Source organism: Xiphias gladius, chromosome 7 (assembly GCF_016859285.1).
Source record: "Xiphias gladius isolate SHS-SW01 ecotype Sanya breed wild chromosome 7, ASM1685928v1, whole genome shotgun sequence".
NCBI classification, from domain to species: Eukaryota; Metazoa; Chordata; class Actinopteri; order Istiophoriformes; family Xiphiidae; genus Xiphias; species Xiphias gladius.
In genome coordinates this window covers 15985408-16054058 of record NC_053406.1, presented here as the reverse complement: position 1 = coordinate 16054058, position 68651 = coordinate 15985408, and the positions used below count along the sequence as shown (strand labels likewise).

The following is a 68651-nucleotide window of genomic DNA, read 5'->3' as shown; positions in this document are numbered from 1 at the left end:
ATGAAATTTGGTACAGTAATGTTATGGTGCCCAGAAGATGTGTTCTAATGACTTTGGTAATCCCCTGACTTTTCCTCTAGTGCCACCATGAGGTTGAAGTTCCTGGTTTTAAGTTAAATCAAGCTATGAGATGGACTGCCTTGAAATTTGTTACATACATTCATGTTCCCCTCAAATAACTTTGGTGATCCTTAAACTAGTACTAGAGCCTTCAACAAGTACTTTGGTTTATGACTAAATACCTGCAAAAATAATGACATTCCCTTCAGCCTCAGCTTAACTTTGCATCCAGTTCTAATTAAGAAATACTAGCATGTTAATGTACTAAACTAAGATGGTGGAAAGGCACCACTGAACCAAGGTACAAGACACAGAGCAACTAGCATGGCTGTAGCTTCTTTGTCTTATTTTAATCAATATAACTTGTCTATAAAATGTTCAGAGCCAACACAAAAAGTTCAAATGGAATGTATCTGAAAAATATCTTCTCCTGTGAAATAAAGTGTGATTAAGGTTTTACAGTTATGTTTCAGCATATCAAAGCATTTGATCAATGACATGCACTTCATGTCCTCACATTTATAAGACTCCCACAAGGATGGGTTTGAAAGGCCAGGTAATCTATTGCTTTCGCTTTCTGATTTTTCAATAAAATAACGGTCAGAGCAGTTACAATGTAGACCTGGTGGTAACAACAAGAAATTAATCAATATCTACAAGTGGTCTAATTCCCCATAAAATTCTCCAAAGTCCCTGGTCTTGTGTTGCACATCAATCTTAGGGATCCATCAAACAAACTAACAGGGTGTATTGAGAGTAATGTTTCAATATAGATGAACACAGGTGGGTAACAAGATTTGACAGGAATGCATTTAATGAAGCATTTCAAAGCTCCACGGTGAAATTATGGAAAGTGACAAGTCTGCAGTACAATATCTGTGCTCCGTACACAAACCATGGAAGCATCTGTCTCAAGCCCTCAGGAGTCCAAAAGTTTTCTGAAACTCAGCCTTTACCTGACTTGTTTGAGAGTGCCACTTGTCTGTCTACATGCCATTTATTTTTTTCCATCCATATAACTGACTCGCTATCTGACTGACTGGGTCAATTTATGTCCATCTACCCATTTGGCTGTTTGTCTGTCTTCAACTGTATTAGTGGTACAGGACATAATGCACTTAGATGAACAGACTCCATTATAGTCATCGGCAGAGGTATCGACTGTCGCATCCCTGCCCAGTGGCTGTTTGTATGTTGGTGCTCCATATATTGGATACGTGAGCCCTCATATACATCTGAGCAACACACTGGTAACAAGGACACGTCTGAAATAATGTGACACAAGATGAAAACTCAGGAACAGAAGACCTATGTTTGATGCCATTAGACTAATTTTATACATTGTATCTTTTATAATTTTTTTCATTTATATGTTTGTCTTTATATTTTGAGTGGATGTGCACTGATTTATGTATGTATGAATACTAAAGACAAAAGAGAATTTCTTCTTCTCGGGTGGATTTTCATTTCAGTTGTGACTAAACTGCCAAGAAAAAAACCATTGAAGTGTTTTCTCAGGGTCTTTTTAACCATCCCCGTGTACATGTTATGAAGAATATGGTGCATTCAGAGAGACACTTTTACAGTCTAACTAAAACCAAATCCAGATCTGAATGATGAGATATGACAATATAGTCTTTGGAGGCATGTCTGTCACATTTGCACATCTTGAAAGAAACATCGTTATTTTTATTTTCACCACTTGATATCACCTGCTAATACCTGTTTTGGAGTAGTACAGTACAGCAGTACAGTTAGAGAAAAAACAGTCAATAAATATGTCACCTCTGTTCAGTCTATCAAACGCTACGCTTTACATAGATGACTTGTTTTTGCTCACATTTCACAAGAATTTGCACTGCTTCACTGTTTCAAGTTTCACTGACTGACTGATTCCCTGCCAGTGCAAATTGGACACTTGCATTTTGACATAATTGCTTACAGTTACCTAACAGTTTTTTACAACAGTAAAGCCCTGACTGTGCAATAGAACCTTAAATACACATATCGTGGTTTACATAATTAGTAGCCTCTAAGCTTTGTATATTATAGCTTGTCATCCATGTCTGACACCTAATCTGACACAGTCTCCCTTAACCTTTTTCTTTCTACTCTTTACCCTCCTCCTCATCTTTCAATCACCACACACTGCTCGACTGGGTTGAAAACCCTCTATATATCTGAGAGGATGAGGGATAAATAGAGAAAGGTGGCTGGAGAGATGAAAAAATAATCTATCTCAACAGATGTGGACAGCCGGTATGGCCTTGTATCACTGTTTTCAATGAAAAACAACCAAAAGTAAAGAGCTTGATACTAATAACAGAAAATTTAAATTGAAAATAATTGAGCATGAGGCATCTACTTAGCCATTTGCAAAATGTTCCTAAATAACATCATCTTATCCCTCTGGCACTATATATATTAACAAGAGCAATATGGAATAATGTGCATTCATCCGGATGGTCTCCTGCGCTGACCGTCAGGGGGAGACTAATGGTAGGGCAGAAATTTGGAGGGACAGATGAGGCTGCTTGTTAATAGCATAGATATGACAGTATGTGTTCAGGGTTAAGTGGCCCATTGGACACCCTCCACTGATTCTGGAGTAACCAAAGATAGTCTGGGTTGAAAGGCCAAGTAATCAGTCAGACTCAAAATACTAGATCGCTGTTCACACCACGACACCTGCCCCTATATTTAACGGCAAGGGAAGCAGAATTTTATGCTATACAAATCCCACTTTGAAAGAATTTCTGTATTTATAATTGACAGTTGTTACTGCAACTTTAATTTTAGAGGGTATGTCGTGTCCCCATGGTCTGGTTACTAGTCCAAAGGAAGGATGAAAAGCAGAGGACGATTGATTTTAGATTGACACGTACTGTGTGGACACCAATGTCAGATATTTCCCAGACCAGTACTGTAAGACTAGGGATTATCCTTCTTTTTTTTTATACATAAGGCGCTTTCTACACACACACGCACACACACTCACACAACGATGATACATCGGCAATTTAGGGTGCAGTATCTTGCCCCGGGACACTTCAATATGCAGACTGGAGGTACCTGGGATGGAACCACCGTTTTAGTGGACGACCCCCTCTACCTCCTGAGCCACAGCCTCCCGCCCCTAAATAGAATATTCGACAGAATCTCATCCTTCTTGACAACAAAATGCTTTCTGGTATGTTCAACAAGTTGGTCCAGAGTGGACTGGTCTATCTGCCTTTATTTTATATTATAAATTAGCTTGACCAGCACTTGATGTGATCATGACATAAAAAGTTTATGTCATGACCCTGAGGCTGGCTTGTGTGTTTTGTGCTTTTATTTTTTTGAGAATTGTAACCAAGCAGTGGGCATTTTACATATAAAAAAAATAAATTTTTCAGTGTTCTCTGGTTGACAAACTATGTCATGGCTGCCAACAAACCAGGGCTCAGTCTTTCAGCCCTCACATAAATAAAGAAAATGATGAGATCATAGTAAAGAATATAACTTTGCAATATGAATCTCTTTTGAGGGGGATTATTTGTAACCATTAGTGGGTCAGTGTCACATGCTTGTCCCATGAGAATCCTTTAGGCTGTTTGGTGGCATGCCACTGTCCAATGTAGTGTATCAAGCAGCTATTCAGCGCCAGCTTTTCTCTCCTTAGGTATGATACATGGCACCTGAGCAGCTTCCCCTCCGTCTTTCCTCAACCTACCTTATCTACACTATTGTTCAGCAATATCAAGTTCCCGAGTCAGGCTCCCATTTGTCTGAGAGGAGAGGACCGGAAAAGGGTACGCAGGGTGCCTGTATCTCTTTGGGGAGGACAAGGAATTAGCATGGAAGGAGGCTGTTTTCTGTAATGTGGGGACAAAGAAAGGGCAGACAGGAAGACAGTGAGCATGGGGGAATAGCAGACAGGGACAGACGTTGTCTGGCTGGAGAGTACAAGCGAAGGGCATGCAGATGAGACACTGTCTGAGGGGAGAGAACAGGGGAAGGGCAGTCTGTTGTATGATAGTGGCATTTCCCGTATAAAATGCTCAAAAAGAAAGGTCAGAACATGTGGTGAGGCAAATGTGATGAGGAAGATGAAGACACAGGTAAGCAATCAAAGAGACAACAATGAGTCAAAGCAATGGGAGCAGTGAGATGATATAGTCGATATAGGCAGCAGAGTGCTCAACCATCAGGGCGACATGGAAAAATAACAACCTGAGTTTAACTGAAGAATTATAGAAAAAGCGAACAAGGTCATTAAAGAAAGACGATATCAAAATGACTCAGAATGCTCAGAGAGTCCATTGTATGTGTGTTTCTACATGAGTCCACACCCACCAACCCCTCTGATTGTGTCCTTAGTGTGTTCAGGATCCTACCCTGTGCACAATGACACAGAGATTATGTGGTATTTGACATTATATCATGAGATAGACGTAGTTCTCCCTGGCTTTTTGTGCGTGTTTTATTATCTGATCGCTGTTGACTGTGGCAGGTGAAACTTCACATGAAATGCTGCTACAATTGTGTCTGTGTCTCTGAGAGAAAGTGCACCTGTTTGGTTGGATATTCATGTTTATTAATGTGCGTGTCCCTCTTTGAATGCAAGGTTTGAAATGTAAGGTTGTTTGGCATCATTGTGCCAATTCTCCCCATTTAACTCTGCGCTTTTTTGTGCAGGTCTCTGGAAGGACATCAGTTTGCTGACCAATGACCCTGAGGCTTCTATGTAAGTATTTAAACAGATCAAATAAAACAGTCCCAGTGTCGGTTATAAAGGTTTTTACTATTTTTCAACTTCAACAAAAAGTATAGGGCAGATAAATTGGTCACGCCACAGGTCTCCATAACCTTTGAGGAAAAGAAAAAAAACAACTTGGCCCCCTATATCTGCCACCATAATGATATTACGTCACCATGACAACGATATGCGTCGTTCCATAGTGTTCGGTTATCTCCATGGTAACTGTCTCCAACCGAAAATTCTGGCGCCGTACGAGAAATGGGTTAACCTGAAGGGATCACGTGAAAACACAAGGGGCTCCACACTTGAACGGGAAATAGGGGTGTGGCACGACGCCTCGAGGTCCGAATTAGTCGGTTGGGATTCAGCGGGTTTCGCCACAGACGCACTTATAAATAGATACGTCAGCTGAAGGGGATAGTGGTGGCGGTAAAGTCAGCATCTTTTGTTACCTGTGTAAATGGTGCGCGCACCAAGCAAAGACCGACCCCAATAAGGCACTGATTACCTCTCCGTCTGGACGTCGGCGTGCAGGTCTGTCAGCCACTGCCGGGACTCGCGCACGGACTCAGAATACATACAGCTGGCGCGACAGAGCCCGCTTCGACATCCGACGGCTGACGCCTGCGCATCCGTCCACTTTCGCGTCCCCCTCTACCTGTGGCTCATCCGATGGAGCCGAGGAGCGAGCCATCATCCGCCCCTGCGATTTTGCCGTGTCACGTGAAAGCAACGGAGCGTTTACAGTAAAAGCAGTGACATCATACACGACATCTGATAGATTGATTTTTTCAACTTACTCTCACGAGGCATGCGATAACGGTCGTGTCCGAGGAAGTGCATTGGTCACGCTTCTTTTAAGGCGCCGATTCATTTTGCCAAAAAAAAAAAAAAATTTCGCGCAGTCAGTGGAGGTTATAGTGATGAGCGCCAGCAGACACGCCCTCATGGTATCTAAGAGCGGTGATAAATAACAACTAGCGTTGTAAAGGGCATCTCTGCGAGTCACTGGAAGCATATTCGGCAGGGGTGCAAATACTGCAAACAACACACACGTTGGCGTAAAGATGATTTCACTGGAAAAACCCCAATGACACCTTTACTTAAACTGGTCTGTGTACTCCAAATAACCTGCTGGAAAAAAAAAAAAAAAAAAAAATCTTCTGATCATATTCGCGTTCCCTTCCAACCCACCTCTCCACCTCCTGATTGCCATTTCCCGGAATAAAAAACAAAAACAAAAACAATAACACCATCAAAAACACGTATGCGCACTTATCAACTTACCTCTTGTTTCTCCGGCGGACAACAAAGTGATATCCACCCACAAAAATCAGTCAGCTTGTCTCACAAGGCTTTCGTTCCGGATATTCTCATCTGTCAATATGCGCACCCTACTCACAACTTCTTGTCCTGGGAAAATAGATGTGATGGGCAACAGTGTGACTCCCGGAGTGGCTGTTTATTCATTGCGTTAAACCCTTTCTGTGCTCTCTCTCTCTCTCACTCTCTCTCTCTCTCTCTCTCTTTCTCTCTCTCTCACTGGCTCTTTCTCACACACACCCATCACAGCATTATGCCAGCCTCATGTGTGATAGACAGTTTGTGATTAATAAACGCCAGGATAAGGATTTCCCTTGATCTTTATTTTATTTTTATTTTTTTCGTGTAAACTCAGTGTTTAAAGCTCAGTGATCCCACACATTAGACAAGTAGAAAATTCTGTTAAACAACATGGCCAATCCACATAAATATGCCACAGAGAACACAGTTTCTGAAAAATTTCACAGTGTGAGTGTGAGAGCAGGTTTAGGTGCAACAGAGTGCCAGCTCAGTAAGGGGGTCAAGGGTCACACTGCTTTTTTTCTTCATAAAGTGAATACATAAAGTGTCCTTTTTGATTGTAATACGGTTAACAAACATTTAACATAGAAAAGCCTGAGATGTGTCCCTGAGGGGAAAAAAAAACACACCTCTACAATCATAAATCATTCTTAAAGAGGATCATTCTCAAAGCAGTCAGAGAGAACACAGTACAGTGGATTGTTTGAATGGCACAGAACACATAAGAGAAGGGCCAGCCATCTTTAGAGCTCGCTTAACATGTACTGTAGGTAAACATAAGTGTACTGTATGACTGAGACACCAAGAGACAGAGGACACAAATTAAGAATGCAAGACTGAAGTCACTGCATCGATTAGTGTGGTCAGGTAGGAGAGAAAACAGCCATGTGACAGAGGATGAATATACAGTAGATGACGCGGAACACCAAGACAGAAGTCCCGTGTTCGACTTGTGCATTTAGTCGCGCTGCCACTCCCCCGCCCCCTTTTCATCCGCCTGTCTTTCTGTCTACAGCATCTCCTCATCAATTCGTTCATCCATGTTCAAGTCCATCCATCTCCCTAAGACGACTTCATAGTGCAGGGTTCATTGGGGAAGCAGGGGAGCAGACCACCCGCAGAAGACAAAAGGACATCACGGCCTCTCTTGCTGTTGGAGGCACAGGAAGAGTTAAGATGGTGAAAGCCTGTGACCTTCAATAAATCTAACAGCATCCTAATCATTTGGATGTCAAACATGCCCTCCCACGCTGTTTACTCACTCCACCCATCCTTACCTGCATGTTGCTATAGATCCAGGGCAGAACACTGCCGACTTTGGTATAAACGCCGGGCTTGTTTTTTTCGCCACAGCCAGCTCCCCAGCTTGTGATCCCCACCAGGTACCAGCGGCTGTCTCCCCGACACACCAGAGGTCCACCACTGTCACCCTAGAAAATATAGTTCAGACCCGATTAACACAAGTTTTCCTTGCAAGTTTGCATCAGCCTTATTACTGTAAACCTGCCCCTTGACATTGACTGCACACCTGACAGGAGTCCTTGCCTCCTTCCAGGTCCCCAGCGCAGAGCATGTTTGCGGTCACAGTGCCTCCATACGCACGGGGGTTGTTACACACTTGTGTATCAATGATGTCCACAGTCACTTCCATCAGATCCTTGGAGACCTTGCCTGTATTGGAGAAAGCAATGCACTCATTCATTTTTCTAACAGTGGTTCAATAATTTTGAAATTTTACATTGAGATTAAAAGTAGGATTATCTGATTGAAAAATTATATGCACTGCCATGGCTACAGCTGGTCCACAGTCACATCTTTCCTCTTTTTCCTCCAGTTTATAGAAGGAATCGTGGTGTTTGACTAGTTTTGATTTATGTCCATCGATCTGACTTTATTTTATACTATAAAGACTCACGTCTGTCCTCTATATACTGTGGCACAGTATATAGAGGACCGACGTGAGTCAGGTATCCGTGCTCCCGTAGGTGGTCCAGACGTAATTCTGTTGTGTTCTGGCTTCCTGTTCTTCTTCTGAAGGCTATTTGTCTGAATGTCCTATAGCTTTCTGGTTTTTTTTGTTTTGTTTGACTGTGCCATGTAGTTTAATGGCAATTTATAAACTTTAGTCCTCTGGGGATGTTTAAACATTTTTTCCTTATCGACACAGTTTTTGAAAGAACGGAAAAAAACAAAATGCATGTGCGCTCTGATCTGGTTCTTACTCTACCTGTTCTTACTCTATAATGTAAGTATGCACCTTTTTATATCCGTCCATCTTTCTGCTACAGTTAGAAGCTAATGGGGATCCAATAAAACAGATAAACTCGGCAACTCCGTGCCTCAGCTTACCTGATCCTGCCACAGTGGAACCAAAGCCCGAGGTCCAGCATTTGGTTCCATGGGGAAATCGCTGGCCAGAAGTTGGCAGACAAACTGGCTGAACTTTATCTGGATAACACAAAAACTTAACTTTAACTTTTGCAAACACACTGGCAAACTTGTGTACTCGAAATGATAGCACTTTAGACAAACGTACATGCGGAGAGCAAAATAATTTTCTGGTGGTTGACCCAAGAAAAGTCCCCCACCTGGCCACACTACATACTGCTTATGAACACATACTCCCTCCAAACATAAAAAGCTTTTGTTGCACGATACAAGGCTCTCTATCCTGTATATTCTCAAGGTGGAAGAAATCACACTGAAACCCTTTCCTGACTCTTCTCCTGCTGCAAGGATTTCAGATTTCCACCATGATAGCTAACTAGGTGCCTTAGGTATGAAGGATGACACATTATTTTAATAAAGTGAAGATGTGACTGACCATTGAAAAGAACTGGAGATGTAAGTTTGAGCAAAGCAACATCTTGGTCATTAGTGTTGCTGTTGTAGTTCTCATTGAGCAGGATCTTCTGAACCAGGTAAGGCTGAGGCAGACTGTCCAGGGACACCACTCCAGCATACACATTCCAGTGCTGCGCTGAGACAGCCAAAGAGTCGCTTCTGCAACACACAAGGAAACTGTGCAGTGGAAAGCAGTGGATTCATACTGATCTGGAATTGGCGCTTACATTATCCGCATGGGAGAAGACTTTGAATTGCATTGCAGTTTAATTTGGAAATTAATCAGTTCGGCACTGTGAACTGCAGCTGAAAGACATATATCTCTACGATTTCGATGTTTGAATTACGTTGCAAGAAAAAAACAAGATCAGTCCAGTCTAGAAAAAACAAGAATCCCAAAATGTGGAAAAGATTGCTAGGACACGTTCTCTGTGTCAGTCACCTTGGGAAGCAGTGGGCAGCGGTCAGCACAAATTCAGGAGAGATCAGGACTCCGCCACAAACGTGGGATCCTCTGAAGTGGAGCGACAGCTGCCAGGGCCACTGACCTGTCTTAGCTACGCTGCCCCCAATGATCCGGGATGTAGACTGCTGCCGCCCACAGTCTGTGAAAGCCAGACAATGTATGATACTGTACCATACCAAAGAAACAGCTAAAACATCCTTTATTTAGGGTTGAGTGGTTATTCAGTATTATTGTTTATTGAGTTTGACTGAAATGGTGGTGATTGATGAATCATATTGTGTTATTGCTTAACAGAATTCTGCTTTCCAAATCGATTATCCTAAGCAATTTTTAATTTAAAACTAACCTCATCACCTCACTCCCCACAAAGAAACACCAAGCTCAATGTACTGAATCCAATTCGGATTTAAGATTCAAAGCGTGCTACGGCAATGTCAAGCGGTATCGATCCAAATACTCATGTTTTGTTGTTGTGGTGCCCAATAGCTGGATGCACAGTCATTTGGTATTGTGTGTGAGAGATAGAGACAGAGAAAGAGAGACACACAGAAGGAGCGCGTATGTAACTGTGTGTGACACATGACTGTAGGAACAGATGGAGGCTCCTTACCCACACACTGCAGGGAGACGGTCTCCTGGTTTTCACAGGAAGGACTGTGTAATGCCACAGTGAGAAATGCATGTTAATTAATAAACCAACGTGCACCTTACTGCTGTTTTTTTTTTTTTTTAGTATTATAAGCCCATAAAAAAGCAGAATATAAATTTTTAGGGGTAACATATTTTGAAATTCTTCTGCAAATACTTCACATTTGATTTTGCATGATGATATAGATTTCAAGGTTGAAAGGATCATGAATTAAGTCTGAGCTGGGCATTAAACAGGGGAGAAAGGGGATTCTAGATTCTATACCTGATTTTTACCAGACCCTGGATAGGCAAAGATGATCTGCCGGTCAATGTTAATCCAATGGACCCCTGGGATTTAATTGCTCTGGTGACAAAGGGCCTGGAGATAGAGATAAGGGCAGTTCAGAAAGCTGAGGAGACAGACATGCACATATAGGGACCATTTTGTTGAAACGATGAACGTTTGAGTCTGGAAACTCATTCTTGCTCTGTCACACTGAGACACCCCAGAGAGGCCCCGTGGAGAATCAATTCACCCCTAAATACACAGCAGCAGGTGAGGAGAAATTAGATGGATCTCAGCGGGTAAATCACAGGCTGGAGATAGAAGTACACATGTCCGCTAGCTGCTGGCAAAATGACGAGCTCAATCACTCCTTCATGGAGCCTTAGCTAGCTCTGACTGATGATGGGGAATGGCGATAAATATTCTGATGCTGGTGGCTGATCCAAAATGGTTTTCAGCATTTAGTACTACTACTCTCAGACCTTTTTATTGATGTTGTTTGGCACACTATAGGTCAAGTTAGCTGGGGGTTGATTCTTTACTTTTTGAAACCCAGCTGAGCGCAGGTCTGTTCAGCATAGCTAAGGTTCCAGCCTTTGTAGCACACTGGTAGGAAGCGGCCATCTTGAGATGTCCTGATCTGCAGACTGCTGTCCTCACCAAACCTCACTGGGGAAGACAAGGAGGTAGACAATTTAGAGGACAACTTCGATGGCATATGCCTAACAAAGTGTGATTGTAAAGTGGAGTCTGTCGCCTGCGTGCTGCCGCTGTTGCTACTATAATTGTAGTAAAACTAAAAATCAACTGTGAAATAAACAAAGCTTCACTTTGCAAGACTCAACAAATGCAAGCATGCTGCTGTGTGCAGTTTCTTTCTTTCTTACATAATTCCTTGGTCATGAAGTCCAAAATTTTCGTTAAGTTGAATTATGCTGTCTAGTACAATGCACTTTGTACAGCAAAAATATAATTACTGATAATATTATTATTGTAGATTTAAGTTTCAACTGTTGTTAACATTAACAATAAACACAACTGCCTGCCATAAATTATTATCCCCATTACCAAACCTATGTATGAGAACCCAACACAAAGATCCTGTAGCCTGTTTTTATTTTGAGAGTATCCTTCTGGCTGTCAAATGTCCGCCCATCCTTCTTCACCATCTGTCCTTGTACTAGTCTGGTTCTGATTACGTCCATGTGCGTGGCTGTGCCCACTCACCACAATTAGTTTCGTCAGTGCCCAGTTGACAGTCTCTTATCCCATCACACTGGACGGTATTGTTTGGGCAGGTGTCATAATTTGGCAAAGGTACATTTTCATCTTTGTGATCATTGCCCTCGTTGTAGAGGATCACTGCTGTTGCCAGCCTGGTGCCGTAACGAACTGTTGTTGGGGTAGATTGGGTAGTAAGGAGTGTGAGTAAGGAGAGATACAGTGCGCCTTGTTATTGTGATTGTTGCAGTTAACTAATACTGAATTTTGACATAAAATAAGAACAGTAAAATTCAACTTAAATGAATACATCACCTCTGCCTCCCTCACTTAATGAATATCAGCAACTATTTTAAAAATGTTTCAACACCTATAAGTATATTATTATTATTATTAACTCATTCTTAAATCCCATCTCAAGGTAGTCCAATTCCCATATATGACTTCCCATATACAATTGTGTCTGTTTTAACACTGAATTTGTGCAACAGCCCAAACTAAAAATTAAAAATAAAAACTAAAGTGAAATATTACCTGAAAAAATACTAAATTAAAACTACCAATATTCTGTGAATGCCAACAGAGCTCAGTGGAAATGGGAAAACAGCCATTATCTTATTATTATTAAGAGAAACTTAACTCTATATATGTGTCTATGGGTAAGCTATACATTTAAAAGGTAAAGGAACCACAAGAGCACAAGAAACATATACTTTGCATGCAGTTACAATAGTCCTGAATAAATTAGAGCAGCTAATGAATATTAATGACAATATCTAGTGATCTGTACGAATAAACACTGTATACCTCCAAGCCAGATGGCCAGTGCCAGCAGAGCGAGCACCAGTAAGACTCCCCCTGACCCTCCGTAACACTGGGCATTACTCTCACAGCATCTCTTCTTCCTACTGCTGGGGGCTGGACACAGACAGTACACAAACAAATACACAAACGCACACTGATAATCCCCGAAGCACCTCTGTCTCCATTTGCTTTGCTCATACACCTGCATCAGTTGTATTCTCAGCAAAATATGGGGGCTGTGGATATCACTCACGTTTGCATGTCCGTGTGACTTGGGGAACAATCACAGTTGGTGGATACTGGGGGATGTAATGTGGCTGGGTGGAGGGTGTCAGGTCTGGACCAACACCGTACACCACCTCCTCATAGGTCTTGAGGGGGGGCTGGGTGTGAGCAGCAACAGAATAGTAAGGAGGCGGGGGTTCGTTCTGTGAGGAAAAGACAGAAAGGATGGAAGGAAAGTAAATAACCAGCGAGCGGTCATCATATAGATAAAATCCTTTACTATAATAACACACTGTCATCTATTACCCTTGGAAATAAGACACTATACTATATTTAATATGTATAATGATGTCAATGGATAGACAGACAATAGATAGGGAGGCAAATAACTTTGTTTTTGGTCTCAAAGCCTGAGCATGTAGCTCATTGTCTTCCATGCAATCCTAACACTTGTATCAGGTCTATGTTTAAGTCCACACCTGGGTAAAAACCTTACACACAAAGACACAATGGATGTATCCCGGCAACAGTGTCTGAAAGAAGAAGTTTCACCAGTTTATTTCCTCATTCTATTCGTGTTATCTCCTCTGCCCCTTTTGATTCGCAGCTCCCAGTAGTCATATGAAGTATTTCAGACAAAGGACTTCATCAGTGCTTGAATTTTTGATGAGAGGTAACAGGGAGAAGGAAAGTGACTAAAACTAAGGTCTTGATTGGAAGTGCTTAGTTGGTACCCAGTACCCAGTTGGCTACAGCCCTATCATGTGCTTACTGTGAATTTCACAGTGACAGAAAAGTAGCTTCCAGTGCTTTAATGTGTTTGTACTATAGGTGACAATATAAGAAATAAGTTGAAGGAATAGTTTGACATTTTATTTTTCTTGTCTTGCTGATAGTTAGACGAAAAGATTGATACATGTCTGTAGGTACAGCCAGCGGCGAGTTTGTTTAACTAGCATGAAAACTGGTAACGGAGTAAACAGCCTAGCTCTGCCCAAAGGCAACAAAATCAACCTACCAGCACCTCTTAAGCTCGCTAATTTACACATTATATCTCGGTTGTTTTATCCGTACAAAAACTAGTGTGATGTGTCTATTATGGATGACTTTTTTTGACCTAGCACAGTAACTCTCTGAAGTCTCCGGGATACGACAAACAAGATGTACTGTGTTAATTAGTGAGCTTTAGAGGTGTTGGCAGGGCAGATTTTGTTACCTTTGAACAGAGCCAGGCTAGCTAAGTTAATGAAGTTAGCGCCTGCTAGAAGCATTCATATTTGTAAACAGACATTATACGGTTTTTCTCATCAAGCTCTTGGCATGAAAGCGAATAAGATTATTTCCAAAAATATCAATCAATTTATTTAATTTTCAGTAAAATTGAGCATATACATTAATGTGCAGTTAAATATAACTTATGATAGTGCTGTGTTGTTTGGTGGCTTGTGGAATGCAACTTGGGATTAGTAAATTCCCGAATGCAGAATGTTATGTGACTAAACTTGTTTGGGCACAATGTTGCCTGATCACCTGTTTGCAGTGTCACCTAAGCATTTACAGAAATGTTGAGTCACTTACCTCCTCTGTTATCCTTACAAATATAAAGTTTTTAAAAAAGTACACACCCTTGCACTAAGATATTTTGATGGGGCTTAAAACCTGAAATTCAGTTATACGGTAAATTTCAGTTTCTGCCACTGTCTTTTCAATACAGTCAATTTAGTCTTGATGAGAGCAGCATTGAGCAGTAACCTCACCAAATCAGTACAAGTGCAGACAAAAGCTAAGACACCATCATCAACAAGGAAAAAAGCCTTGTCCAAAAAAAAAAAAATATGGAAAGGAATTAATCTGTCGAGGTGGCACTGAGACTGTCGAGTCTATGGGTAGCCTTGCTTCAAAAGGTGTTTCATAAGACCATTTCTATTGCATGCCGATCAAGTTTCGAAATGTGCCTATAGGCAGCAATAACTCCACTTAATTGAAGTGAAATCGCTGAGCTGAAATACGTGGACGAGCAGGGTCATCATATTTCCCACCAGAATACACATGGATCATTTTGCATAGTTTGCCTATCAGCCATTATCCTGGAAAAAATACTGAAAAAATTAAAAGATTAGGGGTTCACATGACATTTAAACGTTATAGTTTCACTCAGACAAAAACTATGATAATATAAAGTTACAAAGCTCCCCAACATGAAATGGTAAACTAAAGTGTCCCTTTATGTTTAGTTGCCCATTCTGTAGGGACGAAAGGAAATCAAGGCAGATACAAGTAAGGCCACTGCATTTCTTTAGAATATATAGTGATCTGAGCCTGACTGCAATGAAAACAAATCTGAAATTATCCTGTTTTAGCAAACAGAACACAGTCAGTCCACCGAAGTCTTACGTAATTATCATTAGTCATGTCAAGTTCATTTACATAACCCAAAATCTTAAATTTGTCTCAGAGGAATTTACAAACTGTACAACGTACAACACCCTTTATCCTCAGACTCTCAGTTTGGATAAGGAAACACTCCACAAAAAACTTTTTTACATGTATATTTTGCAATAGCTGCCTTAGGTACAGAATAGAATAAAACAACACTGTTGGGATTATTGGTTGAGAAAATTCCCCTGCTTCTTACTCTAAATAAACCATTTAGAAACCCATTGGGTCACCGGAAAAACACAACGTCATAAAGCTGAAAACAGGGATTTTTTTCTTAGCTCAAGAAAAGTTGATGGTGTGGAGATACATGGTACACTACGACAAAACAGAATTACAAAGTTAGGAAAATAAAAGTGTTACAATCTAAAGAGCTTCAAGCAAAGTGTTAAAGTATTGCCCAATGGAAACTGAATACAGAATTCCTTTATAAAACTTTAATAGTTTATTAAGGCAAAACCTATATTAAAACTCCCTTCTGACCTGCTGTCTGGCAGGCCAAGTCAAACAAATAAAATCTCTAATGTCAGTCTATAATACCTGCAATGAACAGCACTCTTCAACCTTCTGGAGACCACTTAGGTTTACAGACACAATACACAGAGCAAACAGAGAAGCAGATAAACAGAACAAGAATCTGACTGGCAGCTGAGTGTTGATTAAGAAGAAAGCTTGACTGTTGATTGAGGGAAGGTTGAAGAAACCAAGACACACACTGTAGCACGAAGAAGGATTTCTTTTTATATAGGAGAAGGACAAAGGAGGAACCTACCGGGTCATGCTTTGCCATCGGACTCAGGGCAGGAGAGAGTGGAGAGTGGAGGTGAGAGCAGGTAGGTGGATACTATTTCACATCCAGGCGTTCACTCAGTCACAGAACAGTGGTTAGAGCATGGTGACACCACATTCAACACCTCTACTCTCCTCTCTCTTTTCTTCTCCTCTCCTTTCTACTTGACTGTGTGTTTGTCACTGACCTTCATCCAAGCAACAACAGGTAGGCCTGCCTTCCCCCTCCCTCCTTAACACCTCCCACTGCTAGCCTCCATCATTCTCTCAATCCTTCATTCTTTTCCTCACAGAGACGGGCGTGCCCAGTGCACCAGTTTCCCACCTGCCAGACCGGTTTTCGTGGCAGCCAGACACTGTCAGCGCTTGTTTCACAGTACGAAGCTCCATTATGGCTCAAATGACACCAGCTGAGCTGTCAGGGACCTGAACCAAAATGGCCTCCTCTCCTCAGCGAGTGACAGGAACGTTTTATTTTTTCTTTTCAGTGCTGATACTGAATGGCTTTCACATACAATGGAATTCTATATTACTTCAGTTTACTGCAGTATGTCATATCTCTAAACTTTACACCTCAGTATGTTTGTTGGCAGTTTAAAACTCAAAGAGAGCAAGCAGGTAAAACAGGTATGAAAAATAATGATACTATATGTTCCCTCACTCATCCCTGGGTAGTACTGTTTGAGTGTTTTCTTTAATCTCTGCCTGTGAATTTCATCTTTTTAATACCACGTGCCAATGCTTTGCAATATCTCCCTTTGTAAGCTTCCCACTGGTTTACTGGTAGTTTTGCTTCCATTTGTATGGACACTGTCCCAGATTTGAACCTGACTGAGAACCTCTGTGGCATGTCATCCCCTCACTCTCTCTCCCCATGCTCTGTCTTTGTCACACCTCTGGACTATCATATAAATAAAGGTAAAATGTCCCCAAAGTATGTAACCATGAATGTTAAGCAGATAGAGCACATCAATACATAATATCAGTGCTGTATATCTGAGTGGAGAAATAAGAGATCTGCATTGCAATACCTTTGATGGTCAGATAAACGCTTAAATTCTTTGTGTGGGTCTATCTAAATGTTATCATCACTAAGATACTGAATGATTTACTGAGTTTATGAGAAGTGTCACAATATACTCTCTGTGAAAATGTATGCACCTTGTAACACCACTAGAGGGTGATATTATACAGAGTCTCTTCCTATGTGCATGTTGGGTCGGGGAGGTCTTCATGAACCGAGTGACTTGTGAGAAAATTTCCTCCTCCGAACAATAACAGCTGATGACATTCGACAGAACCTCTCTGCCCATCTGCAGCTTAGAAACCAAAAGATGATACCAACAGACATGTCTGCAGTTACAAGGAACTAAAACTCAAAGTCACATGTGTAGAGGTGAGAAACAGAATGGGGAGGGTGACCTATTTGACTGTAGTTACAAAGTGCTTTCTCAGAATTGAAAGCATATTTTTAAAATTAAAGTGACTGACTAATCAATAGGAGTTAAAATTTTAAACCAATTAAAACTAATTATCAAAAAAAAACGTATTGACATTCCTTCAAAAGTTGAACAGATAAGTTCCCCTCCTTAAATAAATCAACATCCTGATGTTTTTCTCTTCAGTGTAGTAATACAGGTATTGACGGTTCTGTTATATGTGAGCTACCAAAATGCAGTTTCACTGGAATTAGTTCTAAATATTAGGTTAGGCATGCAAAAAGCAATAGTTGCTTATTTCACGATGAGACAAATTTCCCGTGAAGAATGTAAAAAATTGCATTTATTATAGAGCAGTATCCACCAGACGCAAGAGAAAAATCCAAATGTGTATTTGAATATTTTAGGCCTTGTTTAAAGTTTTGCACATTTTGTCTACAGTGTGTTATAGAAATACTGACAGTCCGTAAGTGAAATTAAATTTCTTAGAGAAAGGTTTCTTGGATAAATGATTAATTACCATTAACTGGTGATCAATAGGATCCAGTGAGTAATTTTACTTCTAGCTAATACAACAAAAAAACACTTATATCTTGCTTATCCACTTGCAATAACCTGTATGTCATGCTTTTTTGCGGAAGTGTTTGTGCAAAAGATTAGGTATGGAAACAAAGGTCTAAAGTCACAGTGGTTTGTTGAAACTCAGAAAAGAGAGATATTCCCCGCAGATCATACGCTTTTGAAAAGGTCATGGTTCCCTTAATGTCACTTTAGTTAACATGAGTTTATAACTTACTTAAAAGACATTTTTAGACACTCAACACCAGATGGCATGTTATGTCTCTAATGTACACAAACTCTACCAACAAATCAAGGGATTTTTGATAGCTAACATTGAAAACTAGCCATTCAGATTGTCACTGTAGTTAATGTGTATTTTTAGGGGACCCCATTGTTATCACAGCCAGTTCTACCACTGCTCTTTGCAAAACCCACCTGTCTTGTAGTGAACCACAAAGTAGGTTTTACAAACACACACTCCCAAGTCAAAAAGGCATCAACCCACAAACCAAAAAGAGGCAAAATATAAGCCTATAATGTGTTTGCTGCCTGTTTAAACTGTATATTTTCATTATGACTCTCATATCCAACTACTGCCTGCAAATAAAAAAAGTGAGCGGGGAATCCCTGAACGCTTCCCTTTTCTTTCCTTGACTCTTTTACACTCCAGCAGTGTTTTTTTTTTTCTTTTTTCTGAAAGCCCTTGACCACAGTTCACTGTTTATCATGAAGCTGCCCAGTGTGTTTGAAAGGAAGAAGTTGTCTGATGAAAGTGGCTAGAAAGGAACATGAAACCAGAAGCAATGCAGCTGATGCTGTCACAACAGGAAATGCATCAACTGGGAGGGAGGGCTGTTGAACATGACAGGAGGTGTTTCAGGAGAACCTTGTCAGTAAAGTCATCGGGGGGAAACCAGCTGCCTCTTATTATTTTTTTCCGCTGACGAACAGACACCATAGTATCCGAGAAAGAACTGCTGGTTCCCCTCTGTGTACATTTATCAACACTGTCATGTTTATCTGAACCGATACACAGAGTTGTTGAGGAGGAAAGATGTTTCTACACTCTAATTTGCACCACTGATGACTGTAATAAGGAGCTTTATTGGCGACCACCGTGTGGATTATGACTGTATGATGATATTTCTCTGGATGCCAGAAATGGATGTGAAAAAAAAGATCCCAGTTCTTCTCTTCCTGATTATCTGCATAAAGTCTGTGTCAGGTAATATAACAACCTTTATTACATTGTATCTTTTTGTAATCGTTTAACTTGACTTTATCTTGTTTAAATTAAGCAAATATATTTTTTACCATGTTTATCCTGAAAATAATTTTAATTTATCATTGTGGAACTGCTACATTCATCAATTTATGTGAAATACCCTGGGTCAAATACGGAAGGTTTCTATCATGAAGGCGTTGGGGGGGGGATTAATCGCAAATACTCCTGTTTCACCTCTGGTAAATGAATCCCACAGTTAGACTGGAAATGGGTAAAACTCTGTTATCCTTACAAACCATCAACAGTGGCATTAGGACCAGAAATCCCATGAATAATTTCCAAGGTCACTACCTCTGTTCGTCAGCCAGACTTCCTTTTCTCCCCCTGACCATATCCTTCACTAAGCATTTAAGTAAAAATAACTTTTTAATTTGCTTATTATATAAAACTGTACTTCATTTGGAGAATGTAAATTATCTTTTAATACTGAGCAGTGAATGTACATCGTGATTTCCCTCTTTTCTGTGGCAGGACTGGACCTCCCTCAGCCTGATGACCTGGTGGTGAATATTTCCGATGGGGAGGTAATAGTACATTGGAGACATCCTGTGAACGCCCCCTCAAACTTCAAGTACAATGTACAAATGGCAGAGTATGTTTAATTTCAAAATATCAATAATAAGAGTTTGAGTTACCACGCCCTGTTCAAACGTCATATTATTTTGCAATTCAAATTTCCCAGCTTTTGCAGTTTTTTTTTTTTTTTTTTTACCTCTGAACCAAATTTGTTTTTCTCTAAAACTGTAATATATTTAGACCACTCTAATCATTTTAAAGTACTGATTCTGACTTTAATTAAAATGCTAGATTTTATTCCACCTTGTGTTATCCAGTGACTCCACTCCTTCCAGTTGGTGACCGATGTGTTTTCTGTCCTCAGGTACAATGGTCTGTGGGCCACGGTATTAAGCTGCACAGGGATCAGTAACCCCTACTGTGATCTTAGCGGCCTTATAGAAAAATATAACAAAGTCTACAAGGTCAGAGTTCAGCTGGTCAAAGGAAATGACATGTCTCCATGGATAGCCAAGAAGGTTAGCCCAAATGAAAGTAAGCATGGTTATTTTGGTATGAGTTAGTGTGGCTTGGTTAAAATAATGTATTTCGGCTGGATAAGTAATCATACAGTCACAGTATAGGGCTGTTTTCTTACTTTTCTCTGTTCTTACAGGTGAATTGCAGCCTCCCTCCTTCACTTTGTTGGCTACTTCCAGCACTCTATCGGTTTATGTTCACCAAAAACCCATTCTGAGAAAGCTCTTTCCCTATGGGGTTGAATACACCATCTACCTGGAGGAGAGAGGACAAGATAATAAGGTGGGCATTAGGCTAAGCAGGGCTTTTAAAACACAGATAAATACACTAGGCAACGGCTAAATATAATTTGTTACTCTTTTTTGATTGTGTAAAATGTTTGTCAATTAATCTATCACCTTAACAGAAACTCAAAACTCATAAACATGGATGGAATGTGAGAACCATGACACAATCGATGCTACTGAAATATAATGATAATTTCAATTATGTTCAGGTGTGAAACAGGAAAAAAAAAAACGTATTTTTATTTATAAGTCAAACTCTACAATTTTGTATCTGCATATACCTGTAATTTATGTTTTAAAAATCCTGATTGTGCCTTGGTTAGGTGAATGATCCAATAACACAGTTTTATGACATTTCAACATTCAATGTCATACTCATCTGCCGAATCAACATCTGAACCTTACAATACCTTGGCCTGCATGGCATTTTGATTTTTCCTCTACAGAATACCACAGCATACCTGAAAGATGAGGAGCAGGTTGATCAAATGTCTAAGATTTTCAGTTCTCTCCACTGGGGGAGAGAGTATTGTGTCAGCATGAAAGTAGGGGGTATTGGAGCTCTCTCCGCCAGCAGTGTGACTCCTAAACAGTGTCTGCAGCTACCGGAGCAAGGTAAGAAAACATTATAATGATGATGCACAACTAAGAGATAGCAGCGTTTAACAGCAGTCAGAGAGTTACAGTTTAGGTTAGTTTAGTTGATTTTTTTTATTTTTTTTATTTTAAATGGCCTTGCAAATACATCTCACCATAAAAAGTAATAGAACAATTTCAGCTAAAATTAAACACATAAAGTATATTCACTTTCCACTGGAGAATTAGATGAGAAGATCAATACCACTCTTGCATCACTCTTGCGTCACTCCTGCGTCATGCGTAGTTCCAAAATGTCAAGCTATGTCTTCAAGCCTAAATTTAAAATGTGATACAAGTTCAAAACTACAGCTCTGGAGAGATCCTTTTATATATAACACCCTCAAACCTGTTAAATTCTTTTGTGTTTTTGGTCCCTCCAGAATGGTTCATAATTGCTGTATCATGCCTATCTATTCTGGGTGTGATGGTTATCATTGCCATCATTGCAACCATCCTCCTTTGTTACCTGAGACGACCAGAGAAAACACCTGCTGCATTGGTAAGTACATAGTACATAGTACAAAGTACAGAAAATTAGCAAGAATTACAGTTATACAAACTTGTACTGTCAACTGTGTGGAAAAGTTATCAAGGAGATAAAAAGGAAAAGCAAAAAGAGATCACAAAGTTGGTTGTAGATATGTCCTTGCTAAACATTCTTCATGCTAGCGTTGTGAGACGGCTCATAACTAATTTTGTTCCAAAGCGGACAATAAAACAATGAATAATACTACAACCTTTGTCTTCTCTTGTCCCACCCCAGAAATCCCTTGCAAGTTATTGGTTTCCACTCTCTGTTGGAGAGGGGACTATGGAGGTTGTCACAGACAAAGGATGGTTCCTGTCCAGTCACACAACAGAAGGGAAAAACTGTGTCCCTGTGACCCATTTTACGGTAACAGAGGACAATGGAGAGGAGAACAGGAGGACAAGCATGGATAGCGGGGTCAGCATGGTGTCCGACCCCGCTAGAAACAACAGAGGGAGTCCTCTTATGAGACAAGAAGACAGTGGCTTTGGGAGCTTGGGAGGACCAGAGAGCTCTACCAGCAGTCACACGGATTACCCCTTGCAGGATGAGAAGACTGATACTGACACAGTTCGGAAGAGGGAGGATAGTGGAGTGGGGCTGGGTTGCCAGCTTGATTCCTCTCTCACAAGTCTGGATGGACAGGACAGCAGGCTTCTAAAGGAGTCTGCTCCTCAGGGTAATTATCGCACCCAGAGCCCCTCTGCTGTGCAACTTCGTGTCTGTGATGATGATGAGCAGGCGTTTAAACAGATACTCCCAGATACAGTTTTGGCCAAAGTGTTCACAGGTTACAGGGCTGGACCTCAGTCCTGTATCTGTTCAGGAGCAGGTCAGTGCACTTGGTGCCATAAACAGGGTCATTATGGATCTCAAGCTATCAAACAATACAGAGCTGTGTGTGTTGAAAATGGGCCACTGGGCACCAATTGTAATTTTTTGGACTCTTGCAAAGCAGAGCTTTCATTTTCAGGTTATTCTAAAAAATCCCAGAGGAACACTGTCATCATGGATGATTTTAGAAGAACTTTTACACAACTAGGGGAGATTTTACCTCACTTAACAACTACATCACCACTGCCCCTGCTGGAGGGAGGACATGACTTCAATATGAACAATGTGTCCCTCTCCCTGTGTGACGTGCAGCTGAAAACTGACTGATACACTGTGGAACATAACAATGCTACCTATAAAATCATGCTCACGTAACCTGTCTGAGCAGTATATTGGAACAAGGCATTCCCCTCTCCTCACATGAGTCATGAAATAGCTCCATTAGTTAGAATTTGGGGAGTATTTTGCCGTATTTAGGGGATTTCCAGTACTAGAGTATGCTGCAGTACTGGAAATCTGAAGGAAAAGGGAGAGACGGAAATATAGGTTTAACTCCAAAGCTGCTGGCTGGTAGATGTTGGTTGGAGTCTCAGGAATCTATACAGATGAAGACTATTATGTCAAAGACCTTATTCAATCCTGTCTCTGTAGGTATATTTTCAACTGACTAAAATGCAGCATACCGGAAGTGAAACTAGTGTGGGCAGCAATGCAAAGTAACGGTTTAACAGTTACGCACTTTTGGACACTTTTCTATTTTACCCCTGCCAACAATCAACTCAACCTTAAAGTGTCTAATCATTTCCTCATGTGTCATTTTTGTGATATCAAGTGGTGTCAAACAAAAGAGCAAATACTTTTTCTTCATTTTCAATAATGAGCAGGAGATTCTCTTACAGATTGTTTTTTAACATTCTCTGACTCAGCCAGTGACTCTCATGTACACCATATACCGCAGGCCTGTCTTTCAGCTACTTCCCTGTATAAATTATTTATTAGCTGCTGAAAAAAAATATATTTATTGTGTATTGCTGTGAAAATATGTAATTCTGCTGTTTTGCATGTGATTAAAAGAAAGTCTCCCTGGAAGGCTCAATAAAGTTTGGACATTCATAAAAAAAAAAAAAAATAACCCAGTAAGTACACAAATGACATGATGTTGAGACCATGACTCAGGCAAACACAAGGAAAACCCTGAAACAATAAAGTGATACCTACTGGGGAAAAAAAGTCATATCGCTTAGCTATACTTGGGATCCCCATATGCAAACTCTGCATAGGAACCAGAACAGTGGTTTCAAACTTCTGAACTAAGAATTGAAACACTTCCTCTCTTAGCCTTCCACTCATAAAAAAAAAGTCCCACATAACGTCAATAGGAAAGGAAGTGAGTGTTGTCAGCGGGCTGAATTTTCATAGATAGTGAACATTTATCTTCACATCAGCTGTTGGTCAAATGGCATTCTTTATTGTGACGGAGCGTTCCCTGACAGTTGTAAGACCATCATATGACCTAATTCTCTATTTAGAGAATAAAGTACAGGGGAAGTGTTCCTTTGAACTGAAAAGAATTTCGTCACTGGTTTTGTGTCACATGTCCAATTACGATCACCAAATGCTGATCATTGCACATCCTCTCTCCTTACCATCTCATGTGTAGCTGGATTAACCTGTTAGGAGGCCTTGGTGTAAAAATTTGGTGTTGAGCCCATACTGATACCCCACCTACTGCTCTCTATGCAATGTGTACAGGCAGGTGACAAATTAAAGGAAAAACCTGGATAAATGAGTGGAGAAACGTAATAAATGCAGATGCGTCCACACTGGTGCACTGTACAATGGTACAATTAAGCAATTAACATCCAATCATGCTCTTTGATATGTATGAACCTGCTGAGCAGGTCCAGTTGATTCTGTATTGATTTTGTATCAAAAGGACAGGAGGAAAGGATCTAAGTGACTGCGAGAGAGGGTTCATTGCTGGGACACGGGTGGCAGGAGCTTCAGTCACAAGGACTGCTCAACTGGCTGGTGTTTCAATATGAAAAATGACCAGTCACATCTGCATTTAGATCTAAGGGAAACATGTCTGTAAATCGGGTTGGAAATTGTGGTCGGCAGAATGCATTTGATGACAATGTCGTCCTGCATTAGTGTGATATATAAGGAAACTCAGCACGGCAGCTCTTCCTCAGGTGACTTAGAATGTCAGTGCAGGATGTGATCAGACTGTGTCACCAAGAACAGTTTGATGACAGTTACATAAAGGGGTAATTATAGTAGGGTTGCAGTGCATAAACCCCTCAACACAAAGATGAATGCACATTTGAGAGTTCAGTGGTGCAAAAACCATAGGTGTTGCTCTACAGGGATGTGGAAAAATGTGGTATAATCAGATGAGTCGTCCTTCACCGTGTTCTCCACGAGTGGGTGAGTGCATGTGTGGCTTACACCCCGGGAGAACAGTACAGGCCTGAATGCTTGACCCCTACAGTGAGGTGATCCGTCGGCTCTGCTATGCTGTTTGGGGGTATTTTGCTGGCATGGTTTGAGTCCACTTTTCCCCTTAGAGAGAAGGGACACTGCAAATCAACACAAAGTTGTTCTAAGCAATCACCTTTATCCTGTGATGAAACATTTCTATCCTGATGGGAGTGGTCTCCTCTAGGATGGCAATGCCCCATCCATAGTGCACGAGGGGTCACTGAATGGTTTGATGAGTATGAAAATGATGTAGATCATATGCTATGGGCATCGCAGTCACCAAATCTCAACTCAATTGAACACCTCGAACATTTTTGTGCTTCTTTGTGCTAACTTGTTTCAACACAAACCTCCAAAATTTAGATGCAGTGCAAGGTCCCTCTACAAGACGCAGTCACAAAAAAAAAAAAAAAAAAAATTTGCTGCAGTCTAAAAAGTTTACCTCAATCTCTAATATAATCACAAATGAAGAAATGCAGAGAGGGGAAAGGGGAGAGAGAGCGGAGTCTCAAGTAATCTAAAATAATTTCAATTAGAGAAAATAGTCTTGTGTATGTCTAGGTTATAACTGTTTTGGAATTAATGCAAATGTTGACCTTTATTCACCTTATCGTAGGAAGTTCATATCAGAAAAACATCAGATACACAGAAACAATCTTTAGTTTCATTAAAGGAAAAACACTGACATTAAATTTCCAGCAACCATAGAAAGTATCAAAAAGGTAGCAAACATGTTAGCGTGGAGGGAAGTCACCCACAATTTACAAGAAAAGTGATCTGCCTAGTTACTTTGGTTGAACTTTCGATAGTCTGCCTTCATCTGAAAAGTTCTTTTCATGAGCAGCACGTTTGCATTTGTTTCTTTGTGGTGTGTATACATGTGCGTACTCATATCTAAACCACGTGAAACCACAATTTTCAAAAGCTGTTGAAGCTGTGAAAAATAGCAAAACTGACAAAAAATGGATATTCCAAGGACATACATATATATTTAAATGTATACCCATATTTTATTTGTAATCAATTTTTTAAATTACATTACATAAAAATACAACTTTTATAGCAACAATAGCATTCAATACCTCTCTTTCTGTTCCAAGACAAAGTAGTCATTTTTGTTTTCAAGACCCAACTAAAAAGTTGGCCAAGAGGCAGCGACATGGTTTGAAAGCGTCACCTGACGCATCAATTCAAATGTAATTCAACTGCATAAGCTTTAGCATAACTCTATAAAGTCCCTCCTCTGGTTAAAAAAAACAACATGAATTATAGCAGCAAAAAACAGGAAGAGATAACATAAATGCTGAAGACAAAACGGGTGGTGCGTAGGAAAATGACGGGTGAGGGATGTGCCTTCCATTATGGTGGTTGCCAGAATCAACTGCCACCAACTTGGTTGTTATTTTATGATGCTGCTGATGGAGAATGGAGGAGATTTCTTCAACCCGACTTGGCTGCAGATAGAGAGATCAAACACACCAAGCTTACGCAAACAACTATTGAGCAATCACTGTATATACGAGGGAAGAAAACTTTGTATGTGAACAAGCCTTTGAGGAATAGGCCACTTACGTGAGCACTTTGTCTTTCAATGATGGCTCTAGAGAGCAAGAGGGGTCACAATGAATATGCATTACTATGCGACAATTGCATGGCAGATCATGATATTGTAGTCTTAATGTCGAGTGATGTTGCACAGCATCTCCTATGTAAGCATCTGCATGCCAGTTTCACAAGGTTGAAGTATATTCACCCAAAATACAGAGCCATGCAGAGAGTTTCAGTTTTATTTGTGCAGATTTTGAAATATCCATCTCTGAAATTTGTGCTTCCAGCCAAATACAAAAGAGGTGAATGGAATTTGTGGTGCACATGAATGAAAAAATTGTTTTTCTGGAGAACAATTCTTATCATGACTATTTCCTTGGTAGAAAGCAGTTCCTACTGTATGAAAAGTGTTCACAGAGGTCTTTGGATTATTATTAAAATAACCAAGTCGACTGAATGTTGCTGTTGAACTTCTTAAATTTAATTTTTCAGTGCTGTGTGCACCACAAATCCAATTCACCTCCATTGTACTGGTAAGGCAGCAGAAATGCTAAGATGTATCTCAAAACGTAGTCAGATAAAACCAAAATTATCTGCATGAATCAAAACCATGAGAGATACAAGAGGAAGCAAGTTGTTTGCAATGGCACATTGAAGCACCTCTCACCCTTTTTCTTGCAACAGTTTTTGCACTTTTTGCATTTGTATTTGAAGCAGAATTGTACAATGCCAATAGCGAAGAGGATTGCCAGGATGCCAAAGCCCACAGCGACACCAACTGCTGTTGAGTTCACCCTGCTCCCTGCCATAACAAACGCAAAGAGGTAATGAGATCATAGCCATAGATTAACACATTTTCAAAGATTACCTTACGAGCATTCAAGAACAAGCAAACTGAATGACAAAAAGGTTCTTTTTTAATTTTAAAGGGTATTGTAATCCTGACATAAATGATTGCCAACTGAAATGGTCTGTTTGGCTGCCTGGGCCTAATTCAATCACTATACATCTGTTCATTATGAATGAATATTCACTCCGATGAAATGAGATTGGAAAAACCAATTTCTGAGAAAGATTCTGGCCCTGGCTTCATTAGCAGTCAGCAGAGACACTGAAATCAGTGTGGTGGGAGTTTGAGACAAAAATACACACATCATGTAAACCAGGGGTCCCCAACCTTTTCTGCACCACGGACCGGTTTAATGTAAGCATTGTTTTCACGGACCGGCCTTCAAGGTGTGGCGGATAAATACAATAAAATAAAATGATACGACCAACACAAAACATGTGGTATTTTGTAAATATAATTATAAACGTGAATCCACTGTGTACTTGTATGTAACTTTATTAGCAGCGTCCTCCTGACATGCGCCAACAACATAACAAGAGTAACATCCTCTCTGGTCGCTATGGTAACACTTGAACATGCCTTCAAAATAAGATTCGCCACAAAACAAATATAAAGTACATGAAACATATAACTCAACATAACGCTAAATCAATGAAGGCCCTGAGCTTGTTTCTCTGCAACAAGACGGTCCTATCTAGGGGTAATGGGAGACAATGAGGCTCTCAGTAACTGCTTCTGTCCTTCTTGTTCCCGCTTTTTCCTTTCAAAATACTCCAAAGGTTTGTTTTTTAATGCAGGGTGCTTGGTCTCCAAGTGGCGAAGCAGTTTTGAGGGCTTCATTGCCTCGTTGGAGAGACAGTCACCACATATAATGCAGAGCGGGCTTGGTGCGCGGGAATCTCCTTTTCGCGATAAATCCATATTTTAAGTACGTCTCCTGGTATTGTCTGTTAAATGCAGCTTTCTTCTTCTTAGTCGTCACAGGCTCTTCTTCTGTCTCCTTACTGGGCCTTTTCCCCTTTGTAAAAGGAACTTTCCAACGACGTCTGTTTTTCACTCATTTTGCTAGCTTGTGGGTTTAATATTAGCGTTCCGTCACATTACCGAGACAAGCATCTTGACATGCGTCAAGAGTGATTGAAGAACAGACGGATGTAACGGAGAGAATTTTCAATTATCATTTAGATTGTCATTTTTCAAAATAAAGGATTGTTCAGACTCGGATAATAAATAAAACGGAAATAATTTAAGTTATTCATTCTTTCTGTGGGGCCCGGTACCAAACGACCCACGGACCGGGGGGGTTGGGGACTGGTGATGTAAACAGCTGGGAATTTTATTACACTGTCATTTTTTTTCCCACTCAACTGCATAAGCTTTAGCAGAACTAAATGGAAAACTCTTTTCTACTTCCCTTTTTTAGTTTTATTCAGTGTTGAACCTTAGCACCTTTCAGACAACAGCTCTCCTGTACACATGCAGTAACGGCAATAGTGACTGACCATGCAGGTTTAAAAAACTCAATATTTTAAAGGTTCTAAGTTGCCAACTAACACAGTGAGAAGAGCTTGTGATTTCTAGTTACAGAAAAAAAAGCAGAGCCTCTTTTCTATATAAAATGTACAACAGGTAACCCAAGATAACACTAAAAGATCATTGAATCCAAAGAAGAAAGTGCATTTTGTCGGAATTCTAAAACAGCATTGTTGTGAAAGTAAAATACTTGAGTGGAAAAATAAATCTGAATCACAACCCAGAGCGATTTTTTGGAAGTTGTTTATGTGCCTCACAGTTGATGCAAGCGGAACTGAAATTAAACATCTCAGCCAAAAGACTCTTACCACCATTCCCCATAGCTGACTAGCCAATATGACCAATGTTATCTTGTCTGTCTTCTCCTCTCCTCCCTGTCCGTTTGGTGTTGAGCTCTGTCACAGTCTTTCCACGAATCCTTATTAAATTATTTGTCTTGACTGTGAAGAACCAAAACAGAGTAGTACTCTCTCTTCTTGCTTCTTCCAACGTCTGGCTGTCCATGTCCCCATACCAGTCATTCTTTTAAACCGGTCCGACTTCTATCCTTATCCTGCCTTTCTTCTACCCTCCCTTCATCAGCAGATGTTAAAACAAAGTGAATGTGACAACCTGTCGTTCTCCCATAGACAGTCATGTGAAGCAGGCCGTGCTTTAAAATTCACTCTGGAGTTGTTTGATAGTGCAGTATAACAACTTTTCACAAGACATCCAGCCTTTTGCACAACTGTCTCACTGAGATCCAACAAGAAACTCAAACACAGCCAGAAACTATAACATTCTGGTCTTGCCGAGCTTTAGGAGAAATACCTTATCTACATAATGAAGTTCACTAATGAAATGCCCTGCTTTTGTACCTGCGGTTTCCATCACAGCACCAAAAGCAGCCTCTCTCTCTCTTTTTTCTTTCCCCTGTCTAAGAAATCATTAATAGGCTGCCAGGTAATAACACCTCAATCAGATGGCGCATGGGGACTCCTGTTGGATGACTAAATTATTACATCTCTTCATTGTTGTTGAAAATAATGATGAAAACATGATCAAGCCAAATTTAACCTGGCCTGAAAATAGTACCAAAACATCTGACTCAAACAGAAGTACTGGTATTTTACTGAAAATATATTGACAGTAAGGGTTTTTAAGTTAGTTTAAAAGTTACAAAACCAATATTTTTCATACAATACATCTTTTTTTATAAGCTGATACTATGTTGCTGTTGCTTTTGTTGGGCAGCTGGGTTTTCTTGAGTCTGTCCTACTGGTAAAGTACAAGTCCGCATCGTTGTACACAAGGAATTACCCACAACAAACCACTATATTTTAGAATATACTTTATTGGGGGGAAAGTACTCTAGTCACTTAGTAATTCCTAGAGTGAAGTAAGGTAAAAGAATTACAAGTAGTTTAAACTTAAATATAGAAGTGCTGCGTCCAAACTGAAAGTTTTGAGAGTCATTTGGAAGGTTTCTCTTTTGCAATGTTTATGATGTTGGATGAACATGTTATTAGTGTATTAAAATCATAGTTGGTGTGACACATATTTCTGGTGTTGTACCCTTTAAATGAGGAAAATAATACATGAGAACAGAAAAAAGTGGTTGTCATGACAGTCATTCAAATGATTAAGAATCACTATAAACTTACAACAGTTTGAGATTTAATGTCAAGTATTGTAGTGAGTACATCATTTTAAAAGTTGTATATGTCTTAAAGATGTGTCACCCCTCACCCACAAGATGTTATCAGTTCCGAGTGGTGTGAGGTTTCCTGTTATTTAACCTATTTGGATGATTCGCACTCTGAGTTAACCACAGAACATGAGCCACAAATGTGTTGAAGGCAACACAAATTAGCTGCCTCCCATTAACTTGTATTCCATGATCTAGATTGGGGATGCCATATCGTATACTGATAAAGACGATTAGGTTCTTGTTCCCTTAGATACCACTGGCAGACAGTGATACAATTGCCTTAAACACCCACACATTCATCTGAAATGTAAGATGAATTCAAGTTCCACTTTCCATCTGCCACATGTAGAGAGTCTACATCCTCTTTTTTTTACTTCCTTTATTTATTGACTATGTATTTTACTTTTAATAATGTGACCAGATACAGATGTGACCCTATCTCAGCCAATTTGCTAAATGAAATTCTTGTGTTGGTATGGATAGTGGAGGGAAATTTCTCATTCGTCTATTGTTTCTCCCTTTCATCCCCTCTCCTGAAAATCAGTTGACTCATTTTACATCAGTCTGCAATTTTTAGCCATGCTAGCAGTGTCGCCCTAGGAATGGCAATGATGGTCCACCATTTTGGTCCACACTGAAATATCGCAACAACTATTAGATGGATTGACATTAAATTTTGTACAGACATTCATGTTCCATAGAGGAATAATCCTAATGGCTTTTTGGATCCCCGGATTTCTCCGCTAGTGCTACCATCATGTCAAAAATGTAATTTTACTTTGGTTTTTGTCTAAATACCTGCAAAACTAATGACATTCCCACAAGCCTCAGCTGCACTTGGGTTTAGCAAATGTTAGCATGCTAACATGCTAAACTAAGATAGTGAACATAATAAACATTATCCCTGCGACACGTTAGCAGTGTCCCTGTGAGCATGTTTGCATGTTGACGTTAGCTCAAAGCTCTGCTTTACAGCCTCACAGAGCTGCTAGTATGGCTGTAGACACTTATTAAGGATGTTCCAGTCCATAAATTCATCTCAGAGGGGTGCTGAAAGTGAGGATATGAGGATGTAAATTCATTCTTGACCGTTGGGGCCATAATATGTAATAAAAATAATCTCCGCTCAAAAGGTCGACTTGCTAGTTTTTGGTGGAAGAATGAGGAGTCTTCAGGAAGGTTGTACATGGAAATCCAAATTCTACGGCCTTTCATCAAAACAGTATAAGGTCAATATATACCATGTTAAGTGTTGGGCTGCCTTTGTTCCGTTGGCATTCCACAGTAACACGCTCATAAAAAGTTGGGATTTTTTGCAATGACAAGCAACAATTAAGTTAGTTAGTTGTGATCTGCCTGCTGTGGAACACAAATGAAAATTCACGTCTTCCCCACAATCAAGTTTTGTCCATTAAAGCTGCATTAATCTGTAATCCAAATTTGTAATGACATATTCAGTTATTTTTACATGGTACTGCGTGCCCAGATATTTTTTCAAATTATTTCAAGGAAGAGGGAGAGTTTGGAGGTGTTTGTGATATCCTTTTCCTGCGTCCTGTAAAAAAAAAAAAAAAAAAAGTCTTATCTATTATTTTTGAATATAACTCACTTTTCTTTTTTTTTTTTATCCTATTTTCTGTACCTGTGTACCTGTGTGTTTATGGAGGTGCACCCAGGGAGCAGTAAGCAGAGAAAAAAAAAATTCTGTTCAGGAAATCTGCTTGGGATTTCTTGGCAATATGGCAGCAATTTTCTGGTATTTCATTGTACAATCACATCACACTGAGAGATGAAATTAATACACCTTTACAGTGATCAAGGCTATAATAGTTATCATTCTGCAAAGCCCTCTATCTGTGATGGTATCATCTATCCCTATGTAATGACTAAAAGATTAATAGATACTTGTTGTCTGATTGAGTTGCATGACACGTATTATATTTCACAATTGTCAGCACATAGCACAAGTACTTCCTTATACTGTAAGTCCATTCATTTAATGTCGGTCAGGTGCAGTGGGTGGCAGCTGACACAATAACGTCCTTAGAGTATTAAGTATTTCGTGTTCCCAGTGATGTGATGAAAGACTTGGATTATGGGATTTGTGTTTATTGTTTTTGGAGTATTCAAACAAATAGAACTCATGATTGACAATTTGAACAGCTTAGGTATATTTTGGAATTAAATTAGTTAATGCATACAATTTTGGACAAGAATTGCGTATTATCATAGACACTGTTGATTCAGCTTGAAAATCTTTGTTTTCCCTTCCCTTTCTTTTGTCCTATATCCAGGAAATGTCAGTCACCTTTCCCAAATTCGATTTAACTTACTGTAACTTAACCTGTAATATATCAAATAACTGGTCTAACATTAGCATGGAAAACAATTTAGCTTTTTGAGATAACTATCCTCAAAAAAGAAAAAAATAATAATTCAGTTTTTGTTTTTGTTTTGTTTTTACAAAAAATGTGGGACAACATTTATTCTTTAGAGTCCAGGGAACATGAAAAGTGAAGCTATGTTAATAATTAACAAGACATTTTTCAAATCGCACTTCGCCTAAGTCCTCTCAAGCTCGATATCGAGTTTCACAAAATGCAAACCTGTGTTGGGAGGGTGATGTAAGTGTAATGGCTTTGGTGGTGAGCGAGCGAGAGGGCAAAAGATGGACAGAGATAGGTTGTTTGCCATTAAAGTGGAGGGCAGAGGGTGGTCCCTGTTGAAAAATAAGTCAGCTGAGAAACTCCCCAGAGAAATATCCTGCATTTCAGAGACTAAGAATAATTTTCCACCAGTTTGACCCTCAGATGCTCTTCTGACAAGGAAGGACAGCTGCTTCACAGGTGAGTGTAACTATAATATTCTTTTTATTACTTCTACTGTTTTTTTTCCAAAACTTTGATGGTTTTTAAGTGGTGTTTTTCCAAACTCAGCTGACTCAGTAAAGAACTTTGATCCATTTCTCATCAAGTGTCCTACTAAACTGTTGTAAACCATCCGCATAAGCATGTGCATGGTTTACAACAGTTTACAACAGTTTAGTAGTCCACATAAGCATGTCTGATAGGGATGCATAATGCTTTAAAAGGTAAGTTCCAAATTTTAAATCTGTGGTTTTTTTTAAGTTTGGAGCCACTAGTTTTTCTTGGTCAATTTGGGTCCTGAAATGTGTTAAATAATATGATTGACATCTGAAGTTCTTGATTAGAATTTAAAACAAAATGTTGTGAAGGTCTCCAATTCAATTTTACAACTACAGTTGTTTGCCTTATTCATTTTTATTTTGCTTTGCTAAAAACCAGTCAACAAATTATTAAGGTGGCAAAATGCTTCAGTGTGATCAAAGATCGTGCTGAAAAAGCCTGCATAGGTTTCTCAGATTTGCACAGAATTTGAACATCCTGCCATACTGTTTGCAAGTCAGTGAGGAGCAAGTAAGTACTAGCAACATTTTGTTGCTAGTACTTACTTGAGAATAAGCAAGAGAATAAGCAATATAAATATTTGAAAATACTTGTTTTAGATGGTACATATTAATTGTGAATACAAACATCTTTGCTCTGACGGTATTCTGTTAATATGTTAACAATCTGGACTATATGCTGTTCAGGAAGTCAGGAGTCTATTTATTTGTCCTTGATCTTTACATGCACCCAGTTTCAAAAGAACACACCAGTGTTTTCAGCTGCAACCACTTTGCTCATTGACAAAGAAATGCATAATAAACAACGAATTAATTTCATCCCTCTGATATGGATTGTGTGTGTGGCTGTCGTGCTGTGAGAGCTGATGGGATTATGAACAAAATAAACCAATTTGACTCTGCAAAACATTAAAAGCCTAGAGTCAAACAAGGGCATACAAAAGATTTATTAGATCTCTGTATTGCTGTCATCTTCTACTTTATAGCGTGTGAAAATGTCTTGTTAGCCATTGTTCAACCATGTCAGACTATCAGACAGGAAAAAACTTGTGACTGAACAATATTCATGTGATTTACAGAGTGGGAAATGTGCTATATTAGAGGGAGTGGAAAATGGGTGATTTACTGTATATACAGTAAATAAGACTCACCGTAAGGATACATTTATTGTGCTTTACTGTACATATATAACAGTAAAAACAATTACTAAGTCCATAGACCAATGGACTAAGTGAGGAAAGGTGGAGATAGTCCTGATCAAGCGAAACAATCAGCTGCGGTTTATAACAATGGCTCTTTCTCTTCAACCAACCTTTTTCTGCCCCCCCCATGACAGTGTCCCATGACATTAACACTGGCTTATTGACTGCATCCTTATAGGGTAATGATATATCAAAGAACCACAGGACAGTAATGTGTTGCTGTATTGGTATCTGCTGGTACAATCAGGCATTTGGCACTTTTGGCCAAAAATCATAGAACAGAATAAACACATATTCAAATATATTTCTAACACACTACAATTTTAGCCACGTTTGCAGCAGTCTGTCCACTTTCGTCAAGACTGAAATATCTCAACCATCAACACTGATGGATTGCCATGAAATGTCTACTGACATTCATGGTTGGCCTTTTTGCTTTTAAGTGAAATGTCTCAAGAGCTATTGGACGAATTGCTACAAAATTTGGTTCAGGCATTTATGTCCTCCACAGGATAAATTGCAAAAATGTGATCCCTGACTTTCATTTTCGCCCCATTATCAGGTCAAAACTTTAATCAATCACATACTTTGGTTTATGGCCAAATACCTGCAACGCTAATGTGCTTTGTGTTTAGTGATAATTAGCAGATGGTAGCATGCTAAAAGGCTACGCTAAGAAGGTGATTATGGTTAACATTATTCTTGCTAAACGTCAGCATTTTAGCTCTGTCACTGCGAGGGTGTTAGCATTAAGGCTTTTAACTTTTAGTATTTAGCTCAAAGCGCCACTGTAGCCACTGGCATGGCTGTAGATTCTTGTGAGGCATTGAGTGTATTTGTCACATTTCTGTTATGCTCATGCTATGAGCCATGACATGCCATGAGTCACAATTAGATGTCAGACGCAAACTTCTGACTGATACCAACTGACTTCTCATTAGACTGTCAAAACATAGGTGATAAAAGACAAACCTCACCCTCACGGTATGTCACTGGACATGCACACACACACACGCACACCACTTTTAAATTCATGTTGTGTCTTGCATGTGTGTGTGCACATATGCACCACTGTGTTACATTTTTGTTTTTGCATGTATTTGTATCTTTCCAGATGCATGGCTGTATGGGTGTATTTTTGGGTAAAATTTGAGAGGCAAAAAGAACCTGGAAGGGAGCTACGGAGAGATGGACACAAAAGGGGGCAAAAAAATAGATGGCGTGCTTTTATGTGCCAAGGATTTAAAAAGTTTGGAGTCGGACGGTGTGTAGGAGGAGGGCCAAAACTGGGGAAGACACACAGAGAGGGAGTAACGAGAGCGAGAGAGAGAGGGGAGGGTTCAGGTGTCAAGTTACCTGGAATACTTCTGTGGAGCGCGGATAAACAAGGCTACACACCAGCACTCTTTATTACAGCCTTGGGGCTTTAGAGAGGGGCAAGTCAGGCACCCTTCAAGCCGGATTCACTTACCGTGAAAAGATAAGAGGAAGGAGAGGGAGAGAGAGAGAGAGAAAGTGGGGTCAAATCTAACCAGGTTTTGTAGTCAAAGCCAGTCGAGCAGGAAGGTGAGAGGAAAAGGACGAAGGATATACACAGGACAGTGAGTTTCTGGGGAGTCCCTACTCAAGGGACGGAGGGCAGCATTTACTCGGTCCTGCCCGTCAGATGAGGTGCATCTGGGCCTTACCGAGAAAGACAACTACATCATGTGGGTGAGTGCAGCTACAAGCAGAATCAACATATTTATCAGGTCTGTGGTTTGCCCTGGAGCAGCAATTTGAATAGCATCATCCCTATTTATTCTGGTAACAAGTTTGTTATCATACTATGGCACAAAGACACGTTGTCATACCAAAGGTTCAGCCTTTGATATGACAAAGCAGACTTTATCTTATCACAGGTGTGAGATCAGTGGCAGCTTCGGCTTGAAGGTGGGAATATTTTAGTTTCAAAATTATCCTGCTGATATTCATTAGTTGTATTTGGTTTGTGTATGTGTTTTTTTTTTACCTGTAGGTCATACTAGTGTGTGTGTGTACCATCTACCTCATTATACTGTATGTGGCTGCAACTGTTTGTGTTTTAGTGAGTGCGGCCTAAACTGACTAAAGCATGCATCTTTGCTTATATAAATGCACATATGTTTGTTGCCTCTAAATATCTAAACGTGGGGGCAGCACGTTTCTAGATTAAAGCTCGTCACGTAATGTCATGCGTAGATTCTCAAAAGCGCTTTTGTGAATATTTCAGTTCAGAGGAACATAATCCAACAAAGGTGAGAGGCAGCAAGGTGGACACCTCATTTGAACAAAAGGTTTACCGTTTCAAAGCGTTATCTGTTAAGGCTGACCCAGTTATACTTTTTTTGCTGGTGCTGGAGCAGTTCCCAGTAGACAGTAGTCCACATATGGGTCAGTCTGACTCGAAAAGAAACAAAGTCAGGTTTAACAGTGTAACTCTTATTGCAGAAATTAGATGTGAGATATGATCTCGCTTGGCTACTGCTACCTGGTTGTTTTGAAAGACGGCTATGGCTCATTAACTGGTTAATGTTAGTGATGGTACCAATTACGACATTTATGTTTCCCAGAAGGAACTGTCATCACATCTCCTGATATGACAAAACAGACCCTGTATTTTCAGGTATGTGTTTGTCCACTCTTGACAACATGATTTTTTTTTAGCCATCTTTCTGGTTTTCCAGGTTAGACGGAACCCTCCCTTTTTTGTGCTGTCTCATTCATCTTGCTTACTCAACTCATACATAGTCACGTTATGATGACCTGGTTTCTCGCACTTTTTTTTCCCACTGAGATTTCTGCCAGTTGGTATCAGTGATGAGTGTGCGTATGTGATGAATATTCTTTTGAGGGTGTGTATTAATCAGCATATGTTAAAATCAAATTATTCATTTACATATAGGGATCGCTATTATAATTATATTATAGTTTTTTAAAGTCTGATATTTTAGGCTCAATAAACTGGTGGAAACTATGTACAAAAAATATCTACTCTCGAAAATCCGCTTTAGTCTTAAGTCTTCTGGGGAAATTAAGAAGTGGGGTATCTCAGAATCACCTTACATCTTATTACATAAAAGCAAAAGTACATGGCTATGAACTAATTATTTTAAAAACTTTACCATAAGTAAATAAAAGTCTCATGTTACCTACCGAAGTGCTGCAAGGCTTAAAGCACACAAGTGAAATCTTCCTTGTTTCAATGTAAAGAGAAATCTGAGATTGATTTCAAGACACAAAAATGAGAAGAACAAAATGTCTGGATCTCTGACGCATGCAGTCTTTTATGGTTTAAGCTGGATGTGACTATTTAAAATCTCTTATATGACTGTTTCTCAGCATAATAGTATCAGCCAACTTAGCTGATTCATGGCAGGATAAAATTAGCTTCCTTCCTTCCAAACAAACAAAAACAATTGAAAAAAAACCCTGCCCAGCAACATTCTTAGTCCCTCTCTCTTTAAGGAGTCTATACACTTTGTTTGTTCCAAGTGTCTGACTAACAGGACCCGTCAAACATCATTTTCACCTCTCTTTTGTTTTTTTTGGGCACTTATTTTAACCAGGTGACAGCAGCAGAATAAGCTTGGCAGCAAGAAATACGCAAATTAGAGAATTTACCTAATACTTGAAAACAGAAATGAAATGAATTTAAAAACAGTATATAACAATGTTCCCAGTTAGCTGTTTTGTATAGCTATGGTTTCTGGCAATTCATTATTTAGTCAACAAAGATTCTTCATTAGATTATTTTTTCAAATCAAACTAAGTATCAACTTACACATATTCTGTAAATATGATTGTAGCTCAAAAAATTGAACGAAAAGCTTTGAGGACAAGACCACAGCAGGTAGACAAAAGCAGCTTTCAAACTGTCTGTAACTGTGTACCATGGGCTGAAATCCTCCAAATAAGCCAGTAACCAGCCATACTGATGTGATACTTGAGCTATAACACTACAGGATGAATCATGTTCGCCTTTGATGAATGAAGGAACACACGCTGTACTATCTTTCTGACAACTTCAAAGGATGCAGAGGATCTGTTTGTGCCACCTATCATTTTTTATCAATTATTGTTGTGAAATGGTCCCTAGACATTCAACTCAACGCCTTAGTGCGGTTTAAAACCACCTTTCAGATTTGTGAACTTTCACTGCGCTTTATTCCATCCAGACAAGAACAGACCAGGTCTAGCTTATAAAAACTTTTCATTTTTACTTGACAAACCTTGACCTGATCAACAGGTTGACTCCAGTAACTGTTTAACAGTTTCAGATTTGTGAATCCTTTATTACTACCTGTGAAAGAAAAAAACAAAACAAATCTAGTCTACTACATCAGACCAGGTCTAGATTAAAAAACACTATACTTAAACTTGTCAAATCCGGACTATGTTATCCCAGAGAAGCTAAATAAAAAGTTTAAAACACAGTTTCAGATTTGTGAACCCTACAAATTGGAAGTTAACTTCAGAATTTATATTTCTCTCAGAAGTCGGCAGAGACCAAAAACAGAGCTAATACTGGACTTACATTTGCCAGGTGGACAGAAATACAACTTCAAATGAATAATAATGTTGCTCCTTAACTACTTTATATGCAAATAAGTAGTTGTTTGCAAACAAGTTCACCATATTGACGTATCAACACTGAGTCAGTATATTTTTTGGTTTTAGAAGTTTACTTTTAGAAACAGAAACGAAAAATGAACTATGCTGAATTGTTAACTTCATTCTGCCGTGCTTCAGTTGACCTGTATCTTGAAAAAAAAACAAAAAAAAAACGCTTTCACCCAGTAATTATCAGGTACTTAGCATTTAAGTCAGCTTTTTAAAGACTGAATAACACCGAAAATATATCAGGGGCCAGCAGGAGCACATTAGAATGAAAGTCACAATTTCTGACACAGGTCATCAGAAATTGTGACCCTACTGTGCCTGAAAACTGAACAAAAATATAAAGCATTAAATTATTATAGGTACTTCGCCTTTCTTTCACCTATTTTAAATATTGAACGTTAATAGTAACAAGTGCTTATACAAAGTAATATCCGAGCAAATTCGCCCCCTGTGGTCACATGGTGTAACATCGGCAAGTACTGCGACAAATACCAGAAAAGTACACGGACCCCGCTGCCCCCAAGTGGCCAAAAAACATCAGTTATTGCAGGTTTAACGTCGATTACTCAGCCCATCTCTGTCAAAGGTAAATGATGACATTTCCGTACTCACAGGTCACATCTCCTGTATTTAACGCATGTAGAAACAGAAAAGGAGAAGCTGTGATTTGATTTTTGGAGCTTGTCAACAAGCCCTTTAAGCTAGCCCCTCTGACTGACTGCATGCAGTCTCACCGGTGAAGCCGCGGGGTCCACACTCTGGACACACACAAGTCATACTTCATTGTAGGCTTACCCGTGGCTAACGAAAGCAAACCAGCTACGAAGACGCAAAATGTAAATGAGACACCTTTTGGAGTCACCTTATTTCCAGGAGTGGCATCCCGATTTGCTCGTGTAAAACGACGTCCCCGCCAGGGTTATTTCCCCCCCAGGACCCAGGCAAGGTGGGCGAAGACCCGCCCCTACACTGCCTCTGATTGGCTAGTACTCGTTGCTTTCATTGGTTGGGTCTGTTAGGTTTATGCATGAAGATTGATGATTGGTTATGGTTATTGTAAGTATATCAAGGTAAGCCAATCAGAGCCGGGGTAGGGGATGGGCCTGCGGCTGCCTCAGGTGGGATAAAAAATAACTCTCCCCGGCACATTTCGTCCGCTTCGCCAATAGTTTACACTCCCGGCGTGTCGCGCCACTGAAGGGACCGAGCCGCTCATCAAACCGACCCCCAACTTGTCGAAGTGTAACCACTGAAATGAAAACGGCACTCCCTCCGCTACACGTTAACGTTACTAAAAAGTAATCAGACCAGGGTTTGCTAGAATCCCAAAACTGGGATTAGAGATTCAAAGATTCTGTTTTCAAGCAAACCTCAATGGATGAATTTACCAGGTGTCTGTGCTCAATCGGTGAGTGGTAAATATATAAAACTCGAACTAGACAGTGAAATAGCCAGATCTACTGCTACAGTTTGCCAACTGTACTGGCAAAAAACGATCAAAGCTACAATTCACATTATGACTGCAACTTTCATTATCTATTATTCTGCTGATTATGTTTTCGTTCAATTGTTTGGTGTGTAAAATGTCACAAAAGTAGTGGCACTTCTTAGATAGTTTAGTCACATCATCGCAGAACCAAAGGTGAAATTTTCAAATGTTTTGTTTTGTCTGAACTAAAGTCAAAAATCCAAAGATACCCAGTTTACTGCTGTAGACTATATGATAAAGATAAACCTGAGAATGTGTTGAATTCTTCACATTTTTCTTTCTTGAAAAATTACTACTAAAACAATTAATCGCTTATCAAAATAGTTGCAGATTACTTACATGTGGATCAATTAGTCAGTTAATCGTTTCCGCTCTCACACCTTGTTGCCGATATACCTCTGTGTGTTTACACATTGTATTTGAGGGCAACTGGTGATAAACCGGCAAATGTTCGATTTAAGTGAGACAAGAAATGCAGGGTGTAGGCGTTTTAGTTCTTTGAAAGGGCTTAGCATCATGGACCGAGGCCTTCAGATCAGTTGTTTCCAACCTGGGGGCCAGGACACAGCATTGGGCTTTATGATAATTAACGAGATTGTAAAAAAAGAAAAACAAAACGATTAAAAAAAGACATTTCTTTTTTCATATTTCTGCTACACAGAATACTATTCAGTTTTTTCCAATCTTTGTTGGGGTTTTTTTCCCCTGTTAAATGTTGGATAGTTTTACCCCTTCAGGCTTCATTTTCATTTTTCATGTGAAAGCCATCTGGTCACAAACATGCACGTAACACTGATTTGTTTGAAAGGTTCAAAAACAGAAAGGCTGGGAACCACAGCTTCAGAGGATCCTGCCCCCTGCACTGCGAAATAACTACCGTCATTTGTCCTGTAGTTTTTTCTACACCCTACACACACAATACAGACTGAAATGTAGTCTATGCAATTATGCAACTGGGATACAGCTGATATCCTGCTGAAGAATACTTGAGTAGCCTTGTGCTTTAACCTGGCTCCTGTGGTTGAAGGGTGGTCACACCTCTCTATACCACCCTGCAATATTACATTGTGTTCTTTCTCCATAGTATCAGTTTCATTTGAATGGAAGACTCACTGGGTCCCAGTGGACCCCACCACACTACATCCCACTATACTGTACATCCAGAGTCTATCACTTTCATGGTGGGGTCAAGTAGTCTGTGTGATAACAGTTTATGGGAACTGCCTGCAGCATATGCAGTGGCTGACATATATGGTGGTGGCGGTGGTGACATGTATGTAACGTGACAACTCTTAGTGGCACACTATGTTCCATATGTGCATAATTGGTAATCCTTGTGGCTCCTCCCCTGGATATACATTGTGCTATACACCTGTTTCATACATGGCCACGTTTTCTATGTTTTGTAGCCTTTTTGGACAAATAGATGCAATTTATGATCGCATATATTAGAACAATCACCTGGAAGTAAACACAAAAAAGTCACATGCAAAGATATCGTATAAGTTGAGATAATTACATGGAAACTTGCACACAAAATAACACAATCACAAACCTACACCTCCTCCAAGGCACACACACTGTAATGTATATTTACTCTAAAGGCATGCAATGCACACTTTTGTTCCGACACCTGTGCTCACATTATCCCTTGTCTGACTTATCTTTGTTATTCTTTCCTCAGACAATCACCCATGTGCCAGAGGAAAGCACTAGACCATTGAATCCAAGGCTGGCAGGTAAGCTGTCGCCTGGTGTTGGTTTCATGTTAATATACAGTATGTTGCTGCACAGATGGAGGCGTTCTTTGAATATCACGCTGAACACTTGGAAAATTCTAGTGTGGGAGAGTACTGAGAGCTTTCACATTCAATACGCACAATCTCAATCTCGCTTCATTTGCTTTGTGGTTTCTATTCTCTCATCTCGCTTTTCTATTATTGCCTTGCTTATTTTTCTCTCCCCGCTTCTCTGTTTTTCTGCCTCTTCTTCCTAGTGGTTCCGCAGCCAGGCCGCCACAGAAGGCCCATGACGGCTCCAAAGACTCAGAAAGACAAGGCGTCGAAGAGGAAGAGAGTGTTTCTGACTGTTTTGGCAGTTGTGGTGTTACTGGGCATACTGGTCACCGCAGCATACTTCAGTGAGTAACAGCAGTTCCTTCCTCCAAAGGCACACACATATGTCACAGGATGTTGTGCCCACTAGGCCCCACCTTCATATTTTCCCACCAGACTTCGCTGCTTGAATAAGCGAGAAACATGTGTTGCAAAGGTGTAAAAATCATGACAGGATCCAGTGTCATTCACTGTATATCAAATGATCCTTGCAGAATGCTATTCTAACCCTTGTTCTGTCCTTCTATTCCTCTGTGCCACTCCTCTTCCCTCCAGTTAAGCAGCTAATTGAGAGCAAATACTTCTTCTGTGCGCGTTCAGTGAAGTTCATCCCAATAGACAAAGCCTGTGACGGGAAAGATGACTGTGCTGGAGGAGAGGATGAAATTACTTGTATGTCAAGCTTTACGGTCAACACTACCTTTCCAGGTAAAACAAACACCTGACTCTTTTTTCGCTTTGTCATCACAGACACAAAAACAAAGCTTGAAAAACGACTCCTCTCTTTCTGCCTCTCTGTGCCATTCCTCCCTCTAGTGCGTCTCATGTCAGGTAGGCACGTCCTGCAAGTGTACAATCTTGGCTCAGGTTGGAGGAGTGTGTGTAGTGACGACTGGACCGAGCAGCACACACAGACAGCATGTAATCAACTGGGATACACATAGTGAGTTTACATCCACCAGGAATAAATATATCAGATTTCATCCATCGCACATATTGTGTTGCAAATTTAAAGGACTGGGTTATTTGACCTGAAATCAAGTCTTACATCGGCCCCCTTGTGTCCTAACAGTAAACCTCGTAGCACCAGGGTCCCAGTGGACACTTTAATATCTTCCCTGAAAACTGGACCATTCACAGCCATCAGACCTGGGACTACGACTAAACCCATACATCAGGCTACCATTGACCGGTGAGGAAGGCAGCACATATGTCATCAGAAGGAAAATCAAAGGCCTTTAACTTCATAATTCATGCCTGCATTATTTGTCTTTGCTACACGGATCATAAGTGATCTAAAAAAAAAATATCAGTGCCGTTTAGGAAACAGTGCTGTCATAGAGTGACAGCTGTGTCAGTCTCAGACAGACAAAGATACAGCTGTTGACAGGTAGCTGGCTGTTGACTTTGAAGATAAAGGATATTAAACACCTTGCTCTCGTCCCCCTTTTTGTAATCCTATCAGTTCCTATCTTTCACATTAGCATTTGAGTTGGGATAAATCTTCACTTTTATTCTCGGTTTCTCTTTTGCACTCTGCTTTCTTCACCCTCACATGTCTCTTGTAGAGAGAGACAGATTCTGTTCTCACAGTTTCTCTTCCTTAAAGCCAAAAAAGTCCCACAGTTTTTGTTCCCTCTGTCTTATCCCCCATGAGAGTGACAGGTATTTTACTCAAAGAAAACAGAACAGTAAAAGAGACAAAGTCCTACAGGGAGGTAAAGTTAGGTCAACATTTGACTGTGTATCTTGTCAGTTTGATGAATTGTGTGGCCATTCTGGGTACATGTGTATCTCTAAATATTTGACGAATACCTTTTTCTTCCAACAGCAGTGTATGCAGATCCGGATCTGTGATATCCTTGTCCTGTTCAAGTGAGTTTTATTTTTTGAAAAGCAACTACTGTCACTAACATTGTTGGCAGATTTAACAAGGCAGACAGGACCTCGTCAGTGGTGGGTGGAAGATAACATGGCTATATGACTAGTTTCAGGATTACAGGCACATACATGTCTACAGTAAGCAGCAAAACTGTTTTTTAGGAACATGTGACAGAGTACTTAACTTCATTTTGCACAATAAATCAAAAAGGAGTTTGTTGAGGAAAAGACACTAATCCAACCTGACTTCTACCGTTTGAACAGGCAGATCTAGATGGATAAATCAACGAAGACATAAAATAAACATTAGTGTTTAAATGGACCAAAGTGAAGAAAGGGTTTTTGAAAATAACAAGATAACTTTTTTTGGTCAGACTGTGGACAGGTGGGCTCCCAGGACCGTATTGTGGGGGGTACAGATGCTGTAATCGAGGACTGGCCCTGGCAGGTCAGCCTGCAGCAGGGAGGCCAACATACATGTGGAGGCTCACTGGTGTCTCCGCGCTGGGTAGTCTCTGCTGCCCACTGCTTTTCAGGGTCAGTACTGTTTCCCTATAGACCATTTCCGATGAAATTCCTTTTGTGGTAAAGTTCTAATACATGAACTCCTTCTCACACTTCCTCCTTGCTCACTTCCTTTGGGCCTTGCAGCAGTAAAAAGGAGCTGAGTCGCTGGAGAGTGGTGTCAGGAAGGACATACATGGGCACACTTGGAGGTTCCTATGTGGACAGAATCATCGCGAATGGAGACTACAATCCATCACGAAACGACTATGACATAGCACTGATAAGACTTAGCAGCCCCATCAAAGTGGGAGGTTAGATTGGAATTTAATACTGATAAACACACACCAACAGAAATCACTGTACCCTACCGACTGGTATATTTATTAGGCTACTGGTTAACTGACTCTGTAGAGTCTGGCTGAGTTTAAACCTGAAGAGCTGTGATAAGGGCAAGTAAGAACATACAGTAGGCTTTACTGCAATGCTCTCTAGTGGAGTATAAGTCAAACAGCAAGCTCTTCACTATAGCTCGAAGTCTGCCAGTGTACTCGCTTGATAACGTTAACTGTACCTTTAAACAGCACTTTAAGTATGACAAAAGTAAATAGTAAGAACCGTAAAGGCTAAAATTTTCATAAAGAATGCACTGAACCTGTCTTCCAGTTGCCCGCAAGCCGGTTTGTCTACCTCCCAAAGCCTTTGGCCTTGTTGCTGGAGCCTCCATGGCTGTGACTGGCTGGGGATACCTGGAGGAAAATGGTAAGGAAACCTACACACTGCCTCATTATCACTTGCCCCCCCCCCCCCCCGGGACTAATAAAAAAAAAGACAACTTCTTTGAAGCTACCGCTATCACTCAAATCTTGTATCCCTGTTTTGCCATCAGGTGAGGTTTCTCCGTCACTTCAGAAGGCCAACATCCCTCTGATAGACCAGGCTGTGTGTTCCAGTCCCACAATGTATGGTAGTTCCATAACCCAAAGGATGATCTGTGCTGGTTTCCTGAAGGGGGAAGTGGATGCTTGCCAGGTAACCAACCAATGATCAATATTAATTAATATTGCAAAAGACACAAAAGAATATTTGATATGAATATTTTAAACCTAACAACCACTTGTACAGTGTATTACCTTGTAAAATGGATCAATTTTTAATTGTACTGCTGTGGGCCTGCAGTTTAATATTAGTTGTAGTTTGTAGAATCATTTAATATTGACGTTCTCTTCTGGCAAATGGCTTGGATAATCAAATGGTGTAAAAATTTTATTTTTGCTGTTATGAATCCCAGGGAGACAGTGGGGGTCCTCTGGTGCACTTCACTTCTTCTAGGTGGCATCTGGTAGGAGTGGTGAGCTGGGGCATTGGCTGTGCCCGGGAGAGAAGGCCAGGTGTCTACTGCAACGTGGAAGAGATGCTCAACTGGATATATACAGTCATTGAGGTAAAGAATACAGAAAATGCTAAGTTTCTGTGTTAGTAAGGGCCAAGTACTAGCAAGTTTGCCTTAAGAGGGTGGCGTTTGCTCAGTTCAGCTGTATGTCAGTTTGTTGAACTGAGCAAACTTTACTTGCTGAGGAAGACGGTGAAGCTCCAGAAAAGCTAATTAGTGGACCTTAAGTTAAAACTGACTGAATGAAAATTATAGAATGAGTTTTATTTGGCAAAACACTTAAGTCTACTAACATACAGGTAAAAAAAAAAGACAACTTCAAAACATACAAACACACAAGTGCAAAACCCTGACGATCTTTTCTCCATCCTTACAGAAAAACCCCTGAGGTCCTCCACCGCGACTACCTCAGACAGACTGTGAAACTAAAAGAAAGATTTTGTTTAGTTTTGGTTAACTAACAATGGGAGACAGATGGAGAGACAGGGGAAGATGAAGATGCATCTCAACACCAACATAGATGAACTGTTAAACACAGCCATGAGCATAAACACTGCACTTACAGACACACACACACACACATTTCATACAGACTTATTACATGTGTTGTTTGTGCTATTTCAAGTTCATATCTCAGGGGACAAGTATATTCATGTAACAGTCCGTCGCTGGCCAGTCTGGGGTCTTCATAGCAGAATGCTCATACAAACATGTTTTTGTGACTTGAGGACATAGCATTAACTGTTGCATGACCAATAGTTAATGCAACTGCATTAACTGTGACGATTTTGTACCTCACCGGACTGGCAGAGCTCAGACATAATGTACTTGATGACTAACTGCTAATGATTTTAGGTGTGCAATGTGTTATGAGGGTTCATATAGTAAACTGCTATGTAAAGAAAGGTGTCAGACTGGGGAAAACTAATGCCAGCAGAAGGCAGTGTGAAACCTCAGGTTGATACCACCGATGTTGTTAAATGGACCAGCCATTTAGTTCAATGCATTTCTGGTGCTGATTTAGTTGTTCTGATTGTGTCCCTATTTAAGGGCAAATGCGGAGATGGTGTGCTTGCAACTTACTGCAGAATGATTGACATGAGCACTTTTAAGTGAGAAAGTGGGAATTACTTGACCTTACAGTGTGCGGAGATTATTCAAGCAACTAGTCTAATAATGCACTGAAGACTATGAAATCACACTGCCATATGTTCATAGTGCCTCCTCGCTGAGTCTCAAAGTTCAACCAGATATACAGTGTGCCTTCAGAAAACTCACGCCATGGAATATTCAGGGTGGTGGTCACAGAGTTTTTGCCTTCACAGCTAAAAGGATATAAATGTAACGTCCTGAAATCTAAAAAGTGAAACAGAGACTGTGGTATAATATGTAAATTTCGTGCACTCAGGAAAAACCCTAACATTATTTCTTCATTTAAAAGTAATCATTGTATATATGTACATATGTAGCAAAGTAAAAGAATACATGAATGGGATTTTTCTCAAGGTTTGCATACAGTATGGTGAATGGCACCGTCTGGTAACTTTTGACTGTATACATGGTACATGTTGATTTTTATATACTTGTAAATAGGTTGTAAATATATTAAAGACATTCTTCTTTTACTTGGCCATTGGTACAATTGTTGAGTCACACAATTGACTTGATATTTTTTTGCAAGCGTATGTGCTGGAAACTGGATCTCTCCTTGTTCTATTCAGTGTCCTCCTCCCAACGCACGACCTCTAACCCAATGTTAACAAAAGAAACAAAAGGAAACAGAATATATTTAAATCATTATATAAAGTGTGAACAAAGATAACGCATAATGACAATTTTCATCTCAAATTTCAATCTGTGGAAGTCTGGAACATACCTTAAAATGACAATGTATTTTAAAGTTTGTAAAATTATTACATAACAATAGAGTTTGGAAGAAGTCTCAAATTATCTGCCCCGCTATGCAGCATCTTGGCTATATCCTAATTTTGATAAATGCAATGCACCTTCAAGTTATCAACACCAATATAAAAGGATTCCTCCTATCACCATAAGACCCCCCCCACCCCGGCCCCCATGGTGGATAAATGTCATTTTCTTGGTGTGACCAGTTTTCCACCTTCAACAGCCAACACAAGACTTTCTCTGACTTTGAAGCCACAACCTTTGAGAGGGAGACACAAAACAAAGAGACAGTTGAAAATATTTGAAAAAACATTTATTATTCCTGAATATCAGAGTATTTCAAAGGCCAATGACAAAACGCAGCACTGATCAATGTTGATGTACAGTAGCAGATGCGCTCCGCCATTTGGCTGGTGGCTAGCAAATGAGGTTGTGAAACCCGCAGACCATGTGCAAAGTCTTGTTTGTTTGAAAGCAACCTCCATCTTGCCCCCCAACAGCCTTTAGCATAGCAATTTCACCAATACAGGTGAATAGTTTAGTTTCTAAAAAACAATAGTTTACCAATGTAATTATTTATTGCCAACATTAGGAAGACTGAGTGCTGAAAAAACTGAAACATGCACTTTGAAGTCCTTCAGAAAAATACTGCAGCAGCTCACTTCCTAATTACCAATTACAGATTTTTTAGAAAACCAAGTATTACACAACAGACACAGGTATGGTTATCTCCGTGAACGATGGCTGGGGCCTTTGAATGGATTATCCTGAAATAAGAAAAAAAGAAAGGGGTGAAGATGGAAAAATTATTAAAACATTTTCCATGGAAAAGTTCAAATAATCATGCATAATTAAGTTAATTTTTGTCAAGCACAAATAAAATGGATGATGTATTATTAAGAGTAAATGAAATATAATGTAATGTAAAGAAATGTAATAAATAAGAGATCAGGAATTCATTTTTAACTGACTTTTCACCAATGGAAAAAAAAAAAAAAAAAATTGCTTAGCTTGCACCCCATAGATTTCTGCTATGTAATTTTCTTAACTCTTGTTACCTCATCATCATCATCATCACTGTCGTCAAATGCAACTCCTTTAGATGACTGGCTCTGGCCCTGCGAGCTGTACTTGGTGAAGGATGACGACGATGACGATGTTGCTGGTCTGTGGTAAGCAAGAGAAAGAGCCAGGTAAAAACAAAAAACCTCATAGTTTTCAAAATACGAGGCTGGTGGAGGAAAGAAGGAGAGACAGAATATATACTCTGTGTGTCACTACATTTTTTCTCCCTTAAAAAACTTGACTACCACACTGTAGACCGAAACAAACATACCTTGGAGGGGGTCGGGCAGATTTCATGACAGAGATATCTTCATCTGAGTCATCAATGGACAACTGGAAATGGATAAAGATGAGAACAAAGGTTGAAGGATGGTACAAATCACATACAGATTAAAAATAAGGAGGTGATTGTGTTTGCTGTGTGTGTGTGTGTGTGTGTGTGTGTGTGTGTGTGTGTGTGTGTGTGTGTGTGTGTTGTCATTTAACTTACCTCATCTTTTGTGTAAGATGTGGTGGCTCCAGTCTGAGATGGTCTATGCGATGAAGCTTGAAATGCTGAAGAATGTAGTGTTAAGAAGAAGTCAAGGTGAAAGCAAAGGAGGAAATTGAAAAATGAGGAGCAGGAAAATGTGGTAATAAACAGATTCATACACTGAGTAAGATTTCTGTGCGTTCCCTGTGATGCCTCTGTCTGCCATATTAGTATGTCTACAGATCATCATACTAACACACATAATCTCACACTCTCCTACCTTGCATAATGCTTCTGCTTTGAGTTGTTGCTGAGGATTTCTGGGAACGACCCCGGCCGGCTGGCTTTGGTTCTGAGGCAGCTGCACCTGAAATAACAGATGAACAAGAGTGGAACCGGGATTTAATGACACACGCTCTCTCACATTCATGACAGGAGTAAGAGATTAGCATCAACTAGCTTTAACAGTAGTGAAAAAAATCAGGCCCAACCCTGCAAAACGTTGAAGTGGATTATGTTTTAACATGATTTGAGACGGAAACTTTTCTGGATTCAATGTAATTGAACCCAATTAAAATGAGATTTTGCACTCTGCCATTCTAGTGTCACATGCCATTAAAAGAGCGTTGCCTACTTTGTTATCTTGTGTAGAAGCTGTGGAAAATGTCCAAGTGCAGTTTTTAAGCCATCTTTTAACTGGTTTAAACATAAATATCCTACACTAATCTGCCCCCAGTAACTGCAGCTCATCCCCTCCTTCATAGTCCTATACTGGGAAACTCACAATGGTCTTTTCTGGAAGGCTTTTACTGTGAAGCAGCTGTAGCTGCAGCTGTAAGCCGACTTTGAATTTGGGCTGAGTTTTGCTTGAGAGTGGACTTTGTCCCTGCTTGTTAACAATCATTAGCCAAAAGTTGAATAGAAAAAGAGTGTAAACAGGATCTGAAGACTTTTGACTGCCCTCTGCTAGAATTTAAGAAGAGCGCGACTGAACAGTGTTGTTAATTTCAAGTGAGGCTCCAACACATATGAGAAAATCATTACTGTTTGTATTAAAATCTACATTATAATATTACCATTCGAGTTTTATTAACTACCTGTACGAGTCAGAGTTTATCAGATGACAATTAACCTCTAATAGATCGAGCCCACTGTTGTTCTAGGCTGCACACCTATGGGTTTACATTCTACTTAACTGATGTCACTGATGAGCAAGTGGGTGTGTTGATGAAATTTCTATCATGCGACTAGTGCGAAACTGGAAGAATACAAACATCCGAGGGTTAAGAAGAAGGGCCATTTAAAAGAAGAGGCTAATGAAAATGTCTAACTGGAGAGAAGCCGAGATTCGTGAATTTCTGTTGGTAAAGGCTGATGCCAAAATCATCAAACAAATTCAAGGAACGGCAAGAGACTCGGATGTTCATTATAAACAAAACACTGTGATTTCCTGCTCCCTGCACACTCTACCCAGACGCCACCTTCACCTAAACCAAGCGGAGTATTTCCAGTGTGTGAGAACACGTCTGACACAGACAATCTCCTGTTGTGTGCAACATGTGTGAAAAGGCAATGCCGGACAATGTCCAGACCTGATACTCCAGTTCATACGAGAAAACGGCTTATGTTTGGTGTAACCTGCCACCGAGGCACTCAGTGGCGTGTTTGCTCTGAGACATATTTTTGTACTGAGCTTACATTCTTGAATAAAACTTTGGAAGATCTACTTCCCCTGTTTCCACTTTGTTTCTGTCCGTGCTTCTATTCTCACTTCATATTTGTGACAGATAGTAACGATAACTCACCTCTCCCCCTCCCCCGGCCACCCCGTCCCCTTCCTCCTCGCCCTCTACCTCGCGTGGTTGAAGGGAAGGGGACCGAGCCCTCGTCATAGTCCATAGCAACATCAGTAAATTCCCTGGATATATCCGGGTCTAAAGGCTCATCACCACGCTCCAATCTGTGAGCTTTGGCTCTGTTGATAGCCTGAGAAAGAAAGAAAGAAGAGCACACAGGTAGACATTGCAAGAGATGCAAAGTTTCAGGCCTGTGTGCATTCAACACACTTACCTCTCTGATTTCATTCTCCTCCTCAGTTGTGTTCTTTTTGGAGTCTTTGAATCGCCGGACCTGTTAATATAAAAATATGCAGCCTTATAAAGACAGACACATATAAGAACCTTGTAACTGTTTTTGAAAAGTGCTGTATTAGTAAAGTTTATAATTATCATCATCATCATTATTATCATACAACATTTAAGTCATTTGCTCCACTTCCGATGCATCCCACACCCCCTTACCTCTGTATCTATATCCTGTTCTGTAGTTACTCCTCTGGCCTGCAGGTGGCGCTGTGTCTTCTCTAGCTGGTAAGTGATCAGCTCTTGGATGGCATCTTTCTCATCTTTGTCTACAAACTCCTGAATTGCCTTCCCCATGCCCTGCTCGGTCAGCAGCGACAGCTGTACGGTCTGTGAAGATATGCAGACACACTTTTCAAAAGAATACACGGTAGATGCACAGCAGTTGAAAATAAGGGTTATGATACCCTGTCAGTATGTGAATGTAAATGCATGTATGTACAGTACCTGCTCAGCTGCCTCAAAGTACTGTTTAACCAGGTCCTCCACTCTCAGTCCCTCAACTGCTGTGGTTTTTAACAGCTTGCTGTAGTCAACATTGACCTCATCTAAAAAGCGCAGAGATTGAAGCATGTCATCAATCTATGGTGTATACTGTAGGCCCATAGCTGTGCATTTAGTCTGTGCCAGACCTTTGAAGTCATCCTTTTGCTCACGGCGTCTGAGAAAGTGAATGATGTCTTTTGGGTTGGCCACGCGGTCCACAAACTTCTGACTGAAGCGAGAAGTGTTGAACGCCTCAAAGCCTCCACTGTAATCCACCTGGGGAAGGCGATGAAGTTGAAGAATTTGAATGAAGTGTGAAAATGAAGGTGTGTGCACATGATGCAAGTATGTCCATCTTACCCTCAGGCGAATAAGGGGTTTCTCTGGGGTAAGTGGACATCCAAGCCTTTCTCTTTCGGCTTCTTCTAACATCTCTATGACCTGCCGATACCAGAATGAAAGAGGGAAAGATAGGGTAAGATGACTGAGCAATAAGTATTAGACTGGCTCTTTATGTTTGATGGTGACTTTAGGTTTACCTTTGCATAGCAAAAGTCCTCCACCTTCTTTGTGACCTGGGGTGTATCAGGTGTGAAGAGGTCTTTGTAGTCATCCAGCACCACATCCTGGATTAAGAATTGACGCACCGTCTTTAGGGGGATCTTTTGCAGGTTCATTTTACGACCCTTCACCCTCAGAAGCCCTATGTGCCTGGATACACACAAGCAGTGGTTTAGCTACTTGATAAGTTTAAAACACACTCAGAATATGGAGACTATCATTCACTGTGTGTGGGTGTGTGGGTGGGGCTGTGGGTGTGTATTTATTTGTACTTCTCGGTAGCCTCTCCGGGGGACAGGGAGGTCGCTACAGAGCTGCCAGGCTGGGTTACGTAGAAGAGCTGTTGTTCATTTCTGGCGGGTGCTATCAAACATTCGTGCTCGTGTCCCCACACCACCAGGTCAAGAAAGTCATCGAGGAACTGCTCGGGAATGTAGTTTGTGGGACCGTGCTTACTCCTAGACGGAAGACACACCGAGGAAAGACAAAACAAAAACAACACATAGTGGAGAACACAGCTGTTTAATTCCTAAAAACAACAAAAAAACTGTGTGAGATAATGTAGTAAAGATACTTATATCAATGCAGTAAAAACATCCCAATCTATGAACAAAGCAACCTATCATTCACCTTCTTAAAAACGCTTTAATCTTCGATGCCATAATTTCCCTCGCAACACACATCCTGCATTCTGACTGAAGATTAGTGTAAAACAGTCTTTGAATTACATGTGCAACTTAAATATTTAGAAATTTGTTATTATATGACTATAATTTAAAGCTCTTCCCTCCTAATGGATTTCCAACAACATACACATGCATGCACACACCTGTTCTGGTGGATGGTGAAGAGGTTAAACCACTCATCTTGGTCTTCTTTGGGTCGAAGCATGGTTACCTGGTTGTTGACAAATATCCTGTACAAGCGCTCATCTGGGATAGAACCTGCACATACACACACACACACACACACACACACAATTTTGACTGAAACAACAATTTTCAATTAACAGCTTTTACTAAACCTAGAAGAATGCAGACAAAGATTATACAAAACACACACTTACCGAGACCATATAATGCCAGCTTCGTGTTGCCTTTCTGCATGAGAATGGGACTAATCTCTATCCTCTCCACTGACTGGGAGTGACCAAAGTGATTGACCAGACCAGAAGCACTTAGCAGATCCAGCGCGCACAGACCTTCAGCCTTGGGGAAAGAAAGACACCATTACACAGAAACAAACAAATACAAAGGCACAAGACACACAAAAATACACATGCTTGCATATTAGTGTGATATAATAAATTCTCTAATACTGGAGGCAACTCACCCCAGTTGGGTCATCATGGTTGCCATGTATGCTGAACACAGGAATAGAGATGTTCAGGTTTTCATCCTGATAGTTAACCCAGGGGAACCTACAACACATCATATGTGTGTATCAACATACACACGCAAATACACACACAACAATATTAATAAAACCTTCATTCAACAGCATTAGTAGGAAGGAATGACCACACAGACAGAGGGACTGACTGGGTTGTGTTGAAGTTGACGGTCTGGTCACTGAGGATGTTGAATTGTATGGGCGTGTCTCCCATGCAGTATTGTCTGAGCATGGTGATGCAGTTGTGGAGGCATCGCCGTGATGGCTTGTTCTCATGGAACAAGTCTCCACCCAGCAGGATGAAATCTACCTGCAAACAAATAAATATGCAAATCAGAGGGCACTTAAGACAGGTAGTCTGTGGGGTTGTCCATTCCAGCAGATAGAGATAGACCTGAATCTGATTTAATGTTAAATCATCCATCTGACCTCATAAACAAACACATCACTCAACTTGTATGTACCTGATTTGTCTTGGCACATTTTAGGATCTCATCCAGTGTGTTATAAGAGTCATTGCCGCGGATTGCATCCTTCTCTAGGTAACCGAGGTGAACATCTGTAGCAATCAGGATCTTGAAGGTATTCTCATCGTCCCTAGAAATACAGCAGAAAATACTATCATTAAAAACAAATACAGATCATTTAGATTAGATTGTTCTGAAACTGGATGCACCTGTACATTAGACTGCATTGGCCATGTCCTGGATATAAACATTATTCATTATTCACTGGGAAATGTTAGGAGCTCTTTTAATAACCAAAAAGGACAATCTCAATATATTTGGTTTGAGAATTTATTTTAAAAATAGTAATAATTCAAACAGACTCACAAGGTGTTCTCAGAGGACATGATGGTGTGGGAAAATGAGAGATCCGATTACACCAGACAGGTGGTCAGCAAAAGGCTTCTCCTGCAGAAAACACATTTAGCCATGAACATCTTGTCTATAAAATTACAGAAGTGCTCGTGAGATACATCTCAGAGATGCTACATATATATCGAATGGACAAATGCAAATACTAATAAAAATTTAACGTTGATATATATATATATGGACAGAGCAAGACAATACCGCATACTACGGTTAAGTAAGTAAAGAGTTGACTTGAATAATAAAAATGGTCACTAAAGCATTACTGTAATTTTTGTCAGGATTTCTAATAGAAATACATGTTTATTGTATCAGGTTCACCGAGCAATACACTTCAAGATACATTTCAAACTATTACATTATATTGTGTGATAGCTAGCTAACTAATAATCCGTTCGTAAAGTGGTAGCTAACAGTAACATGTCACTGAATGTTACTTGAAGTTACTGCGAAGATGGTGGGTTAGCTTTCACTTATGCTAGAAGCCCATGGGTGCAAAGGTATCAATGCGATAACTAACACGAAGACGTGTTTCCGAACTCACTGGGTCCAACCAACAATTCCTATGCCTGTGTAGCTTTGACAATTGTTTGTTATAAACTACAACGTGGAAAAATCGTAGCTTGCCACCCACCTCCTGTGAAGCCTTAAAACTACACGATTTGCCATAAAATCCCGGCAAGTCCTGCAAACCCACTCCCCGCCCCTCACAAAAGGCTCAGAGTTATTGTAGTTTAATTCTGAAGCATCGCCGTTCCAAACTGTACACTCTCCGCGGAGGAAAAACTACACTTCCGGTTAGAAAGCGACGTGCATTTGTTTTATTCATAGCGCGCCACCGAGCTATCCGCCCCTCAAAAATAGCGCTCCCGTTTACGTACGCAGCGCCTGGCGGGCCAGCCTGGGAAAAATATGATTCAGCCACCCCAGAAACCCCGGGTTGTGTGGCTTGCCGAGTGATGTTTTCTTTTCCCAACCCACATTAGCGCTGGCAACTGTGGAAACGGCCCTAGCTAGCAAGCTGTAAGTCGTAACTAAAAATTGTTTGACTATAGTTTTGTATTAAGATAGCAATAGCATATTTTGCATAATTGACTCCCTGGTTCAACACAAGCGAGGCAGACTGGATTGGCTGCATTTCAATGGAGACTCTGTCAAAAACAGCCGCTGCCGATGCTTCGCGGGAGAAGGTAGCTGTACTAGATTTTATTTAAATTAACTTAAAGGGAAGCGTGACATGTGTTTGCAGCTGTTCACTTAGGCAGCAGAGTTAGCTAGACTACACGGAAAGCTACCTAGCAGCAGTTGCTACAACTCAGACCAGCTGATGTTGCAGACCTGTGAGATCACTGAAGTTTGTCCTTAACGTGTTGGGCTTGACTTGAAGAGGACAAACAAATCACGCTGTAACGTTGAGTTCAGTTAGAGCCTGAATTAAAGGTTTGAGCTCATATTTATTTCACTTGCTCTGCTTCATTTGCGGGTCACTGCTCATGATGAGATGGCTCTCTACACTACAATATCTCCGTCGCTGATATAGTGTAGATGTCAGTATTGAAGATATACCGGAGAGATCTAATATTTTCCCATCTACTGTGAATGCTGCTCAACATTTAGCCCTGTTTTTCTGTGCAGGAGTTCTGTCCTCCACCACCCCCACCCAGTGGAATAGCACCTGGCAGCCTGTCCCTGCCATCTCATAAAGAGTATCCTGCTCACCGTCCCTTCATCAACACACTTGTGCATCACACACCCCAGGCACGCACACATCAGTCATGTCGCCCATCATTACCCAGCAAGGCATTCCCAGAGACCAGCAGTGCAGGTAAGCTTAATTTTTGTGCATCTGTGTCTCGTATGTGTGGGATGTATTCCCTTTACAATGTTTCCATACAGGTATCGCAGTGTTTCAGAGCTCCATGGTTACATGTGTAACATGATGCCGCCCTACTTGAATGTCTCAGCTTCACCGACATCTATTCATTCTTTCACATTATCCTCTCTAAGCCCCTATACTACCCATTTCTTCTTCCATCCAAAATTTAAAATCATATCTTATTACTCTATGTCTGTAACCATGCTCTGAATATGTTTGAGCTCTATCAGTATATATCCATATCCATCACATTCTTGTTCCAGTCTCTCTCACACAATTCATTAGTGTGTGTGTGTGTGTGTGTGTGTGTGTGTGTGTGTGTGTGTGTGTGTGTGTGTGTGTGTGTGTGCAGCGATCTTATCTGCTTTGAGGAACCTCCAGGATAAGATCAGGAGGTTGGAGTTGGAGAAAGGACACGCAGAACTTGGTCCGCAAACTGTAGGCAAAGACGCACAACACACACATCTGCAGAGTGGGAAAGTCACACAGAGACTCTTAAATAATCAGACAGACACAGAGAGACAAATGAGGGACCCGTCCAACTGTAACCAAGGTGAGTATATGATTAAGATATAATGATAATAATGTCATAAGCTTTTAATTGACTTTAATTGACATCATTGTTACATCTATTCATTTCTTTGCATCTTGATTTTTTTTTTTTTTTTTTTTTTCTCCTCATCTCTCTACTTCTCTGTGTCACACGGTGCACCTTCATTCTACTCAGTGTTGATCACCCACCTTGCTGCTGCCGAGTCTCGCTGTGTGAAGCTGGAGCGACAGCTGGATCACATGAGGAGGATGTTGCGCAATGCGAAGGCAGACAGGAACGGCCTGGTCAAACAACAGGTTAACCCAGTGTTTCGTGGTGTCAAAGGCTGTGATATAGGGTTAAGACTCTTCACTTAAAAATCCTGAGTAAGAGGCTGTCATGTGTGAGTCAGTAAATATGTAGATTTGTATTAATTGCTCCCCACTCTGTCAGGTTTCCACAGATACAGCCAAGTTAGCTGATCGACAGACTGACAGAGTGTCTGAGCATGCCCAGTTGGAGAAGCTGGAGCGACTGGAGCAGGAGTATCTCAGGCTAACACGCACACAGAACAATGCTGAGGTACGTATAAAGAGAGAGTGAAATTTAAATTGTTAAAATGGTATAAAACGTGTACTGAGCTGCGAAGGTGCCACGCTCTTATCGTTGTCATAAGGAAGAGCATATTGTCATAGATGAGCATAATGTCAGTTTCCATGGCTATGCCAGTGAAACACAAAATCGTAAATTTATTATACAGTTAAAAAATGGATGGGAAATAACTTTCAAAATCTCAGTGAGAGCAAGACAGAAATACCTGTGGCCAAAGAACAGACATTATCCAAGAATCTAGGGCAATGGTTCCCAACCTGGGGCTCAGGACCCCCTTGTGTGCCCCAAGATAAATTTGAGGGGTCACAAGTTGACTAAAGGGATAAGAAAAATAAATATAAAATATCTCATTAGCTCAAAATGATTTCATTTTCTGACTTTAATTTTTTCTTGCGAAGTAATGGATACGACTTCTTCGGGACTCTGAAGATCCTACAAATTTAAATAGGAAAAGTCTCTCTTTGATTGAACTTCCATTGTCCACACAAGGCCCTTACCTGTGATGAGGGGTCACAAGCCAAAAAGGCTGGGAACCACTGATATAGGACAATCTCTCTGGTTCTTCAGATCATTTTCAGAGGTTACAGAAGAGTGTTATCTTATATTGTGATTTTTTTTAAATCACAAATCCACAGATTGACCAAAACGTATTTTTATATCTCCGAAATATTGCAAAGGGTATGGCCTTACTTAGCCAGAATAATGGTGAACAGCTAGTTCATGCTTTAATCACAAGTCTGCAGTGACAAGTAAAAAGTAAGTTTGTAAATTATTCCTCTTATTATTAACACAGTAATGATGACTGTGTGTGTCTGAATATGTCAGATGAAGATTTGTGAGTTAGAGAGGAAACTGCAGGAGGAGGAGCACCAGAGAAAGCTCATCCAGGATAAGGCCAACCAGGTAATGAGACATTCATTCGTATTTCTCTTTAGCTACCATTTTCATTCACTATTGGCAGGTTGTAATGTTTCTTATACCTGAAAGGAAGCTTAGTTTTGTTTTACCTACTGTACGCTAAATGTAAATGATGTTGAAATGTCCACACACATGCTTATGCATCATTTTTTTGTATGTGGTGGGGGTTTTTTTTTCTTTTCTCAGATACAGACAGGTTTGGAGGCCAATAGGATCCTGCTGCAGTCAGTGTCACCTGGCCTGTCCACCACACAGTCCAAAGAGAAGTCCAACTCAAAGGTTAAGACCTGCAAAGGGGTGGTTCAAGGTTTTCTGTTTGACCGGACTGAGAATGTCACTTCCCCTATTTATAAGCAAATTTTTGAACAAATTTGACAAGACAGCTGCAGCTGAGTGCCTCTCTACAGTGTTAGTACATCTGTGAATGTCATATTCAATCAAGTAGGAAGAAATTCAAGTGCGTTTGTTAAATTTCAAAAATGTTCTCTTTTCTTTCAAAAAAAAAAAAGCATCCAACTTTTTAAATACTTTGTTTTCCCAAATTTGCATTTTCCTGTTTTATGCTGATTTTCTCTTCCCAGAAATTTTCACCACAGCAGTCGACCTACACACAGCCACACTATAGACTGAGCCTCAGAGACGTGCCTTTTGTTGCTGGAACGGTAGTATGGGCATATGTCCATTTGTGGTTTAAGTGTTGGAATAAAATGGTATTAAGTTTTCAATGCCGCACTTCCCTTACACCGGTTTTCCCTGTCTCTCTTTGACTCTTTTCCCTCTACTACCTGGCTCTCAGTCAGTAGGCTGCAGCCACTCAGTCAGAGCAAACGTACAGTCAGTTTTGTCTCTCCTGAAGCGACACCAGCCACGCCTCTGCAACAGCCGCGTCCTCTCTAACAACGCCGACAGCTCTGAGACAGTTAACCGCAGGCATTCAGACAGTTTCTCTTCTTCCTCCTCCACTAGTGGGGAGGAGCTGTCAGAGCTGCTGCAAGCTCTACAGGAGGAGCTGCGACTCATGAGCATGTGAGTGTAGTAGCATCTGAGCTTGATTAGGGGTCAATTGCTGATGAAAAGTGTGTGTTTATTCTGCGTGCGCGTGTGCATGTGTGTGTTGCAGGGAGCAGGACGAGTTGACGAGGCAGTTGGAGGACGGTGTGTCGGAACAGGAAAGAAGAGAACTTCAGAGGGAGCAGGAGAGGCTGCTGCTGAAAATGGAGAGGAAGGGAGAGCAGATCAGTAAGCTCTGCAAACACAAAACCCAGGTAGGTTTTCACACAAAAACAGTTCAGTTCACTCACAACCAAATTGTAGGGCTTTGTTTTGTTTCGTGACTCCTTTCTGTTACCTTTTCTTGGCTCTCTCTCTAGATAAAGAAGTTAAGAAAGGAAGCCGTTTCTAGGCGTAACAGTAGGAATGAGGTAAGAGTTACTACCACAGTGTCCACAAGAGGCCGCTCTGCTGGAGCAGTCAAAATCAGACCAGGCGAGAGAAGCAAGAGGAATCTGAGGCTGCTGAGGGAAATGAAAGCTCTGCAGACCTCACTACGGACCTGAAACTCACCAGGACATAAAGGAAGCAAATAAGATTAATCTTGTTGGTGCTCTCTTACCTACCTATGACCATTATTTCACCATCAGCAGAACCACTGACTGAAAAACCACTACATGAACGCAACAGACAAGCTTTTGTAAAACAAGTGTCTATTCATGAGCATTCGACCAATGACCCCTTGAGAAGAATATATTTTTAATAGGAACAAAAACAGTAAATGTTTTTGTTCCTGATATAACGCATCTAAAAAATCTGTGTATTGTAAACCAGACCTAAGTTGTCACTACCAGTCTAACTAAAAAAGCACTTTGTCAAAACAAGATTATTTTATTGTTTGATTAGTCATCCTAGTGTCCAATGGCTGTTCAGAACATTTTAAAGAGTGAGAGGGCTTTAAATGATAGAAAATTTGCTCTTTACAAATATCATTAAAGAAACTGTGTTTTTGTTCCCTGGAGGACACTGACTCAAACATCTGCCTGGACTAATTTTTTTTATTTTTTATTTATTTTATTTTATTATCGATTTTTAAGTCTTTTAGCAGCAGAGGGCATGAACGTTCATAATCGCAGCTTAGCTATCTGTCTAACTGAACATCGAGTGCGTGCCTGAAAAATTTTATTGTAATGGATAACCTGGACTTAAAGAGTCCCAGAAAATTACCAGATGTAAAGTTTCATAGTAGTAAAACATTTCTGGGTTTGCTTGATAGATACAGATTCTCACATTTCATACAAAGTGGACGCAGCAGCCATTGGTAGTGTATAGAAAACTGCAATGATGAAACAGAGGGGTTCATATTTCTGCAATTTGATTAGCGTAATGATGTGCGGAAGGAACTCCCTGTGTGTGTGTGTGTGTGTGTGTGTGTGTGTGTGTGTGTGAATGCAGACATAATATTTGTAATTATTTCTACAAGTATACAGTATGTAGGAAGATTTCGTTACCTTTTATAATCATGGGTAGCTTATTTTTGAGTGAAAATGTATTTCTGTGCGAAATAAAGTATGTTTGCATATTACCACAGTCTACAGTCTTTTTGGAAGATGTTGCAGTGATCCACTGTGCCCTTGCATCTGTATCCTGCTGTGTTACTGGCACCATGAGGTCAGTAAACATGAGACTTCAATAAAATCACAAAGACCTTAAATCAAATCTAATCCTCAGGCTGTGTTAAGCCTTAGCATACTTTACCATTAAAATGTTTAAAAATCACTATACTTTCACGCAAACATCTCACTCACAATGGAGCAAAATCAAATAACATTGTAATATTTCAGTGTTTAAGATGATTCCTGTTACTTTAATTGTGTATTATCTGGTAATATAACATGATGAATTACTACGAATGTGAAATACAATTTCTGTTGATAAATATGATCAGAGAACTTTGTACTTATCTGGTATTTAAAAATATATGGCAAACAAAATTAAGTGATTAATTAACTGAGACCTTCCGGAATATTTTGTACACCGTGAGCACAGTGACAATATGTGTGACAAAAATATGTGTGGCCCTATGTGCTCAGCTGAATCAAATCACCCGCAAATTGTTTGATTCCCCCAAGGTTTCAAAGAAGTAGCCTAGCACAGCTTTTCTGAGGATGTTCAACAAGTCGATATTCATAAAAATACTTTACTGCCACTTACAGCATATGAGACTTCAATAACAGGTTATTTCTGAAGCCCCCATACAGATGTTATCGTCGGCTTATATGAGAACCTGTCGGTCTCCAGCACAGGAGAGGCCGCAGGACCAACCGCTGCTTTCAGCACCTGACCGGACCGGACAGCCCCCCACGGGGGAGGTCTCGGTCCCGGCCCGTCCTTGTCCCCTGCCGTGTCCTAAAGGCAGTCCCCGTAGAGTGATAACGTGTAGCCTAACGCGCGGGCTTTTGTCGGCGTCGGGGGGCGTGGTGCCTCGTTTGGTGAGAGCAGGGAGCGACGTGCCGAAGACACCCCTGACGGAAAAAGGTGGCTGGCGGACCAACCGCCCCTCGAACCTGGCAAAAGATATGGTATGCTGCCTCTGGCAGGCTCGTGTTTTGTTGTCGTTGCTCTGCAGAATTACACCCCCCCTCCCTTGACGCTGTGCTTCCCTTGTCTTCTCGACAGTATGGATTTATTAACACCTGTTTGAAATCGCTGGTAGTTGAGAAGTTTGGCGAGGAGACGTGGGTCAAGCTCAGGTAAAAGTAAAATCCCTTTCATTGGCAGATAAGAAGTTTTTTTTACAGGCTTGACTTTTTGTTTTTTTAAATCACTGCTGATTACTTTGTGTAATAAATCCTTCCTCGAAACCATCGCCGTCATGTTCAGGGATGAAGCTGGAGCCCGGGATACCTTCCTGACATACGAAGTCTATAAAGACGAAATCACTATACAGTTAGTGTCGGCGGCCTGCACGCTTTTGGGTAAATCGTTTCCCGCGTGTCCCCACGTTTTCCACATGCAGTCTGCAAAAATCAGACATTCTCGGATAATTCCGCTTGCACGCGACACCCTGCTTTTGTTCTTTCGACAGGAGCCAAGCCGGAGGTGGTCTTGAGGCAGTTTGGGGAACATTTCTTTGAGTTCTGCAAACGTTCCGGCTACGATCACATGCTGCGGACCTTGGGGGGAGATTTGTTTGAATTCACTGAGAATTTGGATGCACTTCATAGCTACCTCGCCCTCTCCTACAAGGTGCCCGACCCCCCACGCCTATTCGCGTGGTTGTTCCGTCTCTGGTTTCTTAGCCCGCTGGTTTTTATGTCTGTCTGGGGAAGAAAAACACTGGTTCGGGCTTCACGGCTTGGCTCTTGCTCTTGCAGGAGATGAATGCACCATCATTTCGTGTAGAGAGGAACCCTGATGGCACCATGCTTCTCCACTATTATTCAGACCGCAGAGGACTATGCCACATCGTTCCTGGTAAATAAAATCACATTCCCTTTCCATTATTCTCAGAATTTTGCCACCAATTGGTGACTTTTTTTGTTTTGTTTTTTGTTTTTTGTGCAGAGCAAGTGACAGGGTTCTCTTTTGCAGGAATTATTGGAGCTGTCGCAAAAGATTTTTTCAACAGTGAGATAACGATGGAAATTGTCAACCAGCTCGAGGAGCTGGAGAGAACTGGGAAGAAGGAGCATGTGGTTTTCCTTGTTACACAGTGGCCAGCTGTTGCTGCTGCTAGGTCCAGTGTGGCCAGCAGTAAAACTGGGCCTTTTCCGAGGACCCGGTCCCTCCAGCCTTTGGCTAACAGCTGTAATGCCATGATCTGGATCAAAGAGGTTCAATTCATGATCTGTGTTATACGTTCTCTTTGTTAAAAAAAAAAAAAAAGAAGATAAAAAAAATCATTTTGTAAAGCAACTGTGCAGAAGCTAAGAGATAATGTGGCAAAGATAAGCCCTAAAAAAAAAAAAAAAAATTACTGGTCATAGTGAAATTTTAACTCTTTGCTCTCTGTGTCCTCAGGCTGTTCATCCAAAGAGATCCAGTATCAGTTTCTCCATGAACAGGAGTCACTGGGAGACAATTAGGGGGCTGGTTCGCCTTGGGAAAGGTACAGACATTCAGAAACATACACACGGAGTAGAAGGTAGAGAGGTTCCATGCTTTTTAGCCATGACAGGCAACAGGGTATTCGCATACCTGTATATGTGAATCTTTATTTGCAAAAAGTTAGAAATCTTCACCCCCCTTTTTTCTACCCGTACAGGCAAACTATTGAGGGGCTTTGAGCCAGTGTATCCTATGACCCTTAACATTGATCTGAAGACTTTCTGCCATGCTTTTCCTTTCCATATAGTCTTCAATGAGCAGGTAAAAAAAAAATCAAGAGAATGAACCTTTAATAATGCGTAATTGGATCATATTAAATTAACTGGAGTGATCCTTGTGGTGTCTGAGGCAGCTGGTGGTGCACCAGGCGGGGGTGAACCTCCAGAGGATTGTCCCTGGGCTCCAGACCACGAGCATCCATCTGGACCAGTACTTCAGCATCGTGCATCCCGAGGTCACCTTCACCATCTCCAGCATCAGGAAGTTCATCAACAGCCCCTTTGTCCTGCAGACACGCAGGGACACAATGCCTGAAGCGTGGAAGGACAGGCCTATGCTGCAGCTCAGAGGTAAAGGTACAAAAAGTGGATGTAATCGAAGAGTACTTGCTATCTCTTTGTCATTAGCAACTTATACATAAACCTGTCATAACTTTTCAATGTCCTTTGTCTCCAGGTCAGATGATCTGGATGCCCTCCCTGGGCTGTATGCTCTATCAAGCCTCTCCTCTCCTGAGAAGCCTTCAGGAGTTGGAGGAGAGAGACATGCACATTTCTGACATCGCACCGCACGACGTCACCCGCGACCTCATCCTGCTCAATCAGCAGCGGCTGGCAGAAATCGAGCTGTCTAATCAGCTGGAGAGGAAGAAAGAGGAGCTCCGCCTCCTGTCTCAGCACCTGGAGGAGGAGAGGAGAAAGACCGAGAACTTGCTGTACGCCATGCTGCCCAAGCATGTAGCCAACCAGCTCAAAGAGGGCAAGACAGTAGAAGCAGGTTAAGGAAATGTAAATGCTAAAAACATTCAGTAATCAGAGTGTTTCTGTTTATAACTGTATCTGATGTGACTACTGTGTGTCTGTACATATGTTTGTACATCCTACAGGTGAATTTAGAGAGTGCACCGTACTGTTCAGTGATGTGGTGACCTTCACGAATATCTGCTCCCTGTGTGAACCCATCCAAATTGTCCACATGCTTAACTCCATGTACCTCCGGTTCGACCGACTCACAACTGTGCACAGTGTTTACAAGGTACACACAACAAAATTTAATCTTTTCACACACATAGACAAGAATAATCATTCGTAAGTTTGTTTTTAACTCAGCACTAGAGGGCATTATTTAAGTCACGTTTAATTTTAGTAGTCATACTTTTTGAATTATTGTTTTCTCAGGTTGAAACTATAGGCGATGCCTATATGGTGGTAGGTGGGGTTCCTATACCTGTCTCCAGCCATGCTGAGAGGGTGGCCAACTTTGCCCTGGGTATGATTTTGGCTGCCAGGGAGGTTATTAACCCTGTGACAGGAGGACCCATTCAGGTGCAAGAATGCTTGTGCTCCATTTCTCAAATAAATGTGTTGATAATTTGCTGTCTAACGAACTGAGGAGGATTTCATTTATGCTAGGTTTTCTTACATGACCATTTTTAGTGCTGTTCCTGCACAGCACTTGTCGTGGCTTTCTCTGCTCGTTTTAGATCCGCGTGGGTCTCCACAGTGGTCCTGTGCTGGCAGGAGTAGTTGGGGAGAAGATGCCTCGCTACTGTCTGTTTGGCGACACCGTCAACACCGCCTCTCGCATGGAGAGTCACGGCCTCCCCGACAAGATCCATTTGAGCCCAACCGTGTACCAGTGAGGATACATGCATCCAAGCATGAAAACAAATGCGTTCATACACATTTTGACAGATACCGCGAACCCTTTGATGTCTCCTTCCTGATTCCCGGTTTTATTTCTACATCCTCCATATCTCTCAGGGCTCTGGAGAAAAAAAGCTTTTCTATCCAGAAGCGAGGAGAGATTAAGGTGAAGGGGAAGGGCAGGATGACCACTTACTTTCTTGAAAGAAACTTAGGAGTCAGCGAGCAGCAGATTATGGGTCTCTCAGACCTAGAGGGTGGGGCTGGACGGCAGGACAGCCGGATGAGCTACCAGCCAGGTCTCCACACACCAGGTCTGTTTGGTATCTTGAAAAATTCTTCTAATTCTACATCTACTGATTTACATTGTGTGCTTTAAACTGAGGAACAAGGACCTTTAATAGAAAGTCTTTTGGTTTTTTTTTATTGTCCCACCTTTTCTTTTTCTTTTTTTTTTTTTTTTAAATCAGCCACACATCAATCTCTTTTCCTCTCTCACTCACTTTTTTTCCTCTGTCATAGATTTTCAGAGGGATGACCTTTGCTTAATCCCTATGAAATATGGAGAGCCCCGAGACGCAGAGACCTACGGAAGCCTGCACACTGATGATCAGTCAGCGGATGGAGCATTCGATGGGTTAAACGATACGGACGGCTTTGGACAAACAGAAGGGAAACACACAGAGAGAAATGCGGATGGACTGGACAGTGAACAACACTTGATTAATGCTGCTGAAGAAAGAAACAATCAAAGCAAACACACCAGAACCAGGTTCTGTGAAGTTCTGTGAAGTCCTGTGATCTAGTAATTACTTGCTGAATGGCTGATTGTATATATTTATCAACCAAGGTGTAGCGTATTTAACTCTGCCATTGCTATTGAACACCACTCGTTGAGAAGCCTTTTTTTTTTAGATGGTATCTTCTCACTATGTATAACATCAGATAGCTAGATTCTCTGCATTGTCAGGGTTTCCCTTTAGTAAATATGTAATACTTTGGATGTAGCAGATCAAAGTTTAAGTTAACAGTATATGTTTTTCTTGTGGCTCATGCAGAGTATGTACTAAATGATAAATACGTTTGTGCTGTCAGTGACTGTCTCCCAATGAATGTTATGAGCACAGAAGGTAAAAGTATTTAGTAAAGTGGCCATGCATTTGTTTTCATGAAATATGGTGAAGGATCACTGAAGGATCATGGTGAAGGTGCATTCAAACCAGCAAAATCTGCAGTATATCCAGCCACAGGTTAACTGGTTTGCACTTACTTTATATAAAAAGTAGTTTTTTGAAGTTCAGTTGCTTTATGTTTACTCTTTTGTAAAGCAGAAGATTAAAAAGTACAAACATTCTAGCTAATACCTTTCTCAGTGTGCAGGCTCCTGAGTTTCAGCTATAGCCAAAAACAATGAGAAAAACATTAGTGCAGAAAATGTGAGCTTCAAAAGCCACCTTTTTACTAGTGTGAACCACTTTACCTCTGGTGGAATTTGTTTTCACAACTCAACATGCAGCTGTATATCCAGTCTTATAAATACTTAAATGTGATACTGCCGTATTATTCAGAAAATTTAAACTAACCCCATTATAAGGATTATGGTGAAATATAATTGTAACACTAAATGAGCTTCTTAAAGTTTGTCAAAACAATACGTAACACTGCATATGTCACAGGTAATAGCTTACAATGACTGTTAAAGGTGCCTAATTTTCATATAAGTCTGCCAAACACTGGTTTATTTACAAGGAGCCTTCCATACATTAAAGTAGAGACTACAGTGTGTGATTTAGACTAAAAAAAATACACTCTTTATGGACACTGTCAAGAAAATAGGTCATATGTTTTAACACACACATGGCCCTTCAACCACCCATTTCAGTTTACAATGTGAAAAGAAACGAGGATGAATAAATAATGAGTCTGATGTTGCTCACGAGGCCTGAGTCAGTGACCACAACTGTCCGTAAAAGGGTCGCATCCGCAGGTGTATGTCTCACTCCCAAACGACAGCCCAGGTTGTGAAGAGGAGTCCAGACATCTGATCCGCGCTCCAGAGGGCCCCGCTGTCTCATCGCTGTTGGCCAGGCCTGGATTGCCATGGCCAGATGAAAACAACCCCTGTAACCAGAGTCTTCAGTTTGTGTGGTCAGGTGTGATGAAATCGGTCTGCTGGCTCACTCATTGAGACCCCGGTCTACGTTGACCTAGATGAAGAGGCTTAACCCGGTTCAGGCGGACAAAGGCTCGGTTCATGTCTGCATTTTGTCCCATGGCAACGGCCAAAGTATTCACAAGTTCTTTCACGAATCAGTCTCAGTTATGGGGGCCAGCTCAGTGGTTTTAGGCTCTTCCTGGTGTTTGGTCAGAACTGGGCGGTTGGTGTAAATGTCATCCACAGGTAGAAGGAAGGTGAC

General features: G+C 40.7%; 7 protein-coding genes and 1 long non-coding RNA gene across 17 annotated transcripts in view; 4 read left to right on the top strand and 4 right to left on the bottom strand.

The window, feature by feature from the left end:
- Positions 1-6233, bottom strand: part of fxyd6 (FXYD domain containing ion transport regulator 6) — a 12206-nt gene extending 5973 nt beyond the window's left edge. Inside the window, exon 1 of the mRNA XM_040131500.1 lies at positions 6092-6233. The gene's annotated coding sequence lies outside the window, so the exon portion shown is untranslated. The remainder of the gene's footprint in view (positions 1-6091) is intronic.
- Positions 6234-6477: 244 nt separating this feature from the next.
- On the bottom strand, positions 6478-15986 carry tmprss13a (transmembrane serine protease 13a). Its single transcript, XM_040131579.1, has 13 exons — positions 15833-15986; positions 12653-12827; positions 12403-12513; positions 11602-11766; positions 10917-11043; positions 10372-10467; positions 10069-10112; positions 9435-9597; positions 8973-9151; positions 8498-8596; positions 7677-7819; positions 7426-7578; positions 6478-7298 (listed from the first exon to the last, which is right to left on the bottom strand). Exons 1-13 carry the CDS (start codon positions 15848-15850, stop codon positions 7284-7286), a joined length of 1488 nt encoding a protein of 495 aa, XP_039987513.1. The 5' UTR covers positions 15851-15986; the 3' UTR covers positions 6478-7283.
- A 2775-nt stretch (positions 15987-18761) lies between these two features.
- Positions 18762-23542, top strand: il10ra (interleukin 10 receptor, alpha). Its single transcript, XM_040131578.1, has 7 exons — positions 18762-19074; positions 19606-19726; positions 20015-20184; positions 20306-20451; positions 20903-21071; positions 21476-21594; positions 21859-23542. The coding sequence occupies exons 1-7, from the start codon at positions 18933-18935 to the stop codon at positions 22783-22785; spliced, it is 1794 nt and encodes a 597-aa protein (XP_039987512.1). The 5' UTR covers positions 18762-18932; the 3' UTR covers positions 22786-23542.
- A 2408-nt stretch (positions 23543-25950) lies between these two features.
- On the bottom strand, positions 25951-40306 carry LOC120791729. Of its 3 annotated transcripts, none has more exons than XR_005707724.1 (4): positions 40195-40306; positions 27158-27292; positions 26515-26542; positions 25951-26396 (listed from the first exon to the last, which is right to left on the bottom strand). It is a non-coding gene; the product is annotated as an uncharacterized LOC120791729 (long non-coding RNA). The 3 variants fall into 3 exon arrangements; XR_005707726.1 differs by having other exon boundaries at positions 40128-40287; XR_005707725.1 differs by having other exon boundaries at positions 40182-40285.
- tmprss4a (transmembrane serine protease 4a) lies at positions 33290-47207 on the top strand. Of its 3 annotated transcripts, none has more exons than XM_040130343.1 (13): positions 33290-33409; positions 42506-42560; positions 42818-42961; positions 43212-43364; positions 43473-43599; positions 43729-43848; positions 44488-44531; positions 44912-45074; positions 45189-45355; positions 45708-45803; positions 45931-46073; positions 46333-46485; positions 46811-47207. In XM_040130343.1, exons 3-13 carry the CDS (start codon positions 42850-42852, stop codon positions 46820-46822), a joined length of 1290 nt encoding a protein of 429 aa, XP_039986277.1. In that variant the 5' UTR covers positions 33290-33409; positions 42506-42560; positions 42818-42849; the 3' UTR covers positions 46823-47207. The 3 variants fall into 3 exon arrangements, with proteins under 3 accessions (XP_039986277.1, XP_039986276.1, XP_039986275.1); XM_040130342.1 differs by lacking the exon at positions 33290-33409 and adding an exon at positions 40449-40740 and having other exon boundaries at positions 44491-44531; XM_040130341.1 differs by lacking the exon at positions 33290-33409 and adding an exon at positions 40451-40740.
- A 1321-nt stretch (positions 47208-48528) lies between these two features.
- mre11a (MRE11 homolog A, double strand break repair nuclease) lies at positions 48529-56101 on the bottom strand. 4 transcript variants are annotated; one of them, XM_040130334.1, is made up of 20 exons: positions 55966-56101; positions 55290-55370; positions 54921-55053; positions 54606-54766; positions 54397-54484; positions 54131-54272; positions 53894-54008; positions 53337-53522; positions 53043-53214; positions 52864-52944; positions 52650-52779; positions 52465-52565; positions 52177-52347; positions 51947-52006; positions 51682-51862; positions 50157-50243; positions 49895-49959; positions 49676-49737; positions 49399-49506; positions 48529-49110 (listed from the first exon to the last, which is right to left on the bottom strand). In XM_040130334.1, exons 2-20 carry the CDS (start codon positions 55307-55309, stop codon positions 49065-49067), a joined length of 2109 nt encoding a protein of 702 aa, XP_039986268.1. In that variant the 5' UTR covers positions 55310-55370; positions 55966-56101; the 3' UTR covers positions 48529-49064. The 4 variants fall into 4 exon arrangements, with proteins under 4 accessions (XP_039986268.1, XP_039986271.1, XP_039986270.1 ...); XM_040130337.1 differs by having other exon boundaries at positions 55876-55977; XM_040130336.1 differs by lacking the exon at positions 55966-56101 and adding an exon at positions 55852-55963.
- Positions 56102-56127: 26 nt separating this feature from the next.
- cep57 (centrosomal protein 57) lies at positions 56128-61795 on the top strand. 2 transcript variants are annotated; one of them, XM_040130339.1, is made up of 11 exons: positions 56128-56521; positions 56967-57156; positions 57560-57760; positions 57935-58056; positions 58193-58321; positions 59177-59254; positions 59456-59548; positions 59851-59931; positions 60066-60295; positions 60390-60534; positions 60640-61795. In XM_040130339.1, exons 1-11 carry the CDS (start codon positions 56474-56476, stop codon positions 60823-60825), a joined length of 1503 nt encoding a protein of 500 aa, XP_039986273.1. In that variant the 5' UTR covers positions 56128-56473; the 3' UTR covers positions 60826-61795. The 2 variants fall into 2 exon arrangements, with proteins under 2 accessions (XP_039986273.1, XP_039986274.1); XM_040130340.1 differs by lacking the exon at positions 59851-59931.
- A 982-nt stretch (positions 61796-62777) lies between these two features.
- On the top strand, positions 62778-66525 carry LOC120792180 (guanylate cyclase soluble subunit beta-2-like). 2 transcript variants are annotated; one of them, XM_040131247.1, is made up of 14 exons: positions 62778-62841; positions 62939-63012; positions 63143-63237; positions 63348-63508; positions 63637-63736; positions 63854-64095; positions 64283-64370; positions 64527-64630; positions 64722-64938; positions 65045-65365; positions 65475-65623; positions 65767-65913; positions 66025-66226; positions 66352-66525. In XM_040131247.1, the coding sequence occupies exons 1-13, from the start codon at positions 62839-62841 to the stop codon at positions 66112-66114; spliced, it is 1791 nt and encodes a 596-aa protein (XP_039987181.1). In that variant the 5' UTR covers positions 62778-62838; the 3' UTR covers positions 66115-66226; positions 66352-66525. The 2 variants fall into 2 exon arrangements, with proteins under 2 accessions (XP_039987181.1, XP_039987182.1); XM_040131248.1 differs by lacking the exons at positions 62778-62841; positions 63143-63237; positions 63348-63508 and having other exon boundaries at positions 62938-63012.
- The last annotated feature ends 2126 nt before the right edge of the window (positions 66526-68651 follow it).

Coding starts and splice junctions, on each gene's coding strand:
- tmprss13a (XM_040131579.1), bottom strand. Junction 11,044..11,601: donor CACTGACGAAACTAATTGTG/GTGAGTGGGCAC, acceptor TGTCTTCCCCAG/TGAGGTTTGGTGAGGACAGC. Junction 7,820..8,497: donor TTCCACTGTGGCAGGATCAG/GTAAGCTGAGGC, acceptor TCTCCAATACAG/GCAAGGTCTCCAAGGATCTG.
- il10ra (XM_040131578.1), top strand. CDS start 18,933: ATGACTGTAATAAGGAGCTTTATTGGCGACCACCGTGTGGATTATGAC. Junction 19,075..19,605: donor CTGCATAAAGTCTGTGTCAG/GTAATATAACAA, acceptor TTTCTGTGGCAG/GACTGGACCTCCCTCAGCCT. Junction 20,185..20,305: donor GAAGGTTAGCCCAAATGAAA/GTAAGCATGGTT, acceptor CTGTTCTTACAG/GTGAATTGCAGCCTCCCTCC.
- LOC120792180 (XM_040131247.1), top strand. Junction 63,013..63,142: donor GAGACGTGGGTCAAGCTCAG/GTAAAAGTAAAA, acceptor CGTCATGTTCAG/GGATGAAGCTGGAGCCCGGG. Junction 63,509..63,636: donor ACCTCGCCCTCTCCTACAAG/GTGCCCGACCCC, acceptor TTGCTCTTGCAG/GAGATGAATGCACCATCATT.
- tmprss4a (XM_040130341.1), top strand. CDS start 40,711: ATGAATTTACCAGGTGTCTGTGCTCAATCG. Junction 40,741..42,505: donor CAGGTGTCTGTGCTCAATCG/GTGAGTGGTAAA, acceptor TTCTTTCCTCAG/ACAATCACCCATGTGCCAGA. Junction 44,532..44,911: donor GATATCCTTGTCCTGTTCAA/GTGAGTTTTATT, acceptor TTTTTTGGTCAG/ACTGTGGACAGGTGGGCTCC.
- mre11a (XM_040130334.1), bottom strand. CDS start 55,309: ATGTCCTCTGAGAACACCTT. Junction 55,054..55,289: donor ATGTCCTCTGAGAACACCTT/GTGAGTCTGTTT, acceptor CTGTATTTCTAG/GGACGATGAGAATACCTTCA. Junction 52,945..53,042: donor AGGACTTTTGCTATGCAAAG/GTAAACCTAAAG, acceptor TGGTATCGGCAG/GTCATAGAGATGTTAGAAGA.
- cep57 (XM_040130339.1), top strand. CDS start 56,474: ATGGAGACTCTGTCAAAAACAGCCGCTGCCGATGCTTCGCGGGAGAAG. Junction 59,932..60,065: donor TGCCTTTTGTTGCTGGAACG/GTAGTATGGGCA, acceptor CCTGGCTCTCAG/TCAGTAGGCTGCAGCCACTC. Junction 60,296..60,389: donor GAGCTGCGACTCATGAGCAT/GTGAGTGTAGTA, acceptor TGTGTGTTGCAG/GGAGCAGGACGAGTTGACGA.